Source organism: Ptychodera flava, chromosome 3, assembly GCF_041260155.1.
Source record: "Ptychodera flava strain L36383 chromosome 3, AS_Pfla_20210202, whole genome shotgun sequence".
Lineage (NCBI taxonomy): Eukaryota > Metazoa > Hemichordata > Enteropneusta > Ptychoderidae > Ptychodera > Ptychodera flava.
Genome location: NC_091930.1, coordinates 34,108,409 through 34,180,497, shown reverse-complemented (window position 1 = coordinate 34,180,497; position 72,089 = coordinate 34,108,409). Strand labels below are relative to the sequence as shown.

The window sequence follows — 72,089 nt, the reverse complement described above, 5'->3', positions numbered from 1 at the left end:
GCTGTAGGAACGAGACTACTCCCATGATCCGATGTCTACCTCTTTGCCCTTTCCTCGGACCCAAGAGCGAGATGAATTACATTCGATAGCGGAATTCCCACGTACTACGCTCTTATTTTTGTCCTCTTTTCCCGTGAACCCACCCCTTTTCCCGTGAACTCAGACTATTGTGACTATCTCTTGTTGCTGAACAAATCGTCATTTTTGATGCGTCTCTGCACGAGCGGAATGTGGCCCTGACTTATTTCTTCTGTTTTCTTAATTGGCTACATTCTTAATTGGTTACGCTCTTTAATTACATCATGGAGCTTTCTAGCTCCATGATTACATAAATAGTAATTGTGAACAAGACTACTGACAGGTAATTTTGTCGTGTCTTGTTCAGCGCTCGGGGTAAACAAGTTCTACTGCACGGTGAGAAACTTTGGAAAAACCCAGTGAACGACAAAGTGCATGATTGTATTACGGCAGAGTGGATGTTGGATAGTTTCTGTTCTTTATCAACAGCCACTAATGCGAGAACAGGGCCTCTTTAAACAAACGCTGAGATAGTATAGTTGTAAAGCGTGACACCTACCGGTGGGTACAATTTCGAAGGAGATGGGACCACAGCGTATCGTAAGCAATATTCGTATAGGATTTATGATCAACAACGTCATGTATTAGGCTTCCCTTATTACACGAGCCTTACCTGTATCGCGTGTGCATTTGTTACTTTACCCCCGCTAACGTTTTATTGCAGTTTAAAGAAAACAGTCCATATCTGTTAGTTGCCCTCCCTAATCCCCTTCATTAATTTGTTCTACCAAAAGATCACAAACGCGAACGACAAGCTCCCGACCACGATCTTATGAATAGTTCAGTCACGGCCCCGTGGTCCAGTACAGATAATAAATGATACTGCTGTTAAAAGTACAATAGCTGCGAATGAGTCTCGAAATATACATCCCCAGTTTTCGAAGAGATTTCATTAAATAAGATCCATTGAAGACTGATAAAGTGTATAACACTGCCATGAGTATCGAAAGTGGGATGTAAATTCACAAGTTCTAACATCATCTTAAATTCCCCGCTATTTTCAAAAAACTAATCATGTGACAGAGAAAATAAAAACTAGGACGACGCAAATGTCGGCCATAGTGTGTGGTGCATTCACGTAAATAGCATCGTGCTTGTTTCTCGGATAATCACGGTGTGTACGTGCACGGAATACTGCATTTTCGTACATTTCAGTGGGGGCGCCATTTTACGAGTGTAGCACTCGTAACGTGTGGTGCAAATCAGCGAACAGTGATACTTCTATACACGTCCTTCAGTTGGCACATTTACATAAACCAAAATTGGTTTTTGTGTACGAACCTCTTTTCCTTGTTCTTCTCGCTTACCCTATATGGTTCCTCGCTCTGCGCATTAATGTAAATTATATATGCATTGTGTAGTGCACCCTCTCTTGTTGACCATTTGACACGCTATACAATACCCTGAAAGCCTTATATGGCAACAGCATTAGGGTGAGGTCAACGCAGAAATCCTGCCTGTACATTTTTGTTCACCAAGGGAGGGCACACTACATACTGCACACTGAATGGTCATGACTCGAATGCATAGAGGGAACAGAGGAGAGAACGAGAAAAAAGCTTGTACGCAAAACTAGGTTTATTATCTTTACTAGACCATTCATTAGCCCCTGTACCCTGACCAAATAACTCATCGTATAGGCAGCTCATAAGGATTTTTTATTTATTGCTTTGGACTTTTGAGACTGCCCAGCATATATTTCATATCAATCAGAGAGGACCTCGTTTCGAACCCCCATGTAAGTCCCAAGTCTCTGCAAATGCCTTAACACACCCTTGATATTTTCAAATCACTCAGTCCATTCTACCACCCCTCAAGAAGTGTTTGGGAATGCTGCCTATACGATTTTACCCCCTTCTCGAGCCAACACACTATTCAAGCGGGAAATCACTGCCCCTTCCAGCGGACGCCTCAGTGACACGTGCACGCATTAAAGTCATTTTAAGTCTATATTCACTGCATGGTGATCTATAGCCACATTCCAGGCTGTCCAAAAGAAATTAAAACGAATCCCTGGTGTATGCTGATGAACTGTCTGCATTAAGTAAATTTAGCAGATGGTTTGTCGTTGTGAAATGCAACACATCTGCTTCAATCCAATTTACCTGTAATAAAGATATTTTCGATTCTCAGTCTTTGTATACGGCTAATTACTCGTGATAATGACGATCTCTCTAGTTGGAGCTCATACTGGATTTTAATATCTCTCTCTGTCTCTCTCTCTCTCTCTCTCTCTGTCTCTCTCTGTCTCTCTCTCTCTCTCTCTCTCTCTCTCTCTCTCTCTCTCTCTCTCTCTCTCTCTCTCTCTCTCTCTCTCTCTCTCTCTCTCTCTCTCTCTCTCTCTCTCTCTCTCTCTCTCTCTCTCTCCACCACAGCCAAATTCAGCCAGGAATGCCACGACAAATTTGGTGACGGATTTGACAACACTTGCGACACAATGGTGGTGTGCCTACCAGATGCATTAATATGCGACGGACATAAAAATTGTCCGGACGGAAGTGACGAGAGGGGATGTCGTAAGTGTGAAATTATTTTTGAAACTTTAAAAATGACTAACTCAGGCTTCTATGCCACGATTTAATTGTTTTGAATGTCATCACTGCTGTTTCTAATGTCAACGGCGGATAAAATGAAGATGTGTGCACGATCTCCACAATGATAACGATAAAAAGTGATATCAATAGGGACAATATAGTGGTTTCGCGACATCAGACACTGATGGTGGTGACAACGACGACGATGATGACATTGAAATTGAAATACGATATTAATGACAATGATGATGATGATGATGATGATGATGATGATGATGATTATTTTGTTCCAGCCGAAAAGCCCGTAGAACCGGAAGTGACTACAAAACCACCGTTCGGAAAGCCAGGCTCAGGAGGTGAGTGCCACGGTTACTAGTATGTCAGTTAATTTGTGATGAGAGATCGATTTCCAATTGTTGGCATTGAAAGACGTGCGAATCAGAGGTTAGGCGCATGGCAGTGTTTTCCTGGTCAACAGCTTCTTAGGAACCAATTTATTGACAAAGGGAAACATTTGCGCTGTCTGAATTTTTTCAGAAATCGAGAATTTTATTTTATGGCCGTCATTGTGAATTACAATTATCGGCAAATATTAGGTAATGTGTTTCTCTTGTACAAAACTTTGCACGCCGATTCGTGAGTTTTACGTTTGGTTTGGTAAGAAAGCGCAAAAAAGTAACAAGTGTGCGGTAAAGCTTATTAGTCTTTCACTTTCGAGGCACATACTAACTTGAATGCTCTGGTATTTGCTTTTTTGCCGTTACTTTACGATGATCGCACGAACTTTATTTGTCTAATTTCATTAAATCCTGTTGGTAAATGTTTGATAATTTTTCTCTCTACTACAACAATATGCAATGAGTTCCCCGATTTTTATTATTAACTTTGAAAGAGAATGGGTTAATTTTCCCTGAAGATAGTTTGAGCCAAAGTCAAGCTCTCTTGCAGTGTGCATAGTTACTTACTGAGAAAACGACCCTATAAAACGGACAAAAGTTGAAATAGGATACCATGTGTGACACCAATGGTGTATATCATATTCTGTATTTCACAGGTCCAGAGAAACCGTACTTCGATCCCAATGGATGTGGCATATACTACGACGACGCCCCCTACCGGTGTAACTATCAATGCATTAAGAAGAGTCACTTCTGCGATGGGTTCATCCAGTGCAGTGACAGTGGCGGCGGCGACGAACTCGGCTGTGGTAGGTCATAGAAACAAGCACAACTTACACTTTTCTTTATTGTTTCACTTTTAACTTGTAAAATGATAAATTGTCAGCCTCCCTGTATATGATTTACAACCGCAACATGTAGTTAATCAGTAATAATGTGTACAGCAGCATTCAAGGTAAAAAAATGCAAAAGCGTTCAAATGAAATATCTTTATCATAAGTGTATGAAATACCTGAAGACATTGCACTCTCTGGCATTGCGCAAGCAGATTATACAATCAGAAAACCAACACCTCAACACAATCCAATAACAAAGGCCGTATCCTAGAGCGAAGTGATACGGCTTCAAATCAAATATCAAGTCCTTGTTGAGTAGCACCTCGCCTTGCTGAAAGTAGTACCCCTAACCAAAACTTAGAAGTGGATTCAACCTTGGAAAATTACAAAATACAATGGTCATAGTCTATAAAGTCATTACATTGAATCGTCGCGGTTCTTTCTGAATACATTAATTACTTAATATGTATGCTCCTGTCCAAATTTTTAGATTATGGTTCCGTGGACAAGCACGGTTGTACATTACCCGACCATCTCGGTAAACTTGGCAGCGGCTGGCAGGCGCTAAAAGACCAATTGCTGGAAGCCCAGAACTACTTTCGTTGTCTCCACGGTGTCGACCCTTTGACCTGGGATACAGACGCTGAGGAATTTGCAGAGCACGTCTCTAAGGACAACGCCGCCTTGGGCCGAATTGAACATGCGCACGACAACCCATGGGGTGAAAATCTGGCGATGCAGACTGTTGTAAGCAGGGAAGACATTTCTGGTGAGATACAGTTGATTTTGTCATTAGTACGCATTGTGGAACGATATATATTATATATATATATATATATATATATATATATATATATATATATATATATAAATGAAGTATATATATAAAAATGAAGTATATATATAAATGAAGTTTACGAAATAAACTTAATGTATTTTATTTCTTGGTCGTTTGCACCATTGGTAAGCTCGAACTTCACAGAGATTTTCTGTTCAACGAGGATAATATCGTAAACTATTCTAACCCATATCAGATTTATGCAAATCATTAAATGCCTATGGAAAACATTGTACCGCCAAAATCGTTTTCCATGCCAAAGACATGTATCACTGATTCAGAAATAGCTTGTTTATTACGCGATGTACAGACCGAAATGTCATTTTGTGGGAATGTTGTCAGCCATATTGGATTTATGCAAATTATCAATGTTCTTATGTTAAATATTATATCTCCAAATTGAATAAGTAATGTTAGACTTTAAAATCACCGAAATAGCTCGTTAAACATGTGATATATGGCTAATAGTAACGTTATTTCGTCGGACTGCTGGGAGCCATGTGTATACAAATTAGACATATTTCCCACTAGTAGATTCGAGTAAACTTTTAGTATGCTGTTCCGGGAATCTCTCCAACATGCATGCTAAAGACAAAAAAAATTATATGCAATTTGTGATGGGTTGGCTGCCAAAATCTCGTAGGTTGACTGGACTAGTGACACGAAGTACGCTGCAGTAGTAGCTGAGTACTCGGTCTCCGCAAGCTGCCACATAAGTAGCCAGTTGGGCTGTGATGCTATCATTAAACACCTGTAACGAAGAGGGGAATCTTCAAAATACGTGCATATTTCTAAAAAAACCCCATCTTCTCCTGTCAGTGAACTGTCACTCTACTGAAATAACATAGCTGCCCTAGCTTATAGGCTCAGCCCAAGTGTGATATGAAATGATACGATATGATATTTAAGCAACAAAGCTCACCCAGTGACGAGATTTTGACCAGCTCACGGCATATGTTAGCGAGTGCACGTATGGAGTTAAATGGTGAAAAGTTGTATGCTGGGTGTGATTTATTGCTATTATATCATAACAGTATATTGAAATTCTGGCGAGGAACGACAAAGACAAATTTTTGCTCAAGCTAAGAGCTCGCGTGTTTGTCAGCCGTGGTACATCGCCAATATACACGGTTCTTTTCGCGTCTCGACCAATCAGATTGCTGTATTTGCGCCATCAATATACTGGTATGATATAATGCATGATATGATATGATATTATTATTAATCTTTATTCTATACAATAGGCCTCCAGCCCAAATGTATACAAAAGTTATCAAAAATAGGTACATTTCGGATGACACTGTTGATCTTATATATAATAAGATCAGTACATCTATTCGATTGAAGTATTTACAGTCACATTTGTGGACATAGAATCTGGAAAAGTCACAGATTGTACAGATTGTATGCTATCTCGCTTTTCATTGCAAAAAATATAAACTTTGATAAATTATGGATAACAGTGATATTCTGCATTTGAAACAGCAGAGTAAACTTATCAATAGATGGATGAGTGTAAATGTTACGTGGTAAATATTTGGCTCTGAGCTCTTTATATAATGGACAAATAAGGCAAAAGTGATATTCATCTTCAATACTGTTTGTATCACAGAAACAACAAACTCTATCTGAACGACTTATTTTTAAATATCTGTCAGATTCAATTCGTAAAGAATGTGCAGAAAGTCTAAAACGACATAAAGCACTGCGAAACTTGTGTACCTGGATAACTGACAAATATGACTCACAAGAAAATGAATTTTTGATAAGACGATAAGTGTCAAGCTTACTAAATATAGGTAAACTAGCGTGCCAATCTTGGATATAAATATCTTTACAGCGTTGTTTAAAAAGGAGGATAAAGCTATTGACACACCCTACCCCTTGATTGAGCCATGCTTCGCCCATTCCCACTGAAAAAAGTAACTTTTTAACCCCGAGTGCCCAACATTCTTTACTCTTCTCTGCTTCATTATATTGAAAGATGTAACAATGATATGCCAGACGATTTTGTGGCATAGACAGCAATCTAAACCAATATTTGATGACTCTGGTCAATCTGAAAACACGCACTGGAAAACGCCCAAGTTCAGCTTTAATTGCGAGACTTGGTGTATGTTGATAGACTTTCAACACGTAACGACAAAATTTGTTGTGGACAATTTCAATTTGTTCCCCTTGATGAAGCCTTCATATTTCACTTCCGTACAACATAACTGGTAAAATTTTCCCATCAAATATCTTAAAAGCCAGTTTAACATCAAGAGAACCAAATTTAGCAAGAGCTTTTTGGACATTAAAAAGAGCTTTGGTTGCTTGCATTGCCAACTGTTGTTGAGCTCGATTCCACAGGCCAGAGCTAGAAAGCATAACACCAAGGTAGCTATAAGCTTGAACCACCTCCAATTTCTGACCGTTCAAAAACCATTTCTCACTATTCTTTAACCTTCCTGCTTTCCTAAAAACAATGATTTTGGATTTTGAAATATTAACCTTAAGTTTCCATTTATCAGAATACAAGCTAAGATTGTTCAATAGTCTCTGAAGCCCTATTTGAGTCGTACTGAATAAAGTAAGGTCATCGGCAAACAGAAGAAAAAATAGTTTAACAGTTGCTATATGCACTCCTGCAAAATCATGGTCTAGAGCATTACCTATATCATTGATAAATAAAGTAAATAAAAGTGGGGACAGAATGCTACCTTGTTGAACACCAAGTTCACATCTGAAGAAATTAGAGATACCTGACGGAGATCGAATACAGGCTGTCACATTAGAATACATGGAATGTAAGACTAAAAACACTCTACCTTTCACACCAGCTTTAAATAGCTTGTAGAATAACATATAATGGTTTACACGATCAAAGGCTTTTTCAAAGTCGATAAAAGCACAGTAAAGTCTGCCACTTAGTGCAAGATATCTAGTTACAATAGTGTGGAGAATAAAAATGTTATCTACAGTGGAATATTTTTGACGAAAACCAGCTTGCTCTTCAATAAGTGGAAAATTAGTATCAGACCAGGACCGTAATCGTTGATATATAATATTACTGAAAACCTTATTAATTGTAGAAAGTAACGTTATTCCTCTATAATTGTTGACATTTTCTTTTGAACCTTTTTTATGTAATATGACAATTAGTCCCTGTGCCCACTGCTTTGGAAAACAACCTGTTGCAAGAATGTTATTAAAAAGGTGGAGAATAATGTTTTTAAGTTGGAAAGGTGCATTTTTCAATCAAAATTTCAGGGGCAATCCCATCAATTGATATGATATGATATGATATGATATGATATGATACGACGTGATATAACATGATATGGCACGATACAATACAATATGGTAAGCTATTACACGGCGGAGCATTAAATTACTACATATGATGAACTGCGAAAGATTTCTGACATATATCATAATGCATTTCAGGCTACGGTTTTGTCAAGATGTGGTATGACGAGATACAATACTACGACTATTCAAAACCACAGTTTGCCTCAGAAACAGGTATGTGCTGAGTGTTTGATATGTTTCAAATATCGTTCCCAATGAATGGCTGATAAAGCTGTCCATGTGAATTGAAAATTATCAGTCAAGCATTTATACAATGCAGGATGCGAGGTACATGAATATTCCGCACTGATAAAGAATCATTAGCTTAAAACTTCAAGTACCGAAACAATGCTCATTAACATAATTTGCAGAAATGAATACCAATATACCTAGCATCTTGCACTGATAGCAAGCATTAGGGAGCTTTCAGTTATTATGAGGGGGTGGTGGACCGAGGAAATTGAGGGTGGTCCATCATGTAACATGTGACTCGCCCCGTGATGCCTCTATCTAAAATGTGACCCTCCCGTGCCTCAACCTCCAACTCAAAAGTTTGAAATGTGTGTACAGCCTTGATAGAACAGCTGACTTTGTTACATTACAAGTAAAGATAAATCTAGTGACATTTGCTTTAAATTTTAGTCAAACGTTTACTTCTCATAGACTACTCTATATAGTTGATCGACTTGCTGTAATTTTTGATGAAATTCTAAAATTGAATTTCTTGTATACATATGCACTAGTAACCACCCTATTCTAATCACGCACATTTATGTTAATTATCCAGCGTTTATAAATATACAGGTTGGCTAGTTTGGAAAAGATATTCAGTTTTCTCATAGAGTCCCATGTACAGTGGATCCACATTTCAGTAAAATTCCAAAATCAACTTTCTCGTACACAGATGCACTTGTAACAATCCTATTCCATTCAGTACATTACATCTATTATCAAACGTCTCTAGATGAACAAGTGCAAGGTTTTTTTCGCACGGACTACTATGTATATTGAATCAACATTTTCGATGAAATCCAATAATCAAAATACGGTATACAGAAATGCACTGTTTACCTCCAAGTTCAAGCAAAGTACATTAACATGAATTACCAAACAGATATGGCAGTATCAGATATAGTTTGTTTTTAGGCCGAAATTGTTAATAGCATCAAAAGTGTAGAAAGCATTGCATTGGAAATCTGACAACATCTCAGGCTGACGGGACAATTTTTTGTTTCAGGTCACTTTACCCAGTTACTTTGGAAAGATTCCCGTCGTGTTGGTTGTGCCATTGCAGATGGTGTAGATCCAACTGGCGAATACATTCAATACTTCGTTACTTGCGAGTACGACCCGCCAGGCAACGACTTCGATTACTTCGCTGAGAATATCGTTCCTCCTCTGTGAGAAGGCGCCCCCTGGTGTTGTGAAAGAAACATTGGCAGCGCAACGGATTGGATCATGTAGATTTTGAATGGATTTTAATCGAGTATTTCGCCTTTGTTAATATACTAAGTATTTTCTTCCGGGGTTACAAAAAAAAAACCTTTTTTGTCATTATTGTTGTGAAGTGATGGCCTAGTCTACGTGATCTGCGAAGTTTTGACGGTGCTCGTTTGGGGTCACCTATCATCTGTGTTCTGATCAACCATGTTACCATTCATGGGTAAAATATAGACTATATTTATTTTTTTTTCAAAGCCTCAGAGCTGGTTTGACATTGAATCATTGTAATTCGAGATAACGTGTCACATCGTCCGATACAAACCTTGTTGCTTTTAGTTACACTTAGGCGCGAGGCACTCCTACACCACGCCAGCTGTGTTTCTCCCATGGCGAAGACCTTGCCGTACCGTTGAAGAACTACAATCCTTCAAAGGTACCTGCGACAATTGACCAAAGCAGCAAGGTGCAGTCCACGTGAGACACGACGCCCATGAGGTGGCCCCGATCTATGATGAATTCTTATGAGAACATTGACTCATACGGTGTTGATAATAATCCCCTGATATACAACTGTACCAGCGATACTACTCAGGGCGGTAAAAGCCGTATAGATGTATCAACATATTTATTAGTCTTTTCATCAGCTTTCTTGCCGTATTATCATAATTTTTGAGGGATGTAATTTGGATTTTGATTGGTCGTTGAAACACATCTGTTTAGATAGTGAACCTGTCATTCTGAGAGTTAAAACAGCAAAAAAAACATAAATAAATTTTCAAAAATACTAACTAAATGTAAACATAAAATATATTCGTAAGGATAGCCACGCATGCGCCTGTTCCATCGTATATGAGATAGTTTATCGAACAGGAGACTTAAGGCTTGTTTAGTTTCAACTTCGTTCTTTTATTAATATTGGATTCTCTTGACAGGACGCCACAGTTCTGAACCAGTATAGAGAGGTGACTTTCCGTACTGTATGCATCATGATATGTATCTTGCACGAGAAAAATAAAATTTATTCTTTTTGTTCAGTCACGGTCAGCCTTCCTTCTTTGTTTGACACTTGACGCCCTTGTCTCAAGGACGCGAGCGAATGGTATAACCTGTTGATAACAGAACCAGGCGAATGCCTCAAACAGTTTCAGGAAAACTTCATCTCTAGTGTCTTTAAAATAATATGCACCCAGGCCAAGTAAGTTCGTACTTGATTGGGTCGGGATTCTGCGCGCGCATCTATTCGGGGATCCCCGAATAGCCCGATCGATTTGGTCGGGGCAGACGACGAATACAATATGGCGGCCACTTGATTGGAGAATCCACCGGACGACCCCGACCACGTGACGGCAAGAACCGGTCATACTCCGGTCACATGAACCGGGGCGTCCCATCAAGTCCATCCAGTGCGGAAATCAAATTTCAAAACTATCAGGCCAGTACTTTTTGAGAAAGACTTAAATTACAATGCACTCGGGAAAGATAGTCGGGCTCAAAAACTTTTTATTAACATTCTTTCCTCAGTAGTACTATTACTGGTGGCTCATTTTGAAGCTTATGGGCCGAAGAAAATTTTGGTTTTTGAAAGAGCGGAAATTTTCTTTCCTCCACAGGGATGGGATGGCGGCAATTTTGAATTTCAAATATCATTAATTATTGGGTAATTTGCTTTCTAATGCCAAAGGTTGCATGGTGAACCCCGATTTTGATATTTCTTTACTTTCAAAAGAGAACGGTCGAAAGTTTGTTTAGGAAAGTTTGATTAAAAGTTTAGCTCTTAATATTAAGGCGCAAACTGCATAAAAGTAGAAGGCCACTTTGTTGGTGCGAATGATCAAATACATGCTTATTTTGGCAACTGTTTCCATTTTCCATCACCAGGCCAATATTAATCTGCATGCATGGGTCCAGCTGAAAGATCCGTCGCTCGAGGGCGCTCTCATCTCGCCAAGGGAGCGTAGGCAGCGCCCTCGAGCGATGGATTTGTCAGTCTGAGCATGGACCGGACTCGGAAATGGTTCTAAACGAGATCGTGGTATTAATAAGACCCTAATCACGATGTTCGCCGCTCTGCAATGACACCACGGGACTATCACACTCGTACAACCATTGAGCTTGTGGGGATGGGAACTTCTATCCAGGAAGTCCTGGAAGGCGTAAAAAAACTAAACGAAATAGAAAACCACGGTGTAGCATTTGCCGATGTTTCTCTTTTGCAAAACTAACCACATCACTAAGGAATGCAAAAATGAAAATTACGGGGGAAAAATGTCAAATGCGCATACGATCAGGCTAGAAAAATAACTGTAATTCTAGTTTTTTTTTTCTCGTCTCATCCTAAGCCCCGTTGAATTATTATATCTCTAATGATGTACTGGGAATTTAACTCGAAATTTTGAGCGTACCTTGATGGCCTCGCAACTACTGACAAGAAATAATGAAAGGAATCGAATAAATACTATCTTACGTGTCGTGTAAAGCGACGTTCAGCAACCCATTTTGAATAAAAAAAGTAATGATCGTGTACATGAAAAGCCATGCTTCATGCAACAGTTGAGCCGCATACCATGGCAAAATCGCTCATTTTAAGCGAAGCCTTACTTTCTATTTTAATGACATCAACAGTTTTCAGTCAAACCGAAATAAGAATTGCAATACTCTGACCATATGTCCCCGGAAGCCTCTTAATAAGAACCAGAGTTTGCCTGGTGATAATTTCGTCTGTTTTTCTCTGTAAATATATGTCAGCGTCACTCTTCAAAATTAGGTAAAGAATGTCTGTGTCCTTGACCTGTGCAGGATAGCTTACCCAGCTGCGCGGCTCTGGTATTCATTATATTTTCATTTTCTTCACAAACTTGTCGGCCATAAATCACGCGCGGGGCTTGAACCAGCGTGTAGACGCCCCGGAACAAAAGTGGAATGCTATTTCGCCACGGGATGACGTCAGCGGGCGGTGTTTTGTGTAGCCATTTAATTCTCTTACATGTTTATTCCGCCGACTGAAATCAAAATAGATGGCGAATATGACGCCAATGAACGTGAAACTGAGCTTGGTAGTGGTGTAATACCCGGACTATTGCAACCGGGCAGGCACCCGGGTCTGTAACCGAAAACATCTTGCTTCTGTATGGCATTCGTGGCCTTGAAGACACGTGTGGCCTTTCTGGAAACGGCAGACGACAAAATTATAAATCTAAGATCACACGAATTTGTCACGAACCGATATTAAGCACCCTAAGCGAACGACACAAAGTTTTTGTGGTTTTGCACACTCAACTCTGAAATACATTCAACCAATATTGATCATCGAAATATCACAGGTAAACGTGCGAAAGTTCCAGCCCCAAGGAAATGTTTTGCGCTGTGCGGTTGCAATCCGCCACAGCGTCAGTGCAGTCAAGGCGTGAAGCACCATATGAGTTGATTTCAAAACATGACGTCACATGACGATTGTGATCCAGTGGCCGATTTGTAAGGCAGGGGATGATGAGAAGCTTGGACTAGAGATATGCATCAGATGTTGGGTTCATTGTAGGTACAAGCAATGATATCAATCGAACTGCTTCGTGAAACATTTGCTTTTGCCAAATACGTGAAACAGTACCCTGCGATTCCAATTCCAGCCCCAACTAAAAGCCTATGTAAGGCGTCAGGTTGTCTTGCCAGGAAATTTGCTTACAACATTATAATTTTAATAGAAAGCAAAATGATAGAACGCCCATTTCTTATTTGCAAAATACTTAACTCGCAAATTTTGACAGTGTGAATATATAAGTCAAGATCTCCAAAATGAGCACACGTTGAATCATAGTAGAACTAGAATGAACCTGGGCGACAAATATCCAGATTCTAGAATATTTACAATTGCTTACTGTATGTCGTTTTGTGGTTTGATATTAAAGCTGGCTGGGTTAATGAAGTTTTAAGCACTCTTTATTTTGTGAAAATCGAACATATATTCTTTCATACAGCTAAGTACTGCAGCCATTTTCAATTCGAAATATAAATTTTAGACAATTTGTTTCCAAAATACTACAGTTTGTTATTACACCGTGACTCCTGTCTTGTCTCCTGTCTTTCCATATTGTTTTGAAAAGGACTGTAAGTTTCCTGCTATAAATGTGAGCAAAAGTTAACGCCTTAAGGTACAGTATGCGCCCCGAAAGTGAAAGACTTAAACTTTTGCTCAAACTTTCCTTAAGGAATCTCACAACCATTCTCCTTCAAAATCAAGAATAAAAATAAGGTGTAACAGTGCAAATTTTAGTATTAGAGAAACATATCCCCCTCGATTCACCGATATTTAAAATTCAAATTAGCCGCCATTCCTGTGTTAACTCTATTGAGAAAAGTAAAATTTTCGAATTTTGAAAAAATAAGCCGATGAAAAGTTTTCTTACACCAAGAGCTTTAAAATGAGCCCCCACAAGTGGTATATCAAAAAAGAATTGTAAAAGTTTGAGAGTCCGAATATCTGTCCCCGAGGCGCGTTCTAAATTAAGGTCAGTAATACTGCGACTTTTGATGATCTTTTTCACTTTTTTGGGGTGTTTGTTAATAGCAAGTGCATGGCGGAAAACCCAACGGTTCAGCGAGTCAACACAGCGGATCTACGTGTAAAATGCACTGTTATTGTTTACATTAAAATTTGGAATTCTGGTCCGGACCAGAATTCACCTGTAAACAATTTACTTCAAGTTGTAGTCTACACGAGCACTGGTTGTGTTGACAAGCTGAATACCGTGTATCTCAACATGCTTTGATGAACAAGTAGAGCAGAATAAGTAGCTGCAGTTGACGTTTAAAACAATAATAGTGAAGACAATAATCGAAAGTTGCAGCTACTAACTCCATAACAGAGACTTTAAACAGAAGAGTGCTACCGTGTGTACACTCTTCTTACCAACGGTAACCGGGTTGTGAGCACTTTTTGACATTCGTCGCGCCCGAAAGTCAATGAACTCCAGCAAGCAATCGCGCGCGTAATACGATCCTCTTCCCCTCCCGAAACAATTATAAATGTACATATCCCAAGAGGCAGACAGAGTGTGAAGATTGTGACACTTCCTCGTAAATTAAGAGCTTCGAACAGATCCAGGGCTGTGGTGTCGCCTCGGGTCATCAACGACCGACCAGTATGGCACACCGCCGGTCTCAAAGTGAGGCAGAGAGGAGCCTCGTCCCAGAACTCCCTCTCTATGGCTAATGAGACATTCGCTGTCTTATGAGAAAGCAAATAACTGATAAATGAAAATAAATATCAGTAGAGTTCGTAACGGTGGTATTTGTAGCTAGCGTCTTCTTTTGAGCGGCTGTTGTGCGCATTCACAGATCATGGCGTCTCGATTGCTGATAGTTCTTGCTTTACTGTGCCTTTTCCAAAGCAGAGGGTATAGTTACGCCGTCGATGATTCAAATGACTTGGTAAGATTTTATCATTTAATTTTAGAACTTTTTTGGAAATTTTTACACGATTTTTTGGATACATTGAGATAACTATTTCCCATTTTCCTATCAAACATCGGTGTGATTCTCTTCCCATAATTTGGTCTTCCATCTAGTGACGACTTGATACACCGCAAATGTTTTGTCAGGTATTTCCTGAATACGGATATGTAGTTTGCGATTTTCTTGTGGAACCTTTTCTATTCCTTATTTTTGTTTTTGATGCTGAAAGTGAATTGTCGGTCCGAGCCTTCATCGAATCTTGCATCGGTGGTATTGAATTTGGCGCTACAACCTTAATCGACTCAGAAAGCCGCCGCTTTGGAAGTTGTCCAACTTAACCGTGAACCAAGTCATTCTTGCCAATATCGTATCGAAAAATGCGCAAAACAAACGTTTGAAAGTTTCCAAGCACAGGACCTGTTTTCGCAACTAGTCGTAGTCCTCTTGCTTTCCAAACGACTGTTGAAATATTTGTTATTGTAATGTTATAGCATTTCCATAGTGTCGCGGGCAGTAGCTCCGAGCATTTTTATTTCTGTAATGCCTCGCAGTGATACAGAAGTGGCGCGTCTTTCCGTTTTTATTTCTTTTCACATTCTACTATTTGTATAACAAATATATTTCGATTGAAACTACCGAGGAGCTCAGGGTACAATTACTTTTACATGTCTGCATTTGCAAAGTTATCGAAAAAAATTAGGTTTATTTTAATTTACCCTGAATATCACGTTGCTCACTGCTTGCTCTCGTCGAAGTTTCGAATTGTATCGCGTTAGTTTTTGACTGCCTGCTTTTCATTGGTGCTCCGCTCAGTTTAACCTCACGACACACCGTACTCTAAGCTTCGCCTGATGTCGACTTGTCCACTTGTTAATAATAATAATAATCTTTATTACCCTTAATCACAATAATATTACAATTCAATGATGAATGTACATCTGAGTTGTGCTGTGATAAAGGGTAAATGGAAACGGAAAATAGCAAATGCTAGTCTAGTCCGTTCCCAAGCCATTGATGTTAAAGCAAGGAAACGAAGAAGAAAAGAAAAAAGAAAAATGAAGTATATCGTAACAAAGTAACTAAGTGAATAAAAGAACAACTACATAAATAAATATATAACTAAATAGATACATTACGAGTAAGTAGAAATGCGTAAAAAGAAAAGGTAAGAGAGAAAAGAAAAAAAAACGTATATAAAATATATATATATTTAAATATGATATACATATATGTAAAGTTGAATATAACTCTTCATCACTTAAAAACAAAAACAAAAAACAATCGTGTAAAGTAGACTTGAAAGTGCTAAGTAACTAACTAAGTAAATAAGAACAACTACATAAAATTCATTACGAATAAGTAGAAATATGTAAAATAAAATAAAATAAAAAACAAACAAACAAACAAACAAACCAAAAAACTAAATGTATAGTGAAATATATATTTATATATCTATGATATACATATTTGTAAAGTTGAATATAACTCTTCGTCATGTAAAACACTAACCGTGTATGAGGAGACTTGAAAGGAGTGTCTGAACGAACTTCTAGTGGTTTTTGTTTTAATTTGTTTAGGTAATGTATTCCAATAGATGCAGCCTGTATATGATATCGAGAATTTACCCAAGGAAGTGTTGACACTTGGGACATAAAGGTTACCATTAATTTTATGACGAGTACTGTAGCAATGAGAAGGCAACTGACAGTATGTTGTAAGACTGTGTGGCAAGTTATTATTTATAAGATCATACATGAATGTACTGATATGTAATTTATGTAATTTGTATATATCGAGAATATTAAGTTGTTTGAAAAGAGTAGCTGAGTTTGCTGTGAAGTCACTGAAAGTTATAGCTCTGACTGCCATTTTTTGCGAAAGAAAGATACTATTGAGATGTGAGGAATATGTTGAACCCCAAACTTCAAGACCATAAGTGATGTGTGGTAGGATGAAAGTTTTGTATAGAAGAATAAGGATATTGCGTGGTAAAAACTGTCTCAATTTGAAAAGGATGCCAACCTTTTTTCTGATAGTAGAATTAATCATTTTAATGTGCTTTGACCATTTAAGATGTCTGTCCATGTGAATACCTACAAATGATGTCACTTCAACCTCATTGATAACTGTATTATTGATGTGTAGAGTACCATTCAAGAAAATATGTTTGTTATGATTTCTGAAGACAATGTAATTTGTTTTGAGGTAGTTTACAGTAAGTTTGTTAGCCCTGCACCATTCACTACAGTATTGAGGTGAATGTCGACAGTATTTAAATTTATATTAACTTGGTTAGCAGGGAAAGTATGAAATAGATTGGTATCGTCAGCAAACAATCTAAAATTGAAGTATGTGGAGGAACGGGCAATGTCATTGATAAATAGTAAGAATAGGGTAGGTCCAAGGACAGATCCTTGTGGTACTCCACATGTTCTTTTCAACTTCCACAATGACAGACAAAAGTTCCTCTAACCAGAGTCTGAATCTTGTTTTGGCTTGGCTTGCGTCGCGTGCGCTTTTCTGGAAGACAGTGTCTCCACATGTGCATTTGACTGCCGGGGGAGTGCACAGGTATCATATGCACGGGTATAGATCTTTGGGTCAACATCGTGGCAAACTGCACTGGCTACACTCGTAATTTACAAATAACCGATTCGTACATAAAACGAGGACGTCACTCGTAGTCGCCGACGTGCTTTCGATGTACTTTCGACACAGATCTGCGTGAACACACTGGGTTAACACGTGTGGTCAATATTCAACCCTGATCTCTTGGAACGACCAAAATGAGGTCAGAGCAAAAATGGCACCATAGTCTGCGTTTGATCTTGTACTAGGCAATAGCACCAAGGACGGATAATCACACGCAGAAGTTTGAGTGAAAAAGCAACCACCATGTGTATAAACACCAGTTAGCGCTCAAGAATTCTTTTCGAATCCCTAGATATCACATCCGATACTGTCGTCATGACAACCGGATGAGAAGTTATGGACCCCAACCAAGGGGCGGCGCTGACAGCTTACAGATTGAAAAGGACACCAGGCCAGGCGTCAATGTTTGTAATCGTCGCCGAGGTATCGCATGACCCATCCTCGAACTTAAATGAGAATACGGAGCATATGTTCTAAATGTCATCGGATTATCAGAGCAATTGGCAGAGGACAAGCTTGAGTTGCCAAGACTGTCCAAGGGGCGGTAATAAAAGTTCTTTAGGGACGCTTCAATTTGGCATTGCGGTGAAATAACTGCGACATTTCGTTGTCCCGGTTGGTATATAGCCATTCTGTCCAATGTCAAAATGAATAGATTGGTCGGTCTTTTACAAAATCAGAAGCCATGTTGATGATGAACTCACGAAGCAAAGTCACTCACTGGATTTTGTTTATGTCATGAAAGATTAAAAGAAAAGGTCAAATAATACGTACTACGCGTAAGATATCTTAACATAGCCATTAAGGTAGTATGCGCCTCGAAAGTGAAATACTACAACTTTTGCTCTAACTTACCTCAAGGACTCTTTCAACCACTCTCTTTCAAATCAAGAATAAAACTCGGGGAGCACCGTGCAAATTTTTGGACTAGAGAAACAAATAACCAAGATTTACCGACATATGGAAATCAAAATAACAGCCATCCCTGCGTCAAACGTATGGGGTGAAAATTAAACTTTGGTTTCGGTGAAATATTGTCTTTCTCCAAGAGCTTTAATAGCTTAAAAATGAGCCCCCACAAGTGATAGATCAGAATAATTTGTAGAAGTTTGTGAGTTTATATATATATGTATATATATATATATATATATATATATATATATATATATATATATATATATATATATATATATGTATGTATATATATATATATTTGTGTGTGTGTGTGTGTGTATATATATGTATATATATTGTATGTATATTTATATATATGTATATTGTATATATATATATATATATATATATATATATATATATATATATATATATATATATATATATATATATATATATATATATATATATATATATAATTTATATATCTTCCAAACAGAAAGACGCAGTGATTTAATGACTTAGTTGATGGTTTTTATTGAAATAGAATAGAGCGACTAGTTGGTAAAGCAGGTTTTTAAAGGTTAAATTATTTCGGAGTATTTTTAGTGTGTCGTTAAAATGTGTTACAGAGAACATGGGAAATCATCGCTTGTACCAGCTTGCATGTACCAGCTAAGTTAACGACAATTAAGTCAATCTTAGCCGTCATACCAGGGCTCGTTGGTAATTTCTCACCGCAATAAAACAAAAGTAAAATGTCCTTGGTGGATGACGGGTCGGTCCCTTTCAGTCGGATAAAATACTGCGTCAGCGAAATGGTTTTACTCGCTGCCAGGTCCCTGGTTAGCTGACTTTCCCACGAACTGTCAATGTCGCTATGACTTTTACTGTCATTTTGGGTTACACTGAGGTCAACTATTGCCGCCATTAATCACTAAAACACAAAATTCTATCCTCTGTCGACTCAAGAAATCACGTTCTAAATGTTGGTACCTCTCAAGTGTGTCGGTCTCTGGATTTAAGTTCATTTTAAACTAATTTATTTGCTTTTTTCTTCTTTGAGGTTCCATGAACATGAAAAGCCATGGGCTATTAAACTTGACGTTTTCAAAATCATTCGACACTGGGTTGGTCCATTAATCAATCAACCATTGTAATCACCAACCAAGCAACCAACCTACCTACCTACCTACCTACCTACCTACATACCTACCTACCTACAAACCGACCAATTTCTTAATCAATTAATCAATCAAGTCATCTGCAATTTTGTGACCCACGCCAAGCTTGTGACGACAGTAGAAGGATTTTGACTGTTCTTCATGTTGCACTAAAGACTGACAAGTTATAAATCAGCTCGGAATTAGTGTCAACTCATCGAGCTCACTTGCAGCAAAAATCTGCCGAAACTACTACTTAAGGTTTGTGTGAGTGAAAATTTCCCTCAACGAAATTTGACAGTGTCCGATCATTTACAACCACTGGGTATACTGCTTGGTATTAAAAATTAAAAATTATGTAGAGTTCAATCTTTGGAGAATGCATAAATTCTCTCATGGGAAAATGTTCGCTGGGTCGTTGAATGTCATTTTGTTTTTTATGTTACTCAACATGTCCATTAGCCATCATCACTTTAGTACATACAGCCGTGCCTATATCTTTGATATTAAGACTGGTCTGCATTAGGCCTTGTAATATGGGGGTTCTGCTGCTTTTAACCTTTGTGGCTTTCATAAAACAGCGACTGTGGTGTTCGCATGCTTGCAAGTACTGTAACATTTTATTTTATTATCCGTTAGTCTATAAAAAGTTACCATAACAAATCTGCAGCTTCTCCGGAACCGCTTATATGAAAATAATCTCACTCTGTACTGGTCGATATGTCTTCATTGGACAACGTTGCAAAGATGTTTAAAAAATGACGGTTCAGCAGAAACAGCCTAAACATTGCACGCCTCAGCAACCGAGCATTAGGGACGTGGCGGGAGAGCGATCGCTTGATTTACGTCGTGGCAAGGATATCGACAAAGTCGATTGATGATGCATGATGCAGGATGGATATATGAGAGAGAGAGAGAGAGAGAGAGAGAGAGAGAGAGAGAGAGAGAGAGAGAGAGAGAGAGAGAGAGAGAGAGAGAGAGAGAGAGAGAGAGAGGGCGCACGCACAGAAGTACATAGACAGATAGTAAAGAAGAGTGATAGAGACCCAGTGATAGAGACCCAGAAATAGACAGACATAGACACTATGACAGACGAGTTAGACAGTAATAGACATTGCATATGTAATTATCGTTTACAGATGTCATTCGTACACACCCTGTCGAATCGATTCTGGGCAATTTAATTCCATGCTTTTTAGTTAAATAGGTCAGAAAAGTTTTCAGATATTCCTGCCAGATTCCCCGGCACAAACGCTGTAGGTTCGAAATCATTTCCATATGAAAAGATACCTTACTTGAGGTGTGAACTGACTGTCAACCGGTGATTGCTTTACAAATATCACGGGTGATGTCATATTCATAAACATTTGATCTTTTGTTCTACTTGATCGGTAGTTTATTTACTCTCTGGGGGAGTCATAAGCCGTTAATTCGGTAATGCGGAATTTTTTCCGCTCTCAGGGATTAGTCTACCTACATGGTTTGCGCCGGCCAATCCCTCATGTTGCTAATCGATTGCTGACACAAAATTCTATGAAGCTATAGTCTAAGTATTTTTTGTGATTCATTATTTTCCTTTCAGGTAAATTCTATTGATGGTCATTTAGGCAAACCGATGAAGAAAGAAACTCAAGTTCACGTACGAGGTAGAAAGAAGGGTCAGTACTATTAATATTTACCCCCTCCCCCATTTGTTCATCTATCAATAGGCCTTTCAGCCTCGTAGTTAAATCCATGATCAAGGTGTATAAATTTGTGGTCCCTCCAAAAGATTCTACCGCTTCCTCCTCGTTCGGCGGTACAGTACGGTAGCAACACTGTCAATGCAATCACAAGAGAAGCGTTGACCTTGACCGAGTCATCATATCATGATATCGAGCCAGGGAAACATGGACATAAAAAACGAGATTAGAATAGGTTGGCGTTGTACGTTGTGATGGCAGATTTGAAGGCTGGCCAGCGACTGCGAAGGATGGAGAGAATCTCGCGCGTCCTGCGTATAGATGCGTGGTTGTGAGAAAAGGAGACTGCACTGTGCCGCGAGTGCAAATATCGCACCCGCGGGATTGTCATTCTGTCAACGACAGTGCTGTGTTACGGTAACCCCACGGTGTATCAAAACAAAGCTTACAATGTAATAAAACTCCTCGGGTGACTTTACATCTTCCGCGAGACATGTATCGACAATAAAATAGTTTTTATAGGTTATTTCGTGTATCTTTAGTTATAATATATCCTGAACTTAAGATGAACTCCCCATGGGATAAATAGTTCAGTATCAACTTTCTGTTTCGGGGTTCTGCGCCGAGTCATTTCATGGTTTAAACTACAGTGGCCTGGTCGGTTTATGAAGAACTTCATTTTATTGCGGGCTTTTTTGAAAATATTTTACTTGCTTTGTAATTATTTGCCTTATTAAGTTCAACTCGGTTCGTGACAAAAACGGCATGTACGTCTTCTCACCCCCGAGCATGGTAATGTTGATTATTAGGAAACAGAAATCGATTTAACTCATGACTTTTAACTTTTATTTGTGTTACGGTGATTCATCGATTCATCCGCTAACGCCTTCGCTCACACATTCATTCATTCATTCATTCATTCATTCATTCATTCATTCATTCATTCATTCATTCATTCATTCATTCATTCATTCATTCATTCATTCATTCATTCATTCATCCATCAATTTATCTACCCGTTGTACACCATCCACAGCGTCTCGATCGAAGCTCTGCCTGGCCAAGTATGGCGCCCGCTACGACCACATATGCGCCGACGGGCTGAACTGCTTGCCGGAATTCTGCGTGTGCGACGGCTTCGTCAACTGTTGGGACGGTAGCGATGAATACGGGTGCGGTAAGTAATACGCTTAGACACACCAACACCAGACATGATTGAGTTCAGAGTAAATCAACAAAACGCTCGAAACAAGTCATCTGCCACTAAAAGCGATTACGGTGACCCCCAATCCATCATTTTGTTGGAAAAAATGCATGAGGAATTTCCATTACATTACTTTTTCGGGGCAACGGAGTCGAAGGTTGCAAACTTTACTGTCATCAAAACGACACGACAATAAATACAGAATTCGTCAAACGCGCGTTCACATCGTTTGGCACCATGCCTAGCATGGCTTGTCCCGGCTCAGTGCACGTTGAATGCTCAAGGCCAAACGAGAATATGACATCAGTTATTGGCCTGATTTACTGGTTCTCGGGACAACCTAAACTCGCGGCGATTGTACACAACGTGGGCGGCCATGGTGTGATAATCAGACGACAAAAGCAGACGCGTTGATTTTTTGAGTTCATAACGGTCTCAGTTCAAACGGACGTGCTGGGCTCCAAGTATTCCTCCGTCACCGTGCCCTATCTATGTAGTTTACGAAGGTCACGGTTGCAGAGAAGGTCATGTAGTTAGATATTAATTAAGCTGCTCGCAGGAGCCAGCGCAAATTCATACCGAGCTGTACGACTTCTGAGAAATTCAATTTATTTTGTAGCATGTTCAAGTTTAGTAATCCTTATTATTTTAAACCCTATGTTTTCCGTTCACTTGTCAGAAAAAATGCCGGCTGCCATTGACGATGGTAACAAGATACTCGCGTTGGAAGGTATCATCCATATTACTACTTTTGAACCGGAGTCACTTTCATGACCCATGATTGACGTCACATCCTGGCATTTTTGATGGTATGGCATCATACAACATTGAACTGTTTATCCCGTTTGTAACAGAGAAAATTCATTTTTATTAAATGCGTTTGAGTGCATAAATTGAACGGTATGGTTGACCATTGCAATTTGAACTCAAGATGGCAAACTCATACCAACGAAAATGCCAGGATGTAAAGGGTCACACAGACAGGAGTCACGAAAGTGGCCGTGCCTTTAATTTCAATATTCAAATAGTTTTTGGGAATCGATGTTATAAAGACTTGCATATTCAAAGAGCCTTGAGGATGGGTTCTTCTATTTGCATAACTCTTATTTTAAATTTAGCGTATTCAACTGAAAACAAAGAGTGAATTAGAATGCACTTTATTACATGCCTCATATATGCGAACGCCGAGGGCGCTCCCGATAGGAGTCAATGGTAAGTTGTTGCATGGTCACACAGTCAGCATTTTGCTGAAATTGCAAACCGGAACTATTTTCAGCCTGACAACTTCTGGATTTAAAAATTAGTAAATTACATGCTTTACATACGAAATTATGCGTAATTGCGCCTGCCAGTGGTGAAAATCGTTGTATTTTAAACCGATTTTCATCTATCATGGAATTAAAAACCAATTATTTAGAGTGAAAATTATGTTAGAGAGGCATGTAATAAAAACATTATAACCCAAACAAGCTTAAGGACAATGTGTCCTCGAGGCTGGAGACCATTTGCTCGACGTCAGGAGGACAAATGGCACCTGTTTAGGCGATAACATACACTTTTTGTTAGATTTGGAGGATCGATTGTGACGACATTCGTCGTGTGCTAAATGCATGGGCTGGCATAAAGGTCTTCTTCTTTACGCATATTACGTGTAAAATTGTTTTATTTGTTTCTTGTCCCGCGCGCCTTATTTGTGCTTAAACAGCAAAAGTTGTTCGACTCAAGCCTTACGTGGACGAGGACTGTTCCATGTATTACTCGCACGCCCCTTACAGATGCGCTGATGGAGAGCCACTGTGTATGAAAAAGAGCCAAATATGCGACGGCTTTCAGCAGTGCGCTGACAGGAGCGACGAACGAGATTGTGGTATGTAGCATAAACAAGATGATTGATTGAATTTCGATTTGGTCTCGTCGACCCTTCGTGTAATGTTGCGTTTATAAGTGAGATTTAATATGCTATGATTTAATATATCTCTATCAAGCTCCGTCATCAACGTAACAACACAGATTTCGCTTAGAATGCCTGACAGCCAATCAAATTTGATGGAACGATATCCCTTAAGTTCCACAAAGAGTGAAAACTTCAAACCAATGTTTGATATGGTCTACTTGTAATCAAGTCTAAAGGAACCTTCAAAACTTTAACCCTACATTATTGGGCATATTGCAAACGCAATAATTGTTCAATTTTTGTCTTTGAAAGCTCGCGTAAACTGGCTAACTTACATGTTTGAGTTTCCTCCTTTGGTCTCCAATTCTTAATATGCCGTGGCGCCATTGTTTTGCAAAAAAATCAATGTCTGTGCGTTGATATGTTATCATTACACCTCCCAACCTTACCATCTCGCTTTAAAAAAAACGACTAAAAATTCCGAGGTCAAGAGGTAGATTTACCATGGCCGTGTGGTATCGGTTTGGCATTAAAGTATAAAAGGCCATTTTTTTCAGAATTCTGCATCAAAATGTTATTCGGGTAGTCGATTTCGTGTTTGTAAGTCTGTCACTCCGTATTTCCTGAAATCAGCTGACGATATGCAGCCTGAGGTCTACATAATCAATCACACGCAAACAGAACACGCACCTCCACACGCTGTTTCAAAACATGGCTCCAAATAGTCAATCACCGAGATATACCACCTTTCTTCCACCAGGGTACGGCGAAACAGACAACAGCCTCTGCGTCAAACCGAATCAAACTCGAGTCGACAGCTTCGAGTCGCTGAAGAAACAGATCCTGGAGGCGCACAACTACTACCGCTGTCTGCACGGAGTCGCGCCGCTGTTGTGGGACAAGACACTGGAGAAGTACGGAGACTATTTGGCTCGTAGCAATGCCGACATAGGCAGGCTGGAACACTCGGATTTCGAACAGTTTGGAGAGAACATCGCGATGCAGGCACTCCTAGGAATCGAGAGGACAACAGGTACAATACGTGCGAAGGCCTCTCATCTTATACTTCAAAGTAGAGAGTCGTGTTGGCATATAGTATCGTATTTAGTGTTGCATATGCTTTCGAAACATAACGTTCGGACTCTTTGCAAAGTAATACCAAAAATTGCCCTATATGACTGAATAAGAGTCCGCTTGTTAATGCAGTGCATTACTTAAAGTAAGGATTGAGGCTGCATTATTGATTTAATAGATGGGTAATTAGCAACAACCATCGTTATGACCTTCATTATCATCATCATCATCATCATCGTCGTCGTCGTCGTCGTCATCATCATCGTCGTCGTCGTCGTCGTCATCATCATCATCGGCATCACAGCATCATACTTGTCATCATCATTATCATTATCATCAATATCATCCATTATCACTGATCGTTGTCGCCGAGTCGTCGCTGTCCGTCATTAGCATCTTGTCAATTTATTGACAGATTCTCAAGAACTAAGAAGTAGATATCATGGGAAAATTCGTACTGCATGATAAGGCGACATGCTAATCACAATCCAGTCTTGATTTTTTAAGAAAGCGCCGTATTATTTACCTGAAATGTATAATCCCTTTAATCAGCTACATGCCACCCAGACTCCTTCAGTCAAAGTATTAATTGTTTTGATTGACAGCTTCAATGTCACAATCGTAATACTTACTCTATCTTTCATTTCCAAGGCTATGGCTTTGTCAAAATGTTTTACGATGAGATCAAATTCTACGACTTCAAACATCCAAAGTTTTCATACAATACAGGTAAGGTGGTTTTGTTTTGTTCTTTTCTCATCCATGAAAGAGAGTAGCTTTAAATTTCCTTGAGCAAGTGTGATCAACATTTTCAGACACATACTTTTCGAAACAGTGTCACAGTTTTTTCAATATTATATGGTTCAAAATGAAAAAGCCACAAACCTCACTAACTGTTGTAGTTGAATAACCCTATCTAGCTAATGCCTGGCATAATTTTTGAATTATCCTTCTAAAAGTGTTTTTATACAGGATACTTGAACAAAGGTAAATTAGCGTATAAACGATTGACCATTTGGAACACTTTGATTCAATCTCTTGTTTTTTTGAATGTCTAACTCTCATTATTTCAGTTGACGATATGACCACGAGATCGCCTACATTGACATTGTCTCCATTGGACGAAATTTTGTCTTGTAATAAGAATGAGACTGTGGACTGCCTATATTTCCACAAGTTTCAATGTGAGTTTAGCTGGGTCTATATCTGAAAAGAAATTTTGACACTCAAAAGCCGGAAAACGCTTCCACGTAGTGCACTATGCCTTGAAATGGAAATTAATCTCCGAGTTGCATCGCATTGCACTACATGACATGGCATAACTTTTATGTTAACGCGACATGACAGTGACATGATATGACATTACATCACATTACATTGACAGAACATGACACAACACGACATGGCATGACATGACACGACATGACATGACACGGCATGACATGACATGGCATGAAATGACATGACACGACGTGACGTGACATTACATCACGTTATATTGACATTACATGACACATGTCATGACATGACGTGACACAACACGACACGACATGACATGACATGACACGACACGACACGACATGACATGACATTCCATGACATGACACGAAACGACATGACATAACATTCCATGACATTCCCTGACATGACATGATATGATACGACACGACCAACACGACATGGACACACGACCTGCATGACATTGCAATATTCTTACATAACATGATATGACATGACATAACATAGTGTGACTTTTCTGATATTATTAGAAGAAACTTTTCTGCTGCAGGTCACTTCACCCAACTAATCTGGAAGGACACTAAACGAATCGGATGCGGATCGTCTCTGCGCTACAAGAAACACTGGACGCATTTTTACATCGCCTGCGAATACTACCCACCTGGGAACGAGGACGAGGAGTCCAAATTTGCGTTCAACGTGGTTCCGCCATTATGAAGGTAAAATGGCGGGAAATCCCTTCGCGCTCTCCATCATAGTTACCGTCAAAAAATGTAAAACAGACATGTCTACCTCGAACAATACTTCGTGTCTTTTAAAATTTTAGCGGGCTAGGATCGGCGATGAAAAGTACAACCGACAGAAATCGATATGCGAACTTTTTGTGCTGCCCAGCTGAAGTGGCAAATAAAATTGGTGCATTTTATATACCTCAACTTTTCAACGGCTCTATATTTCAAACTGCAAAAAAAGCATTGTCTGAATAATTAAGATTCAAGTTTGATATATAAATTGAAAGAAAATCAACTTCTCTCAAAAGAACTACATGTGCACTCTCTGAACTTAATGACGCCACGAAGGCGTTAGTTACATTCGGAGTAATCCTCACAAGTGATATCTGATTTTTTTGATTTCTTACTGAATTTGACTTTCAGAGTCTTAGATATATTTTACTTTTGACAGAGGCCTTGATGCTTAAAGTCACAGATCTCATATCGTTTTGAACTTTATTGTAGTTAGAGACATCACAGGAAGTACGAGGGGCGGTGTTTTTCAATATGATGCTGGACAAAAAATAGTGACCCTTTAAAAGTGTTTGCACGAAAAATATTGACGTCCGAAGACCTGGAAGCTGTCACTTGGACCATATCGGCCACATCTTGCCTTCTTATAGTTGCGCAAAAAGTGGAGGCTCCCCAAAGTACGTGTGCAAAATTTAAACATGATTCAAAACTGCTTGGGCGAAAAATGGGTGACCCCTGAAAGAACACAGACCACCCCTTTAATTTCTGTCCAGTCCCATTGCGAGAAGTTTAAATCGTTGCGGGCTGACATTGTACCGTAATTTCTGCAATGTAGTGATATTAAGGTAGTATGCGCCTCGAAAGTGAAAGACAAACTTTTGCTCAAACTTTCCAGAATGAATCTTTCAACCATTCTCTTTCACAATCAACAATAAAAAACGGGGTTCATCATACAAAGTTTGGAACTAGCGAAACAAATTACCCAACATTTTGCGATATTTGAAAAGCAAAACGGCCGCAATTCCGGTGTTAACTCTACGGCATGAAAATTAAATTTTGCAATCATCCTGTCGAAAAAACTAAGCCGGTGATAGTTTATCTTTCTCCAAGAGCTTTAAAATAAGCCCGCACAAGTAGTAGATCAGAAAAGAATAGTAGAAATTCGAGAGTCCAACTCTCTGTCCCCTATGTGCGTTCTACCTTCATACATATGAAACGAACCATGCACGTACTCTTTGCGATAATTTTAAATTCCATTTACATGTATGACAACTACTACCTCAAAAAGAAAGAAAGTTTGGCAATAATACATGTAAACTAAATTGACATTTCCTGTTTACGTACACATGGAATTCAGTCAAAAGTGTGACTTTTTTCGGAGAAGGTTGGGATTGTATTGACATTCGAAAAAGATATTGTCAGTTTTTAGAAAGCCAAACGATTCATGGCGTCATTGCCGCCAGCCCGCTGCAGATCATTTGGTCTACTTCTTTGTTATTTTGACTATAACACGATTGGAAATAATTTGGGATAATTGCATTTTCATATTTTTCAAACTTCTCTAAAGCCTGAGGTGACGTAGCTGAATGTTGCAATATTGCAAAACATGCAAATTACTCATAAAAACAAGTGTGTAATTTGAAAAGAAAAGCAGATGAGATTACATTTGTAGATTAAATCGGCATTACTTCACCATCAAATTATCCAAAATTAGTTCCAATCGTGTTCGAGAGATATCCATATATTGTTATATTGCTCTAGATTTACACCAGCCTTAAGGTTTTATACTTTTGTTACGAAATTGTTGATTCTTTCTTGTTTGATGTTTTTCGCTAGATAATTGTAATGATGGCTTTCAAGATTCTGTAAGGACCTTGAAGTAGGCAAGCCAATTTCACGATGCTAAAGTTTGACTCGTGCGAAACAACCGCCGATTCTTGAAGTAAAGGGCATTAGAGAGGTTTAATTACACGTGATTACATTCGATCAGTACGCGTAGCGTCTTTGTCACGTGACAAGCAGACGTCGCGTACGTGCAGAACAGACATTCGGAACGTCAAACGACAGTTCTACATGTAGTCATAATTACGTATAGTATTTTTTAGATTCTCTTGATGATTTCCATGAATTTAGACAAGAAACCTTGTAAAGTATCATCGTTAATTGGCAACATATTTGATATCAGAATATTTCGTAGAGTTTGCGCCAGCACAAGAAGTACTTGCTATGATTTCCTTACATAAACAAAATCTTGTACTCTCATTCCTCATTTTCATTTGACGCCTTCACAAAGATTTCTCTGAAAACCACACAAATAACTGCATCAAAGAAAATCGGCCGCTTTAATTGGAGGATACAACCAGCTAGAATATTCCCCGCCTAGAGAAATTAATGTTTCTTAAAATTTACACGACTTTCGCATGTTTCTTAGACAAAAATGCAGCATAATTATCGGGAATGTGCAACTAAACCAAAAAATTCACACGTGAGCACTGATACGCGTGCGAAATTTCGCGCCGTCAGACGTACCAGTACTGGTGAATTTCGCGTAACTGAACCTCTCTATTGTCTTATAAGACATTACGTCATGCATGTGCAAAGTATTGTAAGTTATGCGTGATAAATAAATGAAACTACACAGAGTCATTTAATTCATTTCGTATATTTATTAGATATGTTCTATCATACAATAAAGAAAGCTTTCGACTTCACTCAGAGTGGCGGCAGAACGTTCTCACGGAAGTACTCAGTGGTTGCTATGTTGCCGCCGGGGGCGTACTCACACGCCAGATACACACGATACCCATCAAGCACAGAGGCGCAGCCGATCTCAGTGTTGCCGGCCCAGATCATCTGCGTGAAGTGACCTGAGAGAGAGAGAGAGAGAGAGAGAGAGAGAGAGAGAGAGAGAGAGAGAGAGAGAGAGAGAGAGAGAGAGAGAGAGAGAGAGAGAGAGAGAGAGAGAGAGAGAGAGAGTCAGAATCGCCAGGAGTTACTGTTATAAACTGAGACTAAAAGACTAAGACTTCTATTTCATGTATGGCATAGCCTGGCACATTTAGTTAGCTCAGTACAGAGTTCCATTTCATTGATCTACGTTCGCATTAATATGTCGTTGGTAGATGTAATAACATCGATCGATTTTACCGGCAAATGCTCTGATTGTGATATTTTTGCGGAGTTGACGTCATTACCTGTTCCTTTCTGAAACCCAGGTTGGCTGTAATCGTACAGTTCGATTTCTTCGTACCATAACTTCACTAGTCCGTACCCTGGGGAGTAGGAACAGAAGTTACTGCGATTTAATGTATGTATGTATTTATGTATGTATGTATGTATGTATGTATGTATGTATGTATGTATGTATGTATGTATGTATGTATGTATGTATGTATGTATGTATGTATGTATGTATGTATGTATGTATGTATGTATGTATGTATGTATGTATGTATGTATGTATGTATGTATGTATGTATGTATGTATGTATGTATGTATGTATGTATGTATGTATGTATGTATGTATGTATGTATGTATGTATGTATGTATGTATGTATGTATGTATGTATGTATGTATGTATGTATGTATGTATGTATCTATGTATGTATCTATGTATCTATGTATGTATCTATGTATGTATATATGTATGTATCTATGTATCTATGTATCCTTTCATTTAAATGTTGTATTCGTATGCCGACGTATATGAAATAACAGGTTGGTTTATTGGAAGCCTTATGACGGTATGCCTGTATGTGAATGACCAAATGCGCTTGACACTTCAAAGTGTGCTTCAATGGTTTATGGAAATTCCCCTTGATCTTTTCTGATCTATAAGGAGAGAAATAAGCAATGCAGAATCATTATCCATTCTACCTGTTCCGTGATTGAATGTTGGCACACCAGCGTAGCCAAGGTTCTCGCCATAGGGCCCTCCACTGTGCTCCAGAGACCCGGACGCGCTGTTGTCACGGGCAACCCCAAGAGCAAAATCAGCCAGCTGCTTGTTCCAGATGTATGGTCCGAGGCCGTGAAGACATCTGAAGTAATTATGAGCATCTAATACCTGTATGTGGTAATCGTCTTCTCCATTGTTTCCCACTTGATTGGGAACTGTACAGCCATGCTCGTCGGTTTTACCGAATTCTGAGAATGAAAAAGTAATATGTATTTGAAGTTCTCCCATCTTCAGGGTCAAAATGTCGATATCCTTAGTTTTGCAAATGATTGCAGGATTTTGTAAGACGTCACTTGCATCAATTATGCTGAAAGCGAGTCGGTAAACTAAAGACTGAGTGACAAAAATCAACCCAGCTGTGACATTTTTATAATGGCCAATGCGACTTGTTCCACCGAAATTCAAAAATCGAAAAGCCGAGCGTTGCTTTTATATGTTTAGCAGTTATCATATTTTATGTCGATTTGTCCTTCAAAGAAGATTTCATGAAGTCATTTCATGAAGATCACAAAGTTTTAGTTCTATTTTTCCTTTCGGAATACTATAAATATAAAAGTGGCAAAAAGAAAATCATCAAAAAATATCATAAACAGAACATTCCCACCACACTCGATACTCTATTTTTCTGTTCGCATGAAGGCATTGCCCTTTAAACGGCTAATTCTAGACAAAGGGACTTTCAAAATTTGTTGCATGATTCTCACCTGGGCAGCCATGCTCGTCACTGAAGTCTGTACAGTAGGCCAGGCCATCGCACAGGTTCGCTTCTTGTAAACACATGCTGCCATCTACACATCGGTACGGCCGATCCGGAAAGTAAGCCGCACATCCTTCGCTGTCATAGTAAGCCTTAGGAGCTGTCGATTGGACGGGAAACGCAATCGTTAGTGCCAGAAGATGTACAATTCCAATGAATTCATGGCAATTGAACTTCGCCTCACGAGGGCGCACTCCCTCAAATTGCGTATAGCTCGCGACTTAAATTTTCAAGTGTGTATTCCGTGACATTTACATTCCATACTGTGAAAGTGTTTTGCTAGGTCTGAGCGATTCGGCAAGCAAGTAGACTGACAAGTGGGATAAACAAACAGACTTAAAGGAGCGACATGCGCACAAGGAGGCAAACAATTCGATGAGAGATTACGGGACTGATACGGGACGGGGGGAGAGAGAGAGAGAGAGAGAGAGAGAGAGAGAGAGAGAGAGAGAGAGAGAGAGAGAGAGAGAGAGAGAGAGAGAGAGAGAGAGAGAGAGAGAGAGAGAGGTTGACGGCAGATCTAGACATTTAGCAAAGGGAGGGAGGCAAAGATAGAGAAAGGACAAGACGAACAGGCAAATAGAAGACACACAGAGAGACAGATATCAGATACGATAGGGGCGAAAGTATACAGAACAGAATGACCAAAAACAAAAACAAAACAAACAAACAAACAAACAAACAAAAAAACAAACCCAAAAACCTAAATTGCTAATGAGCTTTTGCTTGAGACCAAAACATATCCATACCAGCTGTCACTGGCAGAGGCGTCGCTGGTCCAACAGTCGGATTTCCACCGTCGTCTGTGTCGCATTGACTCTCGTCACTGCCATCGGGGCACGTGATCTTGCCGTCACAAATGGAAGCTGTAGTGACGCAGTAACTGCCATCGCCACACCTGTAAGGGTACCTGTCCGGGAACCACTTGGCGCACCCGCTCTGGTCGTAGTAAGGCTTCGTCACTGAAAGGTAATACATGAATATTGTTCAAGCCTTTTGTTCCTAATTTAGGGTATATGTAACACGATTGGAACTAATTTGGGATAATTGGATTTTCATATTTTTTTCAATTTCTCAAAAGTGTCAGGTGCCAGATAGTTGAATGTTGCAATAATACAAGTTACTCATAAAAACAAGTGAGTAATGTAAAAAGAAATGCAGATGATATTACGTTTGAAGATTCAATCGGCATTACTCCATCACCAATTTCCCCAAATTAGTTCCAATCGTGTTATGTGCAGACCACTTTAATGTTTACACTCGATATTCACGGAGAAATGTCTTTGGTGTTGTCGTTCGAGTCATAAATGATAAAATGCAACTTGGTGATCTCGATAAGGAAATATTTACAAAAGTTGTTTTACTTTCGGGATTCACAGAGGGGAACTTTGACAATGTCTGATGAAGCGGTAGCTTGATAGCCTAGACTTTTGCTTACTGGCGACAAAACCGGAAAGCATAATTACAAGCAGCACAAAACAACACAACGTAGCACAACACAACACAAACACCACAACACAACACAAGACAAGACAAGACAAGACAACACAACACAACACAAGACAAGACAAGACAACACAACACAACACAACACAACACAACACAACACAACACAACACAACACAATTCAATGAAGTGTCCTGCATACAATACAATACAATACAATACAATACAATACAATACAATACAATACAATACAATACAATACAATACAATACAATACAATACAATACAATACAATACAATACAATACAATACAATACAATACAATACAATACAATACAATACAATACAATACAATACAATACAATACAATACAATACAATACAATACAATACAATACAATACAATACAATACAATACAATACAATTTGTCAGATTTGCTGAAAAAAGATATGTGTATACTCATCCCTTGCCATCGCCATTACCTGACGAGGTATCCGGTTTCTCACAATTGACTTCGTCACTTCCGTCGTCACACTGGAAGTTGCCATCGCATATTGTGTACTCGGGAACGCACTGCTTGCCGAAATAACACCGGTATATTTCATCGTCGAACCACTTTCCACAGCCGTCGGGGTCGTAGTACGCCGACTTATCGTTCTGTTCTGTACTCGAAGAAATATGTAAAATTGATAGCATATTTTTGACATCTAAAACACTACGGGGGAAATGTAAAGTTTACTGTTTAAGTTAAAAGTTTGCGCAATAAATAGAAATTATTACGCTTGTTGTTTAAAACTCTGTATTTTGAAACTCAACGCCCATGCAGCAAATTTTACCTTGGTAGGTTTTCTTCGACAGATCGACTGAGTTCGTCCTTCTTCTCAGTAGCGCCGCGAAGTTATATCTCGGCAAGTGACGAAACTCGGGACCTGTCTTTCTCGTAAATGGTGAAATATAAAGCAACACGACAGGTTAGCAGAAATATCGAGTGTTAATCAATGAAGATTTTTTAGAAAAAAATTAACCGCATTGGCATTTTTAGGCAGTACAAGATTGTTTGCAAACAACAGGCAATATGACTGCAGGAAAGCGTTGAACTTGATATGTGGCCATACAGAACTGCCATCAACCTTGCCACAACATGCAACATTTCTCGATGAGGTGACGTGGTTCGTGTATGAAGAACCCATTCTTTGCGTGTCCTACGTCCCGGCTTACTTTGTGAAATAGTTACGTCAAATGCTCTGCTATTTACGAGGGCTTTGAACCACTTCATCACACCACATGTTGTACGCGCATCGGAAGTGAAGACTTTTGCTCAGACATTCCTCGATTAAACTTTCAGCCATTTTTACTGAATCGAGAATATATATAAATCTCACGCCACTATGCATAAGTTGATACTAGAGAAACAAATTACCGAACACTAACCGATGGCCGCCATCCCATTGTTAACTCTATGGCGAAAACAAAAAAATTCAATTTTGAAAAAAATAAGACTGTGAAAATTGCTCTTACTCCAACAGCTTTAACGGAGTTCTCACAAGTGGAAACACTTAGACCATCATGTCCTCAATGTGATCGTTAGCCCACTTCACCCTGCAGTAACGCGCGGCATCCGGGTCTGCGCACTAGTTTGAGCGGAGCGACGGTCAAGTTTCAGCCTGGAATCTACTAATTTCGCGACGACTCTACTGCACCGCGGTCACAAAATCACTTTCGATCACTCTCCTACATCGCACTGATAGAGCACAGTTTTATTCACCGCGATAAACCTGTACAAAGTATAACCTCTTACCAGATAGAACATAGACAACAATGACGGTGAGATCTTATCAGGAATGTCAAACGGACTTAAACGCAGAGTGAAATTTAATGCGTCGCCATTGTGAAATTTGGCAATAAAGTTCCATGGGAAGGCCTACTAACGAATCAACGTCTATCAGGATAAACCAATACGTTCCTATGGGAGCTGTACAGAATACATTCTTTGAAGTTTAAATCTAGCCATTGGCAAAGTTTATAATCAGTCTGCTGATAATCACACACAAATACCCATCTTGTAAGTTTACTGAGCCTGTCGCTAAGATGGCGTATCGCTTACATTTTGTTGTTGGAGATGTTACCGAAAATTCTTTTCGAACACCGGAGCGATTTGGCGTTACGTAAGCTCGAGAGAAAGGAAAGTGTGGAACTCTAATATTTGCATGCTGTGCAATTCTAAACGACGACCGTAAGTCAACAGACAGTTGGCCTAATCCTTTTCTATCTCAAGCACGACGTGACAAAGTGTCGAAGGACAAAGGGTAAACAGCGGACACATTTAACAGATCGGCGAAGATAGGTTTCCAGATTTGATGCAAATGCAACTGTTATGGTACCATAAAATTTGCTTTCGTCGAGTACGCCGTCGATGTTTTACAAGCATGGCACTAGATCTACCGAGACGATGTCTTTCATTCCATCAGAACTGAAATTTACAATGCCATTTTATTCCAAGGTGATCAAGAGGGTAGCGCAAATTTTAAACTGACAGAGATACTGAGAGGGTGACAACAAAATAAAACCCGTGTCTGCTGTGAATCGAGGTGAAGCTGTGCCTCCGGGGCAAATGTCTGAGACATGACGTTGTATTGACTCAAGCCGTACAAGCAATCGGACTGTCCCGATTCACAGGCGGCATAAAACAATGAACTTGAAGACGTTGATAAGATGTAAAAAAGACGTATTTCTTGAATATTGGTCATTGGAAAATGCTGACATTTAAAAACAAGATCTACCTTATGAAGACGGGAGCCACTTTGGACAGCACAGTGTAACCTCGATACAGCTTAAAATTTGGTATGACGCCGATTACGTGAGGTAAATGTCGGGAGACTGTGTGACTTTTGTCGAATCCCGTGCAGTGTCTCTGCTGAGAATATGTCTCCCCGAAATAACAATTTTGAATCCCCAACGTTAAATTATTAAGAACATATATAGCACTGCCGCATGACTTACAGATTAACTCACATTATACTCTAGCCAGTTGTCCTGTGCTCGAGTTTGACTTCAAAATGTATATAGTAGATATTGCTCGTTCCCTGTCGTGCACATTCTATCAGAACAGTCAAAGATACGTGGCTCAGTCCCAATGATGAAAACACCCAAACATTATCGTCTGCGAAAGGATGGCGAAGAAAAAGCCAAACTATTCTATCCTTTCGTAAACATAACCAAGCAAAATGATTTGGCCCTTACCTCATCAGCAGCGAGTTCTGTTTTTCCGTATCCGGCCATCGCAAAAATCAAAACTCCGGCGAAAACTACAGCGCTTTGAAGAGCCATGGCAGTTTATTGCCAACAGTCTGTCGTTTATAAAGAGAAATCAGGTCGCACGGACGACACGGAGACTGCTGTCGGACCGGGAGGGGGTTTAACAACACCGTCGAAGACAGATTTGCGAGCTTTGTACGCGCGTGTTCGCGTTGCAAAGACAAATATGTAGTGCATTTCTGTCAACAGTATGCAGTGACGTAAATTTCAACATATGCAAATATGCGTTATGTCTTGATCGCACTTGTCATATGTAGATTACTTAAGTCATAAAACCTGATGGTTGATCAATTAGCGGTGTTGGTAATTGATTAAAAGACAAGACCATAGTTACAACAAAGGATTCGAGCACAGTACGCATACGATATACGACATCAAAACATCTTTTTGGCGACAGCCGATTAGATTTCACAGACGAAGCATATGCATTGCTTAGCTCCTTGACAACTAGTATCATGTTGAAACGGGCGATAAGATGGGAAGAGAAAATTGTTCAAACTTTTGAGAAGAAAAAAAAAACACTGCGAAAGCTCTATCCGTTTTGCGCAACCAGTCGCATTGAATGAAAGCCCAGTACATGAGAGTTTTCACGGGGGGTTTCAAATATTAGTAAGGCAATTCATACTGGATGCAACGCATGCACGTGGATAGATACTGAAACGAAATGACTGGATCACAATTAAGGCAGAACTCGCCTCGGGGACAGATGCTCGGACTCTCAAACTTTCACAATTCTTTCCTGATCTAACATTTGTGTGGCCTCATTTTAAAGCTCTTGATATAACAACAGTTTTCACCGTCCTCCCCTTAGAGTTAATACATGGAGGGCGGCCATTTTGAATTTCAAATATCGGGAAATCTTAGGTTATTTCTCTCTCTGGTACCAAAGTTTGCACGGTGACCCCTGATTTTTTTATTTTTGATTGGGTTTGCCATTTTTTAGATGTCGCGCCCACGGACATCAAACAGAGACACACGGACAAACGAAAAAAAAAAAACAGTGACGAACAAACAAGAAACATAAATACAGACATCGGTACGACACGTACATTTAAGCTCAGTGTGAACACGCGACCAAGAAATGACAAGAAATTTAATGAAACTACCACGAGATAGCATTTCAAGATCTAACTCATTAATTCTGTATTTAGCTTTTTATGTTCCATAAAACCCTTCAACTTTCTATATCAGCATCGCTTCACCGTAGGCGGAGAGCGGTAGTCATTTAGTTTGTCCATTTTGTTTACTTGCAAATCGGGAATGTGAATCGGGAACATTTGGACACTGACATTACGGAACACTTGCATTTAAAAAGGAGTATTTTTAGCCCCGTTTCTGCACTTATAATATGCAATCTTAAGTAGTTATAGCAGAAATTAGATAACACTGAGTCAACAACTTCAAGGGCAAATTATTGTCTGTAAGAGTAAAGTGTATAAGGCATTGAGCTTTGCCTTAAACAATCACTTATCGCTATCTATAATCGCATACCATGTAAACAGCTTACAAGATGGCAAACCATTTTAATTAGGTTGAAAATACCCGTCTTCCTGGCTCATAAGTCGGATATTTTTGCACTGCCTTTTAGATGGAAGTGTCCCGTCATGATGACGTCTCACGTGCATGCCCGGATGTTTACCTTAAATGTCGCAGTAAGCTTTACGAGGATGGCGAGATGTGGGCATGGATGTATGCCAAATGTTGGAAAAGCCAAGAGAAAGATAACAGAAATAGAATTTCAGAAATGTTATCGTTAAAAGGCATTGCCTTTCAGGAACGCGGAATGATTTCATTTAACGTTCTTATAATTTCTTCATATAAAACCGGGGGGGGGGTAAAAATTTTTTCACAAACTCTTACAAAATTAACTTTGAAATAATATTTCCCAGCCGCTGTCGCTCAATCAGGAATCTTTTGGGATCAGGCCGATTGTTTGCTCAAATTATATACAAATATCTGTAGATTTATGACCTAATACAATGATATGAAATTTTTCATATCATTATATTAGGTTATAAACAACTGAGTGAATCTTTGTTGATTAGATTTGTCAATTTGACAATTGCAAAGCGTGGGATTTTTCTTTATCATTCCATAGTGAAAATCAATGATTTTGAAGAGTTGGATTGTGAATATCATTTGCCGAATAAGATGATATAATGTTAAATACGCCACTGTGACCACACTTTATTCGTAAATATAAAGCCACAGGTACTTGAAGACGATATGTTTGATTTTGCATCTAAGTTTCTCTGATTTAGAAAGCATTTCGATAATTTATAAACGTATTACAATGTAGAATAGGAAACACACCTAAATGATTGAGGTAACATTCATTTCATTGACTTGAGCATCGGTAAACATAGATAAACTTTTCGTAGTTTTATGACTTTTAGACATTCAAACAAAACTGTCTCACTACTGCGCAGACTCAAGGGTAACGCATTCGATTTCTAGGAAAACCTTACCTTGGCTGCCAAATGTCATATAGATTTGTATGAAATATAAAACACAAAATAAAAAATGACAAACTTTGATTTGTTTTGTAAAAACTTACCGACCTGAACAAAGTCTAGCAAATAACTTAAAATTGTTTATATTTTAAATTCAAAATGGCTTTTGTTCCTTTGTTGACCATATGGCAAAAATTGAACTTTAGATTAAAAAAAAAAATATAAAATCGTGAAAACGTCAATATCCCCGCAAGCATCAACATATGTCTACTAAAGGAGGAGAAGAACATAGTTTTAAAATCTTAGAGTCCTAATATCTGTTCCTTAAGGCCTAAATTTACCATACGCTATGAAAATTACACCGCTACTCAAGGTAGTCTAGATATATCATTTCACAGGAATTATAAATATAGAAACAAACCCTTGGTAACTATAAGTTCATGTGAAACGTCTTTTTCATTGTAAGCGACGGAAGAGCCTTGTAAACATGCATCTTCCTAGCATTGCGTTGACAGGACTTTTGATGATGTGCATACGATCTTCAGTTGGGCGCGTTTTTCCGAATCAAGGTATGTTGGATACATGTATTTAGAAAGTGGGCAATTTGAAGGCAATCCACCATTCACTAATTTGTATTTATTGAATATCAAGGGAAAAGTGCGACACTGAAGGGATTGTAAATGTCTATGAAAGCGCATTCCACAGACTAATAGATGGCCAATGAAATGTCTCTACAATGCACAAACAGTATATGCCTAACAGATATTGATTTGCATTCACTGATCTTTTTCTTCGCCCAGCTTCTTCGAATTTATGTGCAACCTCATGCATATATGCAAAAATAGATGATATCTTTGAATGGTTATATTTTTAAATTTGACTTTTTAGCTTAAAACAGTTTAAAAGAAAATTAAAAAAAAAAGATTAATAGTTTTAATTAAAATGGGAGAAAATGCATTAAACTGGGAGAAAATGTATCATACAAGTTAACACTAGATTGTAAGGCCAGAGCTTTGCAATTTAAACTACTCCACTATATTTGTATAAAAACAAACAACTGAACAAGTTTAACCCACAGAAATTTACAGCTGTACTTTGTGCTTTATGTAAGGTTGAAAGGGAGTCTGTCTCTTAATCATTTATTTCACGGCTGTAATTGTACTGCCACGCTCTGGAGGGATCTGCAGTTAAACCTCTCAGACTGAAATTAAAGAAACCACAACCCATACTGTATAGTTTTAGGCTATCCAAATGAGAGGTTTTATTGGTTAACTTCATAGCATTGTAAGTTATTATCTATAATTATTACTGTAAGTTGACTGAACAATTTTCGAATGCTACTGGATTTATTTCACAGCTCAAAAATATCCATGAAACAGAACTTAAGATTGCAACAGCAAAGGAGGAACTGTATTTCAATCTGCAGAAGTGGTCATCCCTTATGTTGCATGTAATAAAGTGAAGCTGAGTATCTCTCGTTTCTAGAAATGCTTCCAGAAATGTCCAAATAAAAAAGTTAGTGAAAAGGAAAAAAAAAAAGAGAATCATAATCGGGTATCGTTGTTCCGTACTGGGAAGTATGGAAATAGAAAGGAGACCACAGTGTCACGTATCCTACTACTGTACGATAAAGCCTACCAAAGAACTGCTCGTGAAAAGGGCTGCATGTGTGTTCCCTACCCTCATAAGGGACTTATTTGATTTACACCGGCTTCAAGTAATATCTTTGTAGAACCATGCCAAAACTTTGCAAAAATATTAAACTTCTATAAAATAATGGACATATGCCAGTGCATGAAAGATTTAGGATAGTGAAGACTTCTAGAACTGCATAAGTGGTTTTAGTGTTTAAGTGGTGCTGTTTTGTTTTCTAACAAAGATATTTTAACTTTCAGTGTACGACGAAGGTATACAAAAGTTGATATTGAAATGTTCCAACTGCTTTTTTCTTACTTTTTTCTCAACTACATAAAAATATCACACCTCTTTATTTATATACTGTACTACGTAAGCTCCCGCATCACGGGTTTACTATTTATAGAATTGTAGCAGCTCTTGCGTTACCAGCAGAACTTCTAAGTACGAAATGTCAGTGTGCTGCAGAAAATTATTTAACCAACTTGCTCACTTCCTGTATTGACACTACTTGAGAGACGCTTTTTGGACAACAGTATTTGATAAGGTTAATGTACATTTTGTTGTCACTTTATTTAACTTAGATGATATTGGGTTTGTTTCATGTATTTTACAAGATAACAACCACAACTTTAAACAACCACAAGAATACGAAATATTCCAAGAACATGCCTTTGATTTTATAAGTGCGTGCTTGGATGCTTGATAAGCGTCCGATGTTGTAAATCAAACACATCGCACATGATTACTTATCAATATCTTTTTTATGTAAACAAGCTTTAGATGTTTAAACATTTTAGATTATTCGGCTGAAAGCATGAGTTCAAATGTAATTACCTCTTTATTTTTTCATTTATTTTGCATTGTATGAGTTTAATCGTGTGTTGTAAGTAAGTCTTCTCTTTCTTGAGGAGGAATAAAGAAACAACAACAACAACAACAACAACAACAACAACAACAACAACAACTCATCTCAACTCATCTCAACTCACTCAACTCAACTCAACTCAACTCAACTCAGCTTAAATCAAATAAAATCAATTTAATTTTACTTATTTTTATTAAACCAGACTACAAAGTGTAAATCAAGAGTTCAAAAACGATCTCTGACCAAACAAAAAAGCTTATCCAGCATATAACGAAGCAAGGTGCATTAATTGGTAGAACATTTTTCATGATATCAAATCGATTGTATTTTCATCGCAGATTTTTCCTGCCATCTGTCGAGTCTCAATTTTCCTTGATCTTAAATCTAGGCGTGTCCCTTGAGTTTAGGGAAAATAATATAAAATTTCATTTGCATGGCTTATTCAGGAGATTGAATTTCTCTGTTGCTACAGAGTGCAGCCACTTGTCGGAAATTCAAACATCATTGTTCGGACTAGGTTTCGCTCAATCTGTTCATTAAGTATGCAACCCCACCCTTTTCTTCGAAAAAATGAACTATGATGAACGAATAAAGAAAGAAGCGGGGAACTAAACATTCACAAGACCGTAAATATAATGAACAGAAGAGAGCAAAGGTGCTGTACTTCAATGAGTCAACGAGGACGGATATATGTTTTCCGCTATTATGATTATTTAGCTGTCTTATCGGCTGTGATTCATATGAAAAATCGTAACTGACCATGGCATTAATGCTGTATACGAGACTTTGTGTCGCTGTGCAGACAATTCTTTCAACGAACGAAACCTGGCGTTTGTCGCTACATTAAGCTCTCAACCAGCGATTGGTGTTTATTTTCTCCGTTAGTACTTAACCAAATTCAATTCCGAAATTATTTTGTATATGTCTAAACATGAGTTACTTAATAGAAAGTTTGAAAAACCCAATTCCGTAGAAATTGAATAGATAGCGCAATATCAAAACCTGTGTTGAGAATGGTGAGTTTCCGATGAAAGCTTTTGAACGGAATTCAATCAGGCTTTTCATCCATGCTACTTCTCTGTGCTGTCTAAACTGTCGACAATCCTGGCGCCTTTTCTTTTCGAATTCTATTATTTATATAGTCTGTCGCACATACGGCCTGAGGGATGGGGGTCGCAAGCGTCGTGCCGAAGGCACGATGGACTGTCTTGAGCCGCCGTGCCCTCCTCCTCAACAACAGAGAAAACCTTTTTGTAACCTGGCGCAGAGGAAAAGAGTGACAGGTGAAGCGGGTCTTAGGTCAGCTGGCCATCTCATGGCATGGCCAGCTGGAAACAATACCCATGCAACAAGGCTACGGCGAAGCAGCAAGTCTATGGAAGATTTGGAGAAATTCGGATATTCGCACTGCAAAGATTTTGTGAGACAAGTTGTTGGTGGTTATGTTGCTAGAAAAGTTGTGCTCCTATAAGGGTTCTATTACGGACTAAAGCTACTACTGACGTTGAAATCAAAGGTTGAGCGGTCGAGCCATAATTGGAACGTTTCACTGTGGCGAGTCTCGACGTTTGATATCATTTGACGCAAAATATCGAAAAACAATAGTGCTTTTTCGATGTGATAAAATTAATAACACGCACTAGCAAGGGCAAGATCACGATTTGTTGCCTACTCTCGGCCCGGTGCTCATGACGGTAATATTAATACCGTTTACTGTATCAAGGGATGTGAATTCCGAAATAATGTAACAATCTTTGAGCAGTTGTCGCCTTGTCATCTCGTGTGAAAAATGTCAGTCTGAAAGTAAAACGAAATCAAACATTTTATTTCTCAAGCAGGGTATTGGTGCCGTTTTGTGTATGGAAAATTAATAAATGAGGGCTTTTTGCTGGAAGACCGTAACAAAAATTTACCTTTTTTTTTGAAAAATCTTCTTTCAGTAACAGACTTATTCTGACGCTGAGCCTAATCAGTGCACGTGGCTTACTACATGACCAGAAACCTGTGAGCCACGGCACCATAAAATAAATTTTCGAAACTGGCACTAATATTTTATATACACCATTTGGGTACACCAACAAGGGTAAAATACCTTATGATTCATCAACTTATCCTTTACAGTGTCAAATCATTATTTGCGCGGATATCGTAAACTTACCTTAGGATGCATTCTATTTTATAATTTTACTATTTCCTTTGTTCACTTCTTTCCTAACGGTTTTCATTGCAATGATCATGAACATGTCGAATGTTTATATAACTACGAAACTTGAATTAAGCGCCTGTATATTGAACAATTGAAATTATTTTCGGCGTCTTAAATTTTGCTGTAAAGATGATCGAATGTATACACGTAATTTCTCACTAACTTGGAGAAATGGAGAGGCAGTATTGGTGATTTTTTACCATTACTCCGATGTTTCAGCTACACGTCCACGATGAGTCGACGAAAATCGTTGTAAGGTACAAGTGGGCTAAATGAAAAGAAATTCACAATGCTTGGGGTATTCAAGATCCCATTCGAAGAAAAGACGTAAGGGCAACGAGCCGTCGTCATTGACCCTGAAATTTGTGTTATCTGCACTGTTTGACATTTCTACTGAATGGCCCAATGAAAAGATAAGTTAATGATGGTTAATGTGGAAAACAGGTCAAGTTTAATAAAATCACTATGTTATAGACTTTAAACATGTTTGGTGTATGTAGTCTGGTGCCCGGGCAAAAAACTTACAATAATTCGACCCCAGAATGGCTATTGGTGTTTTTTGTATATTCAAAGGCTACTGAATCAGGATCTGCATGATGCCACCCCGGCTTTCCTGGGCATTTTGAAATATACAAGATGGCTGCCAATATGGCCGCCAAAACATGTAAATGGTGATGTCTCAGCTCTTTGAGATGCTTTGAACGTGGTTTTGGTGTCAGTTGCCGGGTTAACATGGTAACAGCATTCATTTCTTTCATTGGCCGACATGCGCAATCCTAAATTTGCATTAACATCCCAGATGACTGCCAAAACGGTAACATGGTATGATTCAGGTCCAGAAGTAAAATGCCTCATCAACTTATCCTTTACAGTGTCAAATGGATCTGAGTGACTAAGTTTGGCGCAAAGATGAACAAGACATTTGACTCAGGTTCACTCCAAAATGACCAAGACAAATCACTTTTAATTCCATTTCATTTACATTAAATGTAAATTGATGGTTTGACAATTTATTTAAGTGGAAATTGGAATTCTATAGCGACTCAAACGGATCCAAAAAACATCAAATTTAGTAAAGAAGATGCTGCATCAATTAAGATATGGTGTATTATCACTAGCTATGCCTGTATCGCCATTCTCCTACTGTTTAGATGGTACTGATATGAATCAGTATTTTTTACCTAGTTAAAATATCAATTATATTTTCACTGTAACCGAACTACTTACAGCTACGCGTACGCGTGACCTTCGCTGGTATGTTCATACTCATGTGAAACAGCTGAGCGAATGAGAGTTGTGACACTCCGAAACATCATTGTGATTATGGTCAAAATTTGTTGTTTGCAGTGAGTTAAAGGGCATTGCACGTAGGTGCAAGTACAGTTGTGCTGAAAACATTCAAACGAACGCATTGAAAATTTGTATGTGTTGCTGACACCTGTTATGATCGTTCACAGCTTGTCCCATGGGCCATACGGTGTCTTCATGTCGTCTAGGCTGCCGAACTTCGGAAGATTATGGTCCCGGCTGACAGTGCAATCATCATGATGGAACCGCTATACAAGTTTATTATAATTGATGAATCTAAGTACCTTGGTAGTGAATTACATCGTTTACAGCAATAAATGAGCCACAAAAATCCAATCGCACTGAAAATACTCGAGGCAGACAAGTTGCACATATCATATTTCCGATTTGTACATGTCAGTGAGATTCACAGGGTATGATCATATCCGGTGCAGGTTTCGGATACAATGTAAGATACTAGGGAACGTCAAACTTACGTTTAGGTTGTCAAAATAAGTTTATTTCTATTAAGGCAAGCAAGTAACCGAAATACAAGAGAAGACGATGTCAATAACTTTAAAATGTTTTATTCGTACAGCAACAAAATCTTGAACGAGTTACGATGCTACAGCTTACAGTGTACTCACTTCACCTTTTCCCTAATTCGCTCAAATTCCTTTCTAAGATAGTGAATTCGGCATATTTGACGTCTGAAGACAGGTATAATTCTTGATGATAAAGTGGCTGATACGGCTATTAAATCCACTGTGCATTCATAGATGCCGAAAAGCTGCTTGCTCCAACTCTATGCTCTCAGCTGTTCATATCGATCGAGTTTGAAATCAAACGCTGGCGCGGCGCGAGTATTTTGACCCGCTTTTGATGGGCCTCATAACTTTCGCAAAGGGATGTGATTATGTTTCAAAAAACGAAAACACACTCATTTTATACACTCAAGCCTATGTTTTACTTCCACCGCGCCATTTTAAGTTCAAAATAAATCTTCTTCAAATTGTAAAAACCCGTGTCGACATCTTGATGTTTAAATTGTTCGCGTGAAAAGTGTGCCATAAACCCTCCCTTGAAGTAAAATGACCCAACATCGGAATAATATCAAAAAGTGATACTGTTGTCATCATTCCTTGGCAACCAACTTCTTATGAGTACAGCGAGGAGCAAGCAAGGTCGATTTAGTTGATTTCGTCTCTAGTTTTGGAACGTCCATAGGAAAACAGTCATAACCAAAGCATGCATGTATGATAAAGGGGTAATTACACGACGTTTGGGCCATACCGCGTCGTATTCGAGTGATGTGTCCGTATTTGACGAGTTGCGCAGCAACGAGTCCCCTAAATATATTAAGTAACCATTAGGGCACCAATGTTGGATAAAATGCGTCCGTTTGAAATACGATTTTTCAAGCTGACAAAGCATTAGATAAACTCTGCGATCAAGAAAACCTGACAGCTAAAACCTGTCAAAATCAATCACATAGGTAATTGACAGAGACATTTTTGTGGTCATCTGGATTTTTATGCAAATTAAGGATTGCACATGCCAGTCATTGAAAGGTATGGATTCCTTGACCTCTTTTACCTTGTGAAGGAACCGTCATAACTTCAGCTGCATGTTATAGCTGAAATATGACATTTTAGCTATTTTAGCAGTCGCTTTGGCTGATATATATTTGAAGATTATACAAATTAAGAATTGTACGTGTCGGACAATGAAAGAAATGAATTGCTTGACCCTGTTTACCCGACAAATGACACCAAAACCACGTTCACAGCATCTCAAAGAGCTGAGATATCACCATTTACATGTTTGGGCGGCCATCTTGAATATTCCAAAGTGCCTAAGGATGCCAGGGTGGCATCATATAGATCCTGATTTAGTAGGCTAGGAAGATACAGAAACCACCAATAACCATTGTGGGGCCAAAATTCGGGTTCGACCAAAGTCAGGGTTTCGGCACCAGACTAATCCGAAACTTATTAACTATATGCTACTAAGGTAACAATCTACTTCCCAGTTGTTAAAGCGATAAGGGAATCGCGTCTAAATGACAGTAATTAAACGTAAAAAAGAGAGAAAATAGTCAACTTTAAAAAGAACTAAGTGACAGTAATGGGCAGGTTAAAACACAAGTAGCTGCAGCTCTAAACGTACAGTAAGGGAAATGCAGCAAGCCATTACATCATCCGTAAAGAGCGATTTAAACACTGCTCAAAGAGCCAGACTGGTACTCATCTGTGGTGAAATTTTATCATCGCCTGTATTAAAAGAATCCAACTGCTGTCATAAAATAAACTTAAATTTCTGTGTTTTATAGGGTCGCCTTGTGGGGTCATGCCTTCAAGTAGAAAAGAGTGCATCGTTTATCCAAATGCAGAAAGGACTTGTATAGACATTGGATGTTGCTGGGACGACTACAAATCCCTCTGCTACGAGCAGTTAGACGTTCGTAAGTACAAGAATCTTCCCTCTAATTGCATGTCCAATGATGCAAAAGTAGAAGGATAGTAGTTACGTCGTAGAGTTCATAAATGTGTAAAATTATATTCGAACTTAGAATGAGGGGCATGTATTCATAGCAGTCGAAACTGTTCGTCTAAAGTCCGTGCCTTAGAATGAATGGTCCAATAATCGAGCTGAATAGTTGCAGTTTTCTGACCGCGACCAAGAGTAATGGTCCAATGTTCGAAGACATCGGAATAGGCTGTTACTTAGTGCGCATCACACAGATTAGAAAACTTGACGGTATTTAAAAACGAATGCAAATTAAGAAATATAATAACTCAGCCGGTCGAGGTTAAATGGAATGTTCTTGGACTCCCGTCTTTACAGTATATTTAGTTGACAAGAGGCGCATGCGTTATGCTAAGATGTCTGGCTTTCGACGGTACGCTATTGGTCCCTTTCTGATTCCCTTCATATTACTTTCTGAATTGCCCTTTTTATATATATATTCATAGATAACTATTCCAAAACAACAGGGAATCTGAGAACATAAAGCCCGTTAATGTGGCCACAGACAAATAGAGAAACAGACTAGCAACGGGTATTGTTCAAGGCGTGAAGCGGTTACGTAACCCATCCATGTTCGCCTCGCCTCAGGTGCCTCTCGCCTCTCTTTCCCGAAGAGTGTCGACCATGCATGCTTCGGTAATTTTCGGATTTTCGCCAATTGTTAAGCGAAAGTATGTCCGGCAAAGTTTGTGTTGTTGTTGTTGTCGTGTGGTGCTCAGCGGAATTGGCGTGCTGGCGAAAACGGGAGTGTTTTGAGCTTCAGGAAAGTGAGTTTTACCATTTTAAAAATTCCTCTCATATTTTTATGAATTTATAATGAGTGTGTTTGAACTAACTTTTAAAGTCTTTTATCGATACTGTCTGGTTTTACTCAACGGTGAACGGTCAGTCATACCGTCTTTTACACGTTCGTCAAGGAAGGACATGTTTATGAAACTGCTGGCGTGTTATGTTTTGATTGGCGCGAAGCAGTGTTTCTGCCTTGAGAGCTCACAAAGTAACTATGGTTGCTACGCGACTGGCAGCACGATGCCATCTCGTCGTATTTTTCGCAATTATCAACCACAAACAAAGTCTCCAAAAAGTTTAACACCTTTGAAGCTCATTTTAATATGAAAAGGCCATAGTCTACCGAGACGACCATGGAACAAAAGGCATGCCGCGTTGCTAGTCTGTTTTTCTATTTGTCTGTGATGTGGCCGCATTTAATTGCCACGCTTTGTGTAGTTCGGTCGGAGCTGGAGTCATTCCGAAGCACCGAACGTATAAGCTATATGTTTTGTAGTGCTAATGAGCTATATGATTAACTAATTAAAAACAATAGGATCAAGATCTATCTGTGGTCGGTTTTCTTGAAGATTAATTTGGCATTCTGGCTGAATTCACTACAAACCTGACATTTGTCGCTATCAGATGGAGTTTGTTTTGTCCTTTGACACTGCTGTAGCACAAGGACTTGATATCACGATTATGTCCATGCTAGTTCATGTACGTTGAGATGCAGACATAAACATACGACAATATGTTGATATTCTCTGTCCTCGGACATTATGTGATCTCCACTCAATTAGTCTCGTGTTGTCGGATTTCCTCATTGTGAGGCTGTCACAAAGGGACACGTCTGTTTTAAAACCAATAATACTTACTGTATTTGCATGGATTATTGCCTGTATTTTAGCTGAAGAGTGCATATATACTGATGAATACAGTTAATAATCCATTGCTTGTATTCAGCAAGCCTGTATTCATGTGGATTCATGTGAATTCACGTGTATTATTCTATAATACAGTCAACTCATTAATGTGGATTTATCTGTATTATTGCGTTTTTTGTAGGGCATGGAATTTCCGGTTTGAGTCCAAACGATATAGGTTTCATTTGGACTTAAAGTGGAGTATACTATGTGTCATCGATGTAATATATTCGAGATTCGTAGCAGTTTGTCACACCTAACCGATTATAACTGGCTGTCTCTCCCAGAAAGGGACATAAACATGCTTGCATTGGAACGGTTCAAACCCGTTTATAGCCTTCACATATCACGATTATCCTTCTCCACTCGTACAACTAACTCTAACATTCAAAACTCAACTTACTAAAACCAAGATAGCACCTTAACTTATCAATAACCTGTTGATGACACAGATTAGAATTCTTAAGGTAGCGGTATTGTGAATTTTGTCATAAAAAGGTGTATTTATATGTAAATAAGTCATCTGGAAACTGGTAGTGTTTTTTAAAAGTGTGTGAGCAATTAATTTTACAACAACATTAAAAGTGCATGGGACCTAAAAAAACTGACGTAAATTCTCTTTTGCACTGTTTTGTACGAGCTTAAGGTAGAACGCACCTCGGGGACAGACATTCGGACTCTCAAACTTTTACAGTTCTCTTCTGATATACCACATGTGGGGGTTCATTTTAAAGCTCTTGGTGAAAGAAATCTTTTCACCGGCTTAGTTTTTTGAAATTCGAAAATTTTTATTTTTCGCCATAGAGTTAACACAGGGATGGCGGCCATTTTGAATTTCTAATATCAGTAAATCTTGGGTTATTTGTTTCTCTAGTACCAAAATTTGCACGGTGACCCCCTATTTTTATTCTTGATTTTGAAAGAGAATGATTGAAAGATTCCTTTAGGAAAGTTAGAGCAAAAGTTTAAGTCTTTCACTTTCGAGGTGCATAGTACGAGCTTAAAGCCCCCACTCAATTATCAGATTTATCTGATATAAATATTATTTGCTTGATAAAATATTCAATGGAAAACAAAGGAATGGCAAACTGCTAATGAGCTGTGACACATTCGCTAATGCGAGAACCAGGGATTGAGAAGGGCGCCTTTAAAAACACGTCTCAAGATTCTGAAAAATTGTGTAGTTTTTTCACAATGAATTATTGAGAAGCAGCATACTATACTTGAGATGTCTCCAAACTGATAAGCGATAACTCGGAATCAATGTCTTTCTGTAAGGACTGAGATACGTAGTTGAGACTAAAGGTTTTACAAGCAACTGTGAAAATTTGCTGGTCTGCGGTCGTCATTAAAAAGTACAAATTATAATAGGAAATCGTGTGCATATAAATGGCTTAAATGAATGTATGCCTGACAAGTACATGGATGGTGAGAGTAACTTTGGCAGGCCGCTAATATGTGAATAGAATTCGGCGACGAGTTATCAATAGAGGAAATACTTTGTGCTACGTCAATTAGCTTAAACGGTCTAAACGCCCCCGAAACACGAAATGCGGTTAAAGTTTTCCTCGTCGGACTGGTCGCTAAAAACAAGTGAATCACCACTATAGAAGCAATGTCTTCCCTTCGATAGTTAAAGCCTAATAATAGTCCTGTTAGCACTGTACTGTGCGACACTTGACATTCTTTCTCGAATTTGTACAAAATAAATGTCTTCGACGCACTTGTTCCGTCTTTTCATATTATCGCCCAAATGCATCTGATTACAATCATTTTGTTCATTGTTATGTGAATGATACACTCTCAAGCTTAATGAAACGAATACTTTTATCTATACAGGAAATACGTTCGTGATGGAAATGATCTATAAAGTTCACTTCGTCTCCTTCGTTGAATCAATTATATTAGTCAAAGTCACGTTTCCTTTTTGGATGATACATTGTACAGTACATTACTCATGCCAGCCTGAAGAGGGTGCAAATCTGACTTTTACCCAAAAGGCTGACATAATACTGTTAAGACGTCATTTACATGACCCCATGTAATACCACTTGATTGGTTAATTTGCATTTTATGTTACAGCTGTTTACAACATCGCTCTTGGTGCATTCACGCTTAGCTATTTCTTGATAAATAAACATGCCCTAAATGACGGAAGACGTCCGACCGATGCTGATATCAATTCCAACATCAGACATGATGCAATGCTGAGAACACAGATTGGTAAGACAACAGGATTCTTGACAAGAAACAATCCCTGGGTTAATCCGATTAATGACTCCGACTGCGTAACAGCACGAAATTTACATCAGCCAATAGTATACATGGTATTTGATACTGCAGTGGAGATATATAGCATGCGAATACTGGTGTATCAAAAAGAACGTAAGTTGATATGATTTTATGTTGAATCATTTCATCAGAATATTTTATTCACTTCTATGACAGGCACAAGCCAGTTCAGAACAAATCTTTTGCTTTAGGTATTTCAGAGTAAATATGTATCCTTACTGTAAAAATCGTTTACAGTACTCGAAGTTTGTGATACGATTGCATTGCAAAATCTTAACAAAAAGGTCTTGGAATATCTGTTCACCAAAATACACAAAATACCCATTCTGAGCAACAGACATAGCAGTTCGAAATGAGCAGGAGGAAGAGAACCGGTCTGTGTTAAGATGGGATATTCCCTGATCCCATTCTTGGATAGCCATCCATCTTCGTTCTAGGGTCATTAGAAGATTTGTGCATGTACTTGTGCATATACTTGTGTGAGTTTTTTCAAACAGGGCGCTTTGTTCCATTGGGTGAAATACGTTAAGTGTGCCTCTTCTTCAGTTACCCATGCTCCTCCAATTACAGGGACTCTACGATGGTTGTTTGTGATATCTACGCCAGTTTCAGTCAAATTGGCTAGGAAGAAGGTGGGCACTAGTTGCCTAGTAATTTTTAACAATAATGTTTGTGAATTATATTTGTGAGCTTTTCGGAAATGGCAAACAATTACAGACTGGGGTAGCTCGGAATCTAAAAATGAAAGACTTTCGAGACCTGAAATTTAGTTTTAACTTAATCTAAGCATAGGAACAGTGCTATTGACTTAACTATTTAACTATTGATTTAACTATTTAGCATCGTTGACGATTTAATAGGTGAAAAGAAATCCTCTGCTTCAGTTTTACCAATTCATGATGATAAAACTCAATTGGCTCAGTCTTTTTCAGACTTCTTTTCAAACAAAATTTCTAAGCTTAGGGACCAATTTCCAAAGTCCTTGGCCTTAGAAAAGGTTAATGAGTCACTACCGTATTCTTTTACGAGTTCACTCGTGTTACTAAAGCCAGTCTTATTACAATCATTGATGCCATGAATTCTAAGTCTTGTGCACTAGACCCTATTCCGACTAAACTGTTGAAACTGTGTCTTCCTAATGTAATACATGATTTAGTCAAAATAGTGAATGCCTCATTTCATTCGAGTACAGTTCCTAAATGTACAAGCAAGCTCTAGTTCGTCCTGTATTGAAAAGCCCAGTCTTGGCTCAAATGTTTTATCTAATTATAGGCCCGTTTCTGATCTGTTATTTGAGCACAAATTTCTAGAGAGAGTTGTTTTAATCCAACTTGATGTGTATTTTAGTCAGTTTTCTTTGTTTTCATAATACCAGTCGGCCTACAGACATAATCATAGCACAGAAAGTGCCTTACTAAGAGTTCAAAATGACATTTTACGTGCACTTGACAGTCATAAAGAAGTTATTCTTTCACTACTTGATTTAACCGCTGCATTCGACACTATCAATCACAAGGTATTGTTGTATCGCTTAGAGCACAGGTTTGGCATTAAGGGCAAGGCACTTGCTTGGTTTCAGTACTACCTATGTGATAGAACTCAGACTGTGTGTATTGATGGTATACTGTCAACCCCAAGTGATCTTGATTGTGGTGTCCCTCAGAGAAGTGGGCTGGGCCCAATACTTTTCACGCTGCACGCTGCACCATTAGAAGACATAATTATCAAACATGCACTGGATTTGATGTTTTTTTTTCAGATGATACCCAGTTGTATCTGACATGTGAGCGTGCTGTCGACTCAGCATTCATAGTGAACATTGTATTGATGATATTCGTCAATGGATGATTGAAAATCGTTTGGTTTTGAATGATGCTAAAACAGAAGTGATCCACTTCTGTTCAAAGTTTAAGAAATCAGTTGATCTGTCATCTCTTCGAGTAGGAACCACTGATGTTACTACGTCTAAATCTGTCCGTGATCTTGGTGTTTATTTAAATTGTTGTGCAGATATGAGTACTCAAATTTTGAAATTATGTCAGTGTGCATCGTTCGCTCTACATATAATTGGTCGTATTAGAAATGTTTTAGATCGTTCAAACACTGAAAGACTTGTGCATGCTTTTGTAACACCACGTCTCGATTACTGCAACAGCTTGCTGTTCGGTATCGAAGACAAATACCTCTGTAAACTTCAGTTACTTCAAAATTCTGCTGCTCGTCTAGTTACACGCACAAAAATGCATGAACACATCACACCAGTGAGGCGTGGGCTTCACTCGTTGCCTATCCATGCTAGAATTAATTTCGAAAATCCTTCTTTTTGTATATAAAATTTTGCACGATCAAGCACCTGCTTATCTTTCTGATCTTATCACAGTTCACGTTCCTAAATGGTTTACACACTCAACGTTCACACCAATTTTGGAGCCGGTGAACTGGGAACAGAAACACTTTGGTTATCGTTCTTTTTCTAATGCTGCTCCCACTTTATGGAATGCCTTACCAAAAGAAATTAGATTGTCACCATCTGTTGCCTCTTTTAAAACATCTCTGAAAACATATCTCTTCAGAAAGTACTATGATTAAGTCATCGTTTTGATGTTCGTATCATGTTGCATTGTAGAGTTTGTATTTTTAACGGAGTATTTTAATGTACTTGTTGTATTTTAACCAGAGCATTTTATGGTACTTTTATTATTATTGTATTTTCATCTTGTATTTTATTGTAAAGCGGTTTGATATTTTATTGATGGAAATCGCTTTAGAAAAATAAATCAAGAATAGTACTATTGACTATATATTACAATGCAAACATAACTGACAGTGGTTATCCCAAACAAAGCTGAAGTTAAGCAAAATTTCCCTTGGTGAGAAATAATTGTGTCTGTATTCGTTTTAATTAGGACCAGGGCAAACGAAAAATTCTACCCAAAATCCCTTTCAAGTAACAGAGCTGAAAAATGTAGAGATGCAACTTGCAAATGCATTATGATTGAACGGGATTCAATATGTTTTATTTAATTATATTATCGACAAACTTACAAAATGCAGGGCATATAATTATAGATTGCTCCTGCATGACACCGTCATCGTAAGTTACTATCATGAATTCCACTGCATCTAAAATTAAATCTGTCATGGCTTTTTGAAAACTGGTCACCAGTTCAAATGGTAGCTTAGTATTCTTCAACAGTGTTTGACTAACAACGTCAGTAAAACCAGGCTCCATGCCTTTTCTGAAATTTGATAAGAATAAGATCGTCCGTTATATTGCATGTTAAGCATTTTGTCTAGTGTTTTTCACCATGTAATTTAGAGAGTTTCTAGAATGACATAATGAAAGTCTTATATAATCTAATATATATAGCAGTACCTAATTTGCATCCTACGGGCAATCGGTACAATACGTTCACTAATAAAGATTTATTCATGTTGAAAAGTCAAAAACTTTGCATTTTGTTAACGTATTTTATTATTTATTTATTTACTTATTTACTCATTTATTTATTTATTTATTTATTTATTAGTTTACCCGGATGCAAAACGGGACATTGGTGCTGTAAAAACCTGGTGCTGATAATCTATTTACTAAAAATGATTTAATTCTTAAAGATAAGCCGAGAGTTTGATGACTACTTAGGATCAATTTTTTTGTTTTTAGTTTAGAAAAGATGTTCAAATACATCTTACAGCATTAAAAATTCTCATTTGCATGAGTCCGACTTGTCCACCCACTAACTTTTAAAAGTGCGTGTCACAGCAACTGAGCTAAGTTGCTGCATTTATTTAACTGCTTGTCCTCCACGCACATCCCATTCTTTTTTATAAATACTTTGTTGCTCTTTTGTATACAAAATTTTAGAGTTTGGCCTCACGTACGATCTTTTCTCGGCTACTAGACAGATGATACATATACCCCGTCTTTGAGAAAAAGATATGACCTTACGCGCAGACATATTTGGAAATTGATATATATTGGACTGATAAAAACGGAAGTGTTTATCAAGAATAGCAGGTAATAGTCAATCTCGGAGTGATGTCGTAGTACGTAGAAGAAAGCTCCTAAGACACTCGACAGTCCCTTGTGCATTTTATTTTCTACTATTGGTATAGTCTCTCGCACATACAGGGGTGGAGTGTTCGCAAGCGTAGCACAAAAGGCGTGAGTCGCAAATGGCGCACGTATGACTACGAGTGCCAAAAGAACGGGGTCTGTCATGAGCCACTGTGCCCTTACCGCAACAACAGAGAAAACCCTGTAGTAATCTTACTCAGAGGAAATGACTGACGCTTGAAGTGGGTCGTACGTCACCCATTATGGCATGACCAGCCAGCTGGAAACAATACTAACGCAACATGGCGACAGAAAAGCAGATCGACTCCAGTGAAGCCTGAGAGGAAGTCGGATATTCGCGATGCAAAGACGTTTAGAGTCAAGTAAATGACGGTTATGTTGCTGGAAAAGATATCTTCGTACAATGGCTCTAGTGCGGGCCAGAACAACTGACGTCGAAATCATACAGCAGAATCACTGTTGCTTATAAGCATGGGATAGGATCTGCGCTATCGTACCTTGTGTTTGTCTCAAATAAGCTGAGGGGAAGTTCAAACAAATTAGTGAGAGGACATGTCAGAGTTTTACTGAATAGCACGCAATAATTTTTAGATACAGCGCGCGTCTAACAATCACTGTTCTCCAACTAAGGACAAGACGACATTTGCAATTAAAAACTCTATTCAATTGTCTTCCACGGCCTCCGCCCTCTTCTCGACATTATATCTAAAAAATTGTTAATAGTAAGGCAAACCATTCATGTGATAAAAGTCGCTTATGCTCAGTCATCGACCCTCAGACTAAACCATAACCAGTGTTACTGCAGCGACAAAAAGTGGCGAAGACGACTGACGGCAGTCTAGAACCTTCTTAAATTGCGTTCATACATTAGCAAGCTCTGCCTCATCATCATGTAATAGGATATTAGTTCTGAGGTTATTTAAGAGGTCCCTGTAGAATGAAAATAACCGTTCATCTTGATACAGATCTTCTACAGACGAAAGCTAAAGCTTGTTGATAAAAATAACTCTTGACCCTACAGCCAAGATATCACTCCTCATAAGCTGCGATCAACAATTCCTTTTATATTCTGACTGTATCTGTTTTGCGATTTGATAAAATAGATACTGTGATTTATTCTGTCAATGCTCTATCCGGTTTGAATGGGATCCAGTCAGAGAACCTTCGGTGATATGATCAACATTCTGTTTTAAGATTTGCATAATTTTACTAATGTGGTGAACAAAGATATAATAAGAGCATTTGGTTTAATCTCTGGAAACCATCATCCGTCAACTTCTCTAATTTACCCATCAGGTGAAAAAGATCCTCAGTTTAGACATTTTCAAACTTCTCTTTTTCTGCGACCATGCTGCAAACATGACGATTGGTAAAATACCTTTCTTATAGAATTGCTTTCTCCGGCGACAGTCTTTGACCTGTAGTGCACGACTTTCATTTCCATTCTCGTGATCTTTTTCTGTTTAACATATCTGCCTTATGACATTAAGGCCCAAAAATTATGACACTAAGGCCCAAAAATTATGCGTGTAGTGTTTAAACAGTGTTCTTTATCACTTTGAAGCTTTCAAAATACTGTTATGGAGATGCACATTTAGCGAACTAGAGAGATTTTATATATATATATATCTAATATCATCGGAGCGGCGTGGCGTGGCAACTGTTTTCTCTGTACGCACCTACTACAAGTCTGGCACTTTCTTTCCACATCTGCTCTCATCCTCGGCATCTTTAATAATAGTTATTATTATCATTAGTAGTAGAGATTTTAGTTGTAGTGAATGAACCCCTTAATATAAAATGCAACGCAAATTGTACGATAATCGTTCTTTCCTGGGTTGTTTATGTGTGATATGAACCTTGTTCGGGTTTAATTATCTGGCTACACCATTCTGTGTGTTGTTCTACGGTCAGGAAATCGATGCAGACTAATTCCATTGGGCAGCTGGAGAAGATGTTTATCATCGGAGCGGCGCAGCGTGGCAACTGTTTTCTCTGTACGCACCTACTACAAGTCTGGCACTTTCTTTCCACATCTGCTCTCATCCTTGGCCAGTAGAATCATGCTCTGAGGAGATCGAAAGTTCGATCGACTCCCATGTGACCCATGTCATCATGCAAGGCTTCCATGGCTTGTGCCCTATACTTGGTTGGTAATACCAGCTGATTAGTCTCCCTTCCATGTTATCTCTAGCCTTGCGGAATAATACTCTATGCCATAGAAACAACCTGTTTCTTTGTCTGAGCAATATCTTGACTTCATCAGGAAGTGATTTCACAAGTCGGCATCTTTAATAATAGTTATTATTATCATAGTAGTAAGAGATTTTAGTTGTAGTGAAATAAACCCCTTAATATAAACTGCAACGCAAATTGTACGATAATCATTCTTTTCTGGGTGTTTATTGTGTGATATGAACCTTGGTCGGGTTTAATTATCTGGCTACATTCAAGGTCAGTTTAATTACCCGGTTACAAAATTGGGGGCTCGTTCGGGAGGGTATGGTTATTGGATTGAATGAGTTATTTATCGTACAGTTAATGTAGTGTTTTAACAGTTAAGAGTATAGATTACAAAAGACCAATCCCGTTGATATCAGTATTGCATTGCATTGTTTGTTTTGTTTTGTTGTTGACGAAAAATGGATGAGCTTGAGAGAAAAGCAGTTGAAGTGTATGATAAGAATGGTATTGATCTTAGACATGGATTAGTTTTCTGGGTTTCCCATGCAACTATTAATGATGTGAGTGATTTATTGCAGTTTATTACCAGAGAATATAAAGATGCCGACTTGACAGAAATAGACGTTGTTTCTATGGCATAGAGTATTATCCGCAAGACTAGAGATAACCATTGAAGGGAGACTAATCAGCTGGTATTACCGACCAAGTATAGGCACAAGCCATGGAAGCCTTGCATGATGACATGGGTCACATGGGAGTCGACTGAACTTTCGATCTCCTCAGAGCAAGATTCTACAGGCCAAGAATGAGAGCAGATGTGGAAAGAAAGTGCCAGACTTGTAGTAGGTGCGTACAGAGAAAACAGTTGCCATGCCGCGCCGCTCCGATGATAAACATCTTCTCCAGCTGCCCGATGGAATTAGTCTGCATCGATTTCCTGACCATAGAACAGGACAGAAGTAACACACAGAATGTACTAGTGGTAACTGATCATTATACTAGATATGCTCAGGCGTACCCGACTAAAGATCAAGAAGCAAAGACGGTGGCGAAAGTTCTGTGGGAGAAGTTCTTTGTGCATTATGGACTACCAGCCCGTATCCATAGCGACCAGGGACGCAGCTTCGAGAACAGACTCATAAGAGAATTACTGAAAGTGGCCGGTATACGCAAGTCCCGAACTACCCCATATCACCCTCAGGGGGATCCGCAGCCAGAGAGATTTAATCGTACGCTGCTGAACATGCTAGGAACGTTAAACACCAAGGAAAAGCAGCACTGGAGTCAGCATATCAGTTTTCTGGTGCATGCTTACAATTGTACCAAAAATGATGCCACTCAGTTCTCACCGTATTACCTCATGTTTGGAAGAGAAGCCAGACTACCCATTGATCTTTGTTTTGGTGTTAGCCCAGATGAATACACCAAGCATGATTACTTGCAGTACGTCGAGGACCTGAAAAGCAGACTGAAAGGAGCCTATGAATTAGCTGAAAATGAAGCGAAGAAGAAAGCACTCGCCAACAAGAGACGCTATGACAGCAAGGTACGTGGTAGTGATCTGCTTGTGGGAGACAGAGTACTAATACGCAATGTCGGGTTGATAGGCAAACACAAACTGGCCGATCGCTGGAAACCTGATGTGCATGTTGTTGAGAAGAGATTGGACGACAACTTGCCTGTGTATGTGGTAAAGCCAGAAACTGGAGATGGGGTAGAACAGACACTACATAGGAACATGCTACTTCCTATTGGCTATTTGTCCGCCTCAGAACCAGAAGAGGTTGAAATTGAAGAAAGAAGACCGGTTACCAGACAGTCCGCCAGACAACAGACTGATAAGAAAGAGGAGACAGACACTGATTCAGATATGGAGGAATTGTTTGCCAACCCGCCAATCCCCAAAGCATCACCCATAGTAACTGACGACAATGATATCAGCACCATAGAAACAGCAGCCGACCCTACTGATACAACAGATGTGCCTGATGAAAGAGAAACACGCCAGAATGAAGTGGAAATTATGCCACAACCACCCAAAGAAGGACGACCAAAATGACAGAATGTTGGATGGCCTGCTGATAAATTTACCTATGACCAAATGGGGGTACAAGCAAATTGTTAAGTGCTAAGATTGTTAAGTCCTACCACTCATGTAATACCTATACCAGGTTCAGAGATGTTTCTTGTTTGCAAAGACGTGAATTATGATTAGAGTGACTGACTGTTAAAAACAATAACAGTGGGTTGCATTGACAATGACCTTTGCTTTTTAAGTTTTAATGTTTTAACTTTGAGTTGCATTATATCAATTACCAAAGTAACTTACACCCGGAGTGTGTAAGCATCTGAGGGGAATGTGTAACCCCGGTTACGATTGTAAGTCATGTGATTAGGTCTGCTGCATGTTGTTTGAGTGTGATGACACATGTGTGGAATTTCATTGATAGCGTCTTCGCCCACAATGCATTGCAATGCTCTACTGATTTTCACTGCGTGAAGACAGTACTTTGGTGTGGATGAACGTTTAGGAATTATTATCCGTTTTACTACCAAGAAAAATTCCAAGACAACGTGGTTGGTCTTTTACATGACTATGCTACAGGTATGTGTATTTGAACGCTTTGGTATTGAAAGCAATGAACTTTTAAAAGTCTCAGAGTATGAGACACACCCCTCAAGTTGAAAACGTGGAAGGACCATGTGTTTCCCAATTACCGTGGAAAAGTTTCTAAGTTGCTATTCTGTAGTTAGTTTGATTCTAGTAGTACTTTATGATAGTAGTGAAGTTTTATTTAACATGTTGAAATTTGGGTTTCTGATTTTGAAGGAAATTTTCTGTGATTTTTAGTTCTTTGTTTCAATTGGATTTTTGTACAGTGTGTTTGCTATCATGTTGACTTAGTCTCATCCTGAATGAGATTGTGTAAATAGAAGGAAACACTTACATAATTGCCATTGGTCTTTTACATGACTATGCTACAGAGGAGATCCAGTTAATGAATTACTGGTAGACTGCATGTGTTCCTGTGTGTTCCTATTGTGTGGCCCGAGTGAAGAGCCAAGGAGTGCCTGGAATTGTTTGAGTCAATCATCAACTCGAGTATTGCTACCAGGGTTGGAATAACAAATCCCCAGGGAGGATCGTCTGGAAGGACTCTGTGTGTGTAACGTAGTTTCCTATTGGATAGACTGTCATCGTCATAGCAACAGGACGGACATTGACCTACAACTCAAGAAGAAGCCATTGTACAGCCGTATGAACAATAGCTAAGTGAATAAACCCTAGACAACAGCCATTTTAGAATTATCTGGAACTTTATTATGGAGGATGAACTTTAGATTTTGCGCCTGGAAATTATTTTCAGTCATACTGCTATTACTTTTAATCTATTGTAGACCATTGTTTTATTCTTTTATTATTATTATCATTTGTAGTAGAGATTTTAGTTGTAGTGAAATAAACCCTTAATAAACTGCAATGCAAATTGTACGATAATCGTTCTTTCCTGGGTTGTTTATTGTGTGATATTAACCTTGGTCGGGTTTAATTATCTGGCTACATTCAAGGTCAGTTTAATTACCCGGTTATATATATATATATAATATATATATATATATATATAATATATATATATATATATATTATATATATATATATATATATATATATATATATATATATATATATATATATTAATATGTGTGTGTGTGCTGTGTGTGCGTGCTAGGTCTCTAGAGGTTCCCTATAAACAAAAACTGAATATTTTGTTCTTTCTTTACAGTACGAGACCTTGAAGGGATTGGATTTCGGCTTATTGTATTTGTAGACCAATCGATGAGAGGATTAGCATGTTGTGGCTCTCTAACTCTACAAGAAATTGATAAGGGATATGGCGATTGCATTGAATTAGAATACATTGGGTCTACCACAGTGTGGATCACATTTTACTGTGACGAACTGCTTCATACAAAATATGTTTTAATGATCCTGGAGAACAGTATGGTTTCAAAATCGTCTAGCATCATTGAATTAGAAGTGTACACAACGTACGGTAGGTATATCGTACCTTTACAAAGCCTTCATTTTTGACAGGAATTGAGTACTTGATTGAAGATGTCCATTGTCTCATGTTTAAAGATTGTGCAGGTGATTTGCTTTTATCAATGTTGTAAACCATTTAATTTAGCTTTCAAAATAATTTATTTTTGCGTAAGTAAAACACTTAGTTTTGTATTAAATGAAACGCCTTACCTTTTAATACATTGTGAAGAAAGGAATTGTATTATTTGATTTTATCTATGACAATAACAAATATTTACAACAAATTTTGGCATCAAAAGAGAAAGAATCAGCGTCGATAGATTAGTACAGGCCAGTTACTTTTCATATCTTATTGTGCTTTATTGGTGGTGCTGGGGAGTGTTATTGGAACTCACAGGGACGTGACTACCGTGGAAGGAAGGCAACTAGTGCTGCTGGTGATGAATGCTTGCCTTGGGTAATCACTTTGGCGGAGAGTCGGCCTGAGCAAAGAGCCCTTTTGGAGTGGTTAATCAAATATGGTATTCTTGAGAATAACTTCTGCCGGAATGCTTTTTCTCAGTCGACGGAAAGATTAATTTGCCCTTTAGGTGACGGGCTGTACCGATTCTGCCACATGGAAGAACCCGGAGAAATGTGTTGTAAGTGAATATCTATATGTAGGCTGCCTCGTGTTTGCTTTGATAAAATTTGTGAGTATGGCATAATTCTGCACATGCTCGTACCCCTTGGCCTTTTTTTCGTGAGTCCATGTATGCATATACACTGTCTTAAACCCATGGTGTTTGCAGGAGACAGTTCTCAGCAATCAGTACATTCTTTAAAATCTGATTGATGCACACCTTTTGGCTTCTTTACCAATAATTGTGCGTCAAAACTGAAAAAATGATTGGTTACACGAGTAACAGTTGAATCAGTACAACAGAGTCAGTAGACATTGAAGATGTGTTGCTATTTTTAAATTATCTTTACAACTACATACGTTGTCTTTCAAATGAAATCCAATGTCGGGTCAGTAGCAGTTGAGCTTACAAAAAGCTAAAGTTTGACAAAACAGGAAAGCTATCACATGTGTATTTATCCATTTTTTCATCGAAGCCGTAATAAAGTTATCATGAAATCAAGTATGGCAAAACACGCTATTAAAAAGCAGAGCAAAAAATGTGCAAGACAAAATGCTTATTGGCAAGCGTGGTAGAAATAAAACTTAATATTAATGGGCAGCACCAACTGACTAAATTAAATATCACACATTGTTGATGGCATGGCATGGTTACCGTAGAAAAATGCCTTTTTAAGATGTGTTGTCTGTAGCATTTCACTCATTGTCCATTTTTTTCTCAATAGCAGAACCGATTGTCTTGTTATCCTTCCAAATTATTGTAGGTATATAAGGTGGTATGCGCTTCGAAAGTGAGAGAATTAATTACTTTTGCCCAAATATTCCTTAATAAAACTTATAACCATTCTTTCTCCAGATCATAAATAAAAACGGAAAAAATTACCTAACAAAGTTTGCCAAGTGCTACAAACATAACAAATTTCTTAATGTATACCGGTACAAGGAAATCGAAACTGTGCCATCCCTGTGTTAACACGACACGAGGGGATTGGCCGGCACAAACCATGTAGGTAGACTGATCCCCTGAGAGCGGAAAAATTCCGCACTACCGAATTAACGGCTTATGACTCCGCAGATAGTAAATAAACTACCGATCAAGTAGAACAATAGATCACAATTTTAATGAATATGACATCACCCGTGATAATTGTAGAGCAATTACCGATTGACAGTCAGTTCACACCTCAAGTAAGGTATCTTTCCATATGGAAATGATTTCGAACCTACAGAGTTTGTGCCGTGGAATCTTGGCATGGACGGGGAAAAACAAAATTTTCGATTTTTGAAAATTAAAGAAGGAGAAAATTGTTTTTACTTCAAAACCTTTAAAAATAAGCCCCACAAGTGGTAGAACAGAACAGTATTTAATAAAAACCTGAGACTCGAATGTCCGTTCAAGAAGCACATTCTACGTGGATTTGTCGGCACACACCGTGTATATGAAATGCCAAATTTCGTAGTTGAGAACTGCCTATTTAAGAAAGGCAGAGTTTGGTCCCCTTTTCTCTATAACAGCATATCCATTACCATACGTCTGCTACCAGCAGCGATGTCGAAATGGAGGGACCTGTGTACCTCTTTGGGAACGCTACTTATGTGTTTGTCCACTTGGTTACAGTGGTACTTTGTGCGAAATGAGTAAGCATACATTTCATTGCATACACATATTATTGATTTGAGCTAAAGGTAAACTCTTGCATGATGAATGCAAACATTTTTATTATATTGACTACGTGAAATTGACTCTAAAAACATCAGACATGAAATCATACCAGAAAATGCGTCCTGGACGCTTTTGAGTAGGACAAATCCGTTTCCTTTATCACAGGATACCCTAAATATATATGTGACTGAAGTAATTACACTGTTGAATGTGAATTTCAAATCACGTGACCCATATCAGTCTAAACTATATCGATGATGCCACATTATAACACGACTGGAATTAATTTAAGATAATTGGATGGTGAAGTAATGTCGGTATAATCCATAAATGTAAGCTTATATACTTTTCTTTTTTAAGTAATACACTTGTTTTTATCAGTAATTTGCAATACTGCAACATTCAGCTTTAGATCACCTAACACTTTTGAGAAATTTGAAAAATATGAAGATATAATTATCCAAATTAGTTCCAATCGTGTTATATACAGATTTACGACGAAAATACTAATGTCCTCGAGACGCGTCGAAGATTATCTACTGTAGACAGATGTTGTAGTGTTTATCATATTGATTGTCACATTTTGTAACTGTTAGGGATAGCAATGGCAGTCATGTAGTTATTTTAACACAGCCTGGAAGTGATTTGTAAGGCTGTACCTAGTTTATAGCATCCTCTCTATCGTCTGTCTGTTCATTATCATTTTCCGGCGACTTCGACAAAAGGTCAAAAAGCTGTCAATACGTCTGCTTGAAAAAGAAAGAACACTACCAGTTCAGATATAAAGAGAAAATTTGTTTCTGTCGAATCTCTCAATTCGATGCATATTACTGACCATACGTGGGAATTTGTTTCAGAAATCGCATTTGTGGTAATGGGAAGATATACACACCAAGAAGCTGCTAAAACGTGTCGGAAACTCGATGCTACAATAGCATCACACGAAGATCTGTACACAGCTAAAGTTTTTGGATTAGAGCGAATTTACTGTGAACTATTTTGGGGGAAGGATAAGATCCTAGCACTAGGTCCTAGTGAAAGGGTTCCAGCAGCAGACTGGTGCAATAACCCTTCTTTGGCCGAGTCTAGGGTTGTAAAAATGAGGAGAAATTTTGTAACGGGCGTTTTGTGCACGCCTGCAGATATCTATGGTTAGTATGAATGGTTCCACACTCTTGATAAGTAACTCAAACAAGCCCATATATATATATATATATATATATATATATATATATATATATATATATATATATATATATATATATATATATATATATATATATATATATATATAATATATATATATATATATATATAATTTTGCTTGTATCTCTTCGTAGGGGTAAATTGCTCAATTTTGGGTTACAGAGCAGTATTAAAATAAGGATGGAACGCATCAAGTATGTTTCATGCATTCACGAAATCGTTAATGCATGGAATTTTCTTCATGTGCTTAAATATAAGCATGAAGTTGAGTCAAACATTTCTGAAGATGGGTTTGATTGAAAATATTTGTCAGATTAAGAATAAAGTGATGGGTGTACTACCAACCGTAAATAATAGGTGAGACAGACTGTGAAGACTGTCTTGTCTAGTGAATGACAAATTTGTTATGAAATCTTGACTCAAACAACGATCACTTGTTTGAAAAAAAACACTTGATATTTCAAACGGCATTACGATACGTAGTCGCCAAAATTCTACCCACGAATTCAAAGTAGGTTCAAATCATACGATGTGGATAGTAGTTATTTTGTTTTTGAAACGTACACCAAGAAAAAGAGTCTACAAAAATTGATCACGTTTCGATCGGCATACACGCCAAGGAGCTCAAACTTGAACATATAAATCATTGCAACTGTTACAAGGAAAGGCTGCTAACTATTCATATAAGCATCATCCCTCTAATGTTAATGGAGGGACTGGTATAAGGCAACACTCACCAGGGGAAATGTATAGTTTTCCTCACTGTAAGTTGATTCGGACGCAAAAGTTTAGCTATTTTTACAGGAAAACGGCTATAAAACGGCTATAATCACAAAATGGCGCCTAACTTTCAGTTGATGGCGTCGCCACGGACTGACCAAATGGTAACTATGATTCACACCTTTGCCAATGGAAATTAATCTGCGTTGCCAGACCGGTGACAGAGGGACCGTGATTAGGCTTTACATAGCCTCGGGGACAAGAGGACAAGTATGGTTACCGGTAGTACTATCCACCTATATTCTCGACCGGATTCTAACTCACAGAGTACAGCACCTAGTCGCCTACATCAAAAGACTTCACAGTCAAAATCGCTAGACTAAACATATACCGTAAACATGAGTGACTTGATAACCAAGATGAGTTGTTATTTTTCTAATCATGACCCTCCATGCACTGAACAGTTCACGAAACACTCGTACATATACACTCGCTATCGCATATCATCAACAAACTAAATCGTAGCAATAAATACATCATTAAACTAGGCATTGGGTAGCCTCGGACACAATCCTGTTCAGCAGAACTACAAAGGATATAATCAATGCATAGTGGCTACTACTAAATTCATATGATGTGACTGATAAAAATGTCCACGTCAATCATGTTATTCCTAGTAATCCTAGCTGCTTCCACTGACTTGGAAAATGTGCATTTTCAACGCTAAATAAGTTAACGTGAAAACTATTAAAGTTATTGCTTACCATGTTCATTATTTTCAATTCAAAGTGCAACGTAAAAACGTAACTCAATATTGGTTAGATAATGATATTATATATTTATTGTATTTATCAGTTTTTTTTATGTCTCACAACTTCGTAACAAGGGCACCACATCTGATTGTTGTTTTTCAAATAATTTGAAAACTGACAAATAGTTTAAGTTCAATTTTGTCGGAGTAAAAAGATTGCAAAGAGAATGTGCCTGAAAACATACTAATTGCGTTATTCAGAGAGGCAACATTAACTATTGCTTGTGAATATACCTTTGGTAAACGAACATTGTTTTTCTGCTTACAGGCTGTGAGGGAACGTGCTCTCAAATGATCAGACCTATGTTCTATGACTGGATGACAAGTATCAATTACGATCTTTCAATACTGCCGGTGAATGATTATATTGGCCTTCATGCACCCGAAAAGAGCCTGATATTTTGGTCCAATGGAAACCTTTACCGCGAGGGCCTGTGGGTGGAAAACAAGAGTTATATCGTAATCATATTGAACTACATAAAGAAAGTGACTGGCGTTGCGGTACATTTGTTTTTCGCAAGAAAGATTCGGTATGGTTATTTGTCATACACCATCGACTACAGTAATAGTACATCCCCTACAAATGTATGGCACAATCCTGCTGAAACTGGATTGGTAAGTAAAGGACGGGACCAAGGTATGTAGGGACAGCATTAGGAGTGTTTTATGAGAGGAAGAGCGCTCGTGTATATTGTTTACTGAGGTCGGCGGTATCGTTGAGAAAGGCAAACCAAGTTTATCCAACTTTATTGCCGATCTTTTGGGTCGTGTTGCCTCAAATGCAGACCAGGTTATACTCGTCTTTGACTTTTATGATGAAGTCCGCTTTTAAGGCAAGTATCACAGAAAACTACAAAATTGAAATTAGAAGTATGTCTAGAAATTCTCTTGGTCAAATTACTGCAAGATAAGAAAATTTATCACTTCTCTGTGTTTTGCAAAGGTTTCGTCTTGAGTAATCCTCTACTTCTATTGCAGTTAATCTCCTCGATTAATGCTTGACTATACTGAAAAGTAAATCTGGTGAATCATTCTCCCTTTACCACCTATTTCCCCGCTTTTCATGGAATGAGATTATACCATATCTCCTTCAATGACAATAGTGTGTAGCACATATCATTTCATTTAATGAAACTGGTATAGAGAAGATATCACAGTGGCAACTTCGCACTGAAAAACAGTCAGGAAAAATATCACAACCAGTCATAGGAGGTTTGTATGGGCAAGACAAACTATCGCCGTAATGAAGCACCATACTGACCAGCTGACATTACATTGTCACAAGAAGTAGGCCCGGTCTGATGCTGTGCACCAAATTCAATTCCTTAGGGGGCTATCATTATTTACGGCCAGCGGGGTATTGCTTCTGGTGTTCCGACATTTTGGAGCCCCGCTTCATAGTCTGTCAGCCAAGCCCACATCCCCCAACAACCTTGTTTTAGCGCCGTAAGTTTTTAGAACGGATTTAGCCTGTCAAGATCATCAAACCGAAATATTTCTGTCAGCTTTGGGAAATTTGAGTTTATTGCCGTAAAGAAAATGGCCGTCGAGAAATTACTGATTTCCATAGAAAGGAATACAAATGGACCTCATATGGTAACAGTCTGCTTGGAAGTGAAAATATTTCTCTTAGTTCTTTACTACAGACAAGTTAGTAATCATAAATTAATTTATTAGAATTCTAATTTCCACAAGTTAAATCTGGCTGTCTTGACATACAGAGTATGTTTCGACAAAATAACTTGCAAATGAACATAACGGAGCTCGAGCAGATTAGAGTAATTTTCGGCAAAAATGTTTTACTCGATGATACTAGTATGTAACTTAGCTGGCAGGAGTAACTATCACTTAAAGAGAAAACAAAGTTAGCCACCAAATATTCCAAGATATGGCCACCATATAGCTGCAATAGTTACCATGCAGGAATTGAAATATAGTTGAAAGCAGTAAAATAACTTTGGTCCTGCACTATATGAACAATATGTCAACTTCTATACTTATCATATTCATTCACTCCATTTTTATGATTTTGAAGGTATACATTGTCATTATTTAAGAAATAAGGCCCGCCGCGGAGGTTATACACGAGACTTTGTACAATGCATGACATGTTATACAAAATATCCCTTCTGGGCTATCATAATTAATGACATATTAACTGCGTATTCATTGTGTATAGCAGCTACTGGCCCCGACTGTTACCTGATTTAATCTTGATAAAATTTCCCTAGTTATTCCAAATCGTTGGCATTTCAGTAATTCAATAATGAAGGTTGGCATGCGACGAACAAAACTATTACGTCTTCCTGTATCAAGCTAGGGGCATGTATAAAACCTTGCACTTGCATTTACCATTTAAAAACCAACTTAAACAGGTGATTTCATCAAAACTATGACGGCGTTCGTTAGCACTTTAACACTTGTATGATGTGGCTGAAGAACAGACAAAAAATCATTTTAATCAGTCCACTCTCTCTTCGAATCGCGTTCAACTCACTTAGGCATAGAAGATTACAAAGCTTACAAAACTGTACACCGTTGAGGAAACAAAAATAATTATTATTTAGAGGGTCGCACTCCGAAAAAATGTAACAACCTAATTTGGTTACCTCTCCTTTATGAGAGTGGGGATCTGGCTCAAAGAGACGCCTTATCTTTCGAATGTAGCCATGTGATGCGCAACATGAATTATGACGAGTGTTGGTACTATGAGTACCCATTTTCGAACATTATGACTAGATCTTTTGCAACATTTGATTTCCGTGTTTGCTTGTTCATAATAACATATTAATTATTATTTACTATTTATATTTCCGTCTGATTGTAAAATAGTATTTTCAAGATTAAGTGCATTGCCGTTGTTTTTATATAAAACACCAATGGTGGACACAAACCAGACACCTGAATCAAATTCAAACGGCAATTTTCATCGGACAGCTGGCGTTTTGTTCATCGGAAGGCGTACGGTCTGTACGTTACCGTGTAAAACTCGCGCTCCCACCCTAGTAAAAATCACTGACATATGACAAATGACCAAAAAGATATTCCACACTTCGCATATTGTTAGACAGGCACTAGGTTTAATTAGTTGTATGCATACGTCTTTCTTCAATGCCATGAAACAGTAGAAAACTGTGCGAGATCCATACTTTCGGGTTAAAAACACTGGGACGTCTTTTGCAATGTTTATATTTGCACATACTTACGTCATAGGAAAGCCAGCACTTCATAGCCAATCAGCAATCGAGAAATCTATTGTGACTTCGCGACCTGAACTTTGCATACAGAGCAGTTTTCCCTTCGTTCAAGCGGCAAAATTACACTCCGTTTCAAATGACAGACGCACTATTTGGTAATGATAAAGGGAAAATGATGATTTGCCTAAGAAGTAGCCATAACTATTGATTTTGTTGGCATATAACCCGTTAGATTGTAGATTTTCCCAACTGGTCTAGTTCAGTGTCCACCCTTTGACTGTCTTATGAGTAAAAGTGTATTTACAACTATTCATAGTACCCAAATTCGCCAGAGGTTGCAGCGTGCGCACGACACAACTCGGGAAATAACGCGTACTTGTGATCTAGCCGAGCTGCTCTGTCCGTTGCTTCCCCGCTAGGTGGCTAGGTACTGTATGTTGTGAGTTTGCACCCAATTGAAAACACCGTATTGCCACAGTTGGCTCTAAAAATCATTGTAATATTTTCCAAAAAACAGCTACATACTAATCTATTAATTTTTGAATTCAAGGTGTATACAGCTGATGGTAATATGCATACTATACAGCCAGCTGTACTTGCTTATGCGACAATGATTATATTAAAAAGGCGGATGAAACTTTCTTAAACCCAAGAGCAGAGGTCGTGCTTTTTTCTTCATACTCCCATTATGAAGGTAAGTCAAAAGTTTTATTCGAGGTCATGATTGATTCTCCTGACTGCAGGTAAATGCTTTAAAGTTGGCAATGTTTGATTTCTCGATATGAAAATTTGTTGCTGCCGAACATACCATTTTCATTATGACTATACCACTCACCGTTAGTTGACACCGCTAGTTAGCATTCACGTTCTCTTAGAGGTTGTTGCGACTACGTCAGGTAGAAATAAAAAAAAATACTCCTGAAACTGGTTAAGCTTTGGTGATAAAAGTGGTTGATATAAATTAGCGAAAGTTCAAGGTATAATAGATCTTGGAGGAATCGTTGTACTTGTGTCCAGTTACCATAGCATGAACTTGTTATAGTTTACTAATATGTCGTCAGTGAAATTTTACATCGTTTCCTTGTACTATTCGATTCGTGCACTGAAATTATATTATGTAATTTTATCAAACAAGATCGATTTGTTCCCCTTTTAAATTGCAGGTGGTTTCTCAAATGGGACGTACAAAAGTTTCCGTTATTTCTACCCGACCCGTGTCTACGCAAGTCAAGGAATAACACGAGAGGAGTGCAAGAGACTCTGCTTCAGTATCTATGATCAACAACTTTTAGAACCATGCAGCTTCCTGCTGTACAATAGGTACAATAAGGAATGTATGTTTGGAGAACGGCCGCACTGGAAAGATGGCGCAATAACTTCAGTGTCGTTCAGTTGGGAATACTACATCTTTTTGAATGACGGTAATTCAATACTGTAACATCATCTGCCTTGACCTGTCTGAAGGCAGAATGCGACTAGGGACAAATATTTAGATTGTCAATCTTTTACAATACATTTTGTGTCTACCACTTCGAGGGGCTTAGTTTGAAACTCAGAGATTTCATCGGCTTATTCTTAACGAATATCAATTATGTACTATGTTTCGCCAGAGTGATGATAAAGGGATGTTGGAATTTTTAAATTTAAAATGTACGTAAATATCGATT

At 38.4% G+C, this 72,089-nt stretch overlaps 3 protein-coding genes across 3 annotated transcripts in view; 2 read left to right on the top strand and 1 right to left on the bottom strand.

The window, feature by feature from the left end:
* Nucleotides 1-10,498, top strand: part of LOC139129872 (uncharacterized) — a 16,062-nt gene extending 5,564 nt beyond the window's left edge. The window contains exons 2-7 of the mRNA XM_070695554.1: nt 2,454-2,594; nt 2,906-2,968; nt 3,667-3,819; nt 4,337-4,615; nt 8,114-8,191; nt 9,255-10,498. Of these exons, the coding sequence (XP_070551655.1) occupies nt 2,454-2,594; nt 2,906-2,968; nt 3,667-3,819; nt 4,337-4,615; nt 8,114-8,191; nt 9,255-9,421 (881 nt within the window). The 3' untranslated portion in view covers nt 9,422-10,498. The remainder of the gene's footprint in view (nt 1-2,453; nt 2,595-2,905; nt 2,969-3,666; nt 3,820-4,336; nt 4,616-8,113; nt 8,192-9,254) is intronic.
* A 4,160-nt stretch (nt 10,499-14,658) lies between these two features.
* LOC139129871 (uncharacterized) lies at nt 14,659-27,511 on the top strand. The gene is made up of 8 exons (XM_070695553.1): nt 14,659-14,884; nt 21,200-21,275; nt 22,336-22,476; nt 23,183-23,233; nt 24,209-24,370; nt 25,158-25,430; nt 26,123-26,200; nt 27,261-27,511. The coding sequence occupies exons 1-8, from the start codon at nt 14,795-14,797 to the stop codon at nt 27,425-27,427; spliced, it is 1,038 nt and encodes a 345-aa protein (XP_070551654.1). The 5' UTR covers nt 14,659-14,794; the 3' UTR covers nt 27,428-27,511.
* A 938-nt stretch (nt 27,512-28,449) lies between these two features.
* LOC139129870 (uncharacterized) lies at nt 28,450-37,049 on the bottom strand. The gene is made up of 8 exons (XM_070695552.1): nt 36,858-37,049; nt 34,454-34,550; nt 34,100-34,279; nt 32,921-33,133; nt 32,119-32,271; nt 31,333-31,602; nt 30,648-30,725; nt 28,450-30,320 (listed from the first exon to the last, which is right to left on the bottom strand). The coding sequence occupies exons 1-8, from the start codon at nt 36,942-36,944 to the stop codon at nt 30,166-30,168; spliced, it is 1,233 nt and encodes a 410-aa protein (XP_070551653.1). The 5' UTR covers nt 36,945-37,049; the 3' UTR covers nt 28,450-30,165.
* Nucleotides 37,050-72,089: the final 35,040 nt, after the last annotated feature.

What these genes read in the sequence shown, in the direction of transcription:
- LOC139129871 (XM_070695553.1), top strand. Translation starts at nt 14,795, where the DNA reads ATGGCGTCTCGATTGCTGATAGTTCTTGCTTTACTGTGCCTTTTCCAA. An exon ending in TAGCGATGAATACGGGTGCG is followed by an intron (nt 22,477 to 23,182) that starts GTAAGTAATACG and finishes TTCACTTGTCAG; the next exon opens with AAAAAATGCCGGCTGCCATT. An exon ending in CAAGATACTCGCGTTGGAAG is followed by an intron (nt 23,234 to 24,208) that starts GTATCATCCATA and finishes GTGCTTAAACAG; the next exon opens with CAAAAGTTGTTCGACTCAAG.
- LOC139129870 (XM_070695552.1), bottom strand. Translation starts at nt 36,944, where the DNA reads ATGGCTCTTCAAAGCGCTGTAGTTTTCGCCGGAGTTTTGATTTTTGCG. An exon ending in GTCGAAGAAAACCTACCAAG is followed by an intron (nt 34,280 to 34,453) that starts GTAAAATTTGCT and finishes CTTCGAGTACAG; the next exon opens with AACAGAACGATAAGTCGGCG. An exon ending in GAAACCGGATACCTCGTCAG is followed by an intron (nt 33,134 to 34,099) that starts GTAATGGCGATG and finishes ATTACCTTTCAG; the next exon opens with TGACGAAGCCTTACTACGAC.